Below are 72,089 nucleotides of genomic sequence, written 5' to 3'. Positions count from 1 at the left end.
TGTAATCATTTCCCATGTGAACGTTACTCACACAAGCCACCCATGAAAGTAGATACTGTGATTCATGTGACAAAGAACTACTGCCTTGAGTAAGCCTTATAGGATCAGGTTCACAGATCATCCGTGATAGCCTAAACAGTTAGCATTTATGCAGTATCAGAAACAGGCACCGGAAGAATTTGCAGTTTAGGGTCTCTACCCAGCAATCCATGCTGGCAGACCTGTAAAGGGGTTTGGACATAATACAATGAGCAATAATAGTAAACAATGGGAGAGAAGTTAGTAAGGGTCATGACTGTAAGACCATCTGGTTGTTTCCATTTGCTGTGTACACATCTTGCTAGTCCTGCCGCTAGAAAGACAGAGAGTTGGAGTACCGAGTTACTAATGAATAGTTGTGTTTGTGTCTTATATACCATTATTGATATCGATAGCTGTGACAGCATTTCAGATACTGGTTTCTGAGGAAGGCCAAAGCGTGAACATTTCTGACTGGAAATATATCGATATGCGAAATAATTTGGTACATGTGACAATTTTGTTACAGGAATTTTTAAGCGTTCTTTCATGGGTGGGTGTTTTCCCTTATCCTCTAAGATTTTCTTTAAGAGTTCTTAATTTCCTTGCCAGGATCATTAGCACTTGGATGGTCAAGGCCATAACTGGCATTCTAGGTACCAGGAAAAAAGAATAAATTACAATAAAATGAGCAATACTGTATGCTCTTTGGTAGGACACATGAAGGAGACTTGATTATTTGCAATTAGTCAATATGGATCAATATCGGATTTATCTTTAATGAATCTCCACTAAGCTTCCAAATCAATTAAAAGAAAACAGATTAGGCAGATGCATCTTGCTCTGTGCTCTACCTGCAACCAGCTGTGGGCTTTACTAAACCACATGTGGGAGTGAAAACAGAGCCAAGGGCCCTTCTCAGAGAATCACCTGCCACTTGACCATATGGTTTCAACCTTGGAGTCAGGTAGCAAGGGCATTCCAGCCTTTTGCAATCTATAAGCTGACCGAGTGGGAGACATGCTCAGAGATACTGTGAACTATCCAGGAGGGGCAGAACCAGGTGTGCTGATTTTGGCTGGGGTAGAGTTAATTTTCTTCATAGCTAGTATGGGGCTATGTTTTGGATTTGTGCTGAAAACAGTGTTGATAATACAGGGACCTTTTAGTTACTGCTGAGCAATGCTTACACAGAGTCAAGGCCTTTTCTGCTTCTCACTCCACCCCACCAGCAAGCAGGCTGGGGGGGGCACAAGAATTTAGGAGGGGACACAGCTGGGACAGTTTTGAGCATCTCCTCACTTAAATTAGTGTCGTTTCGCAATAGCTCCATAAAGGTCAAGAGTATAGAACTGCAGGAAATAGAAGATTCAAGCCTGAGGTTTGTTTAAACATCCTCCAGCTGAATTCTGACAGGCCTGCTCCCCAGCTTAGGTACCCAGAAAACTTTTTCTAACCCATAAAAATAAGTGAGGGGAAACTTTGAGCTGCTCAGGAGATAAATCCCACTTCCCATACCACTATTTTTGCAGACAAGAGGATGTAAAGCAGGCTGCCAGGGGCTCGAGGGGCTTTCTTTTCCTGCCACTCGTTTTTCATCACCAATCCTGAACAGACCCCAAAACTCAGACTAATTAAAGACAAATAATTAAGCACATTCAGACTGCAAAGGTTGGCAGACTCCCACTGTATTGTGAGACCACCTTGGCACTTAAATGGTTAGGGACTATATCCCACAACATCATGCTCATCTCATTGTGGTAGAGAGCTCTTGAGAATGTTATTAGCTGGGTGTTCGCCTTGCCGTTTTTCCACATGAGGCAGATGGGTAATTACGAAGCTAATAGTCTGATTGAGAGAAATCAGATGCAGTGGTTTGCCCAATTAGATGATACATTAGCTTCCTTCTTTGTAAGCAGCTAATGTGTGAAGCAAAGTGGTATTTTTGAGGGTCAGAATCCTTAAACAAGTGCCGAGTTGCAGATTATTGTGTCTCTCTTTTTTTTTTTAATGGAGGAAAAGTGCTAAGTCTTCATTACTAAAAGCATAGAAAATGCAAATCAGACTCTGAAACAAAAGAATGAAGGGACAGGCGAGAATATTTGGTGTCCAATGTGTCAACCTACAACATCAATTACATTGAAATGCAATGCATGGGAGCCTAATCAAGGATAGTATAATTGTAATAATTGCACGCTTTTGTTGGAGAGCTGCTGCCATTGTTATTGTCAACCATTTGTTTTTCTCTATTGTTTAAGGGGAGAGTATTTAAAATATATATATTTGTGTGCATATATAACTGTGTATAAATGACTGAAGAACAGCATAGGTAGAAGGTTGTGCTACTGTCCACAGAATATATGAAGTCCTTCTTATTCCTGTTCTTCAGATGGTGGAAAACCAAAAGCTTGAACTCTGTGAAGGCAGGTAATGCCCAAAACGGAGAAATGGACATTGACTTACATTCTGTGCCAAACCATGAGAGTTACTTTTCCTTTTGATGACGCATCCCCTGATCCAGGGAGGTGAGTTACTCCCAGTGACTGGCAAGTCATGAAGTGAGCCAGTAGTAAATCATCCAAACAATCCCCAAGACACCTACAGTCTGCCTTCTTACTTCAGAATAAAAAGGGAAGAGGTCAAAATAAACAGTTTCTGTCTTGTTATATTTCCTCCAGACCTGCAATCTGTTTCTGCCATTTAAAAGGATTTTTAAAAATCTACAATCTTGATGAAGGCATTCAAGATAAATGAACACAAAGGAGAGTACGGCATGGAAAAAAATGACAGCATGAGTTTACTCAAGATCTTGTTAAGGGAGAAAGTGGGAGTAAAAACCTCCTGTAAATAAATCAGTGATATTTTCTGTATCCTGAAGTTGGGCTGGAAATTCTTCTTATAGCGAAGTGCTCAACATTCAGATCAAATGAGAGGTTTATTTTCTCGCATCACTTGGGCTTGCCAATAGGTTGAAACGGAGGCACAATGGAAGTGGGCTAAAACATTTAACATAGCTGTTAAATCTCATTCTCCACAGCTAAAAAAGAACAATGCTGTACCGTCTTTACTGAGAATACACTCTCCTGCCATAGGAGGCTTTTCATGTATCTCTAACAATCCTGTACATACTCCAAAACTCACACTAATTAAAAGCAAATAATCAAATACATTCAATTTGAAAAGTTGGCAAACTCGCTTGTATTATTGTGTTAGCACCTTGGCACCAAAATGATCACATCGTGCTAATCTCATTGTGCAGGAGAGCTCTTGAGCATGTTATTCAGCAGGTCTGCTCCCTGCCCCCTGCCTCCCAGACCCATCCCATCCTCCTCCACCGCCAGCACTCTCTTTCTTTAACTAGATAAAGAAATTAAAACATAAGCAAAGATAAGCAAACCCAGGACAGTATTTTCATCATATTTCACTCAGAGGCAACCAGAACTTTTGCTACCTTTTACAGAGATTTCCTTTCATCCCGGTTTCCATTCATCTCCACAGATACAGCTGATAAACCTCAGTTAAAATAAACTAAGCAGACTGCATTTGTTTCTCACTAGCTCTCATATAACATTATTATATCATTGTACAGAGTACTTGGCTACCACAGCAATGTGAAGAGTATAAATGCAATAAATAAAAGACTACAAAAGTTAGCAACTTAAGACTGATCAGACAAAGAAACCCAGAAGGAAGCATCTTAGGATTTCTTCTCTTTGGAAGTTTTATTATACATGTAAAATTTCTTTCCATTTGCTGTGCAATAAAAGCAAAGCTGTCTTTGCTAACAGCAACCTAATACATATTAAAAAACAATGTTTTTTCATACACTGTGCAGAAGAAGGCTTCGTTTTCTTGACAGGCTTAATTTATATAGAGAAAAACCTCTCTGTGGTGACACTTGTAAAAACACGCCTGCCCTCTTGGTAAGAGACCACCACTTTCTGAAGGACATGATATATTGTAAACTTAGAATGGATGATATTATAGAAAGGCTGCTAGTTTTATGGCTGAAAAACGTTGCACAGGACAGCTTATACATATGGCATTATTGAAGCATTAGGTCTCTCTGGGGACTATGTTTTAAGCTTGTGAAGTCTTTCATATACAGGCCTGTGCACCCATCTGAAGCTAACAACTGACACCATATAGATGCCCATTTGTACACTATGAAGAAGAATCAGTCTAATTTTCTGCAACCGTCTGGGAGGAATTTTCCCCAAACAGTCCAACAAATTAAGACTGAACAAACCTTCATTAATAAAGATGTATTCATTCCAGTGTTTCTAGCCACTGTATTTTTCACAACTCCAACATCCACCACAGTAGCTATGACCAAGGGCTGGGTATGACCATGAGCTGGGGTAGGTACAACCATTCAGCACTAGATTTTCTGCCTTGATGGAAAGATAGTCTGGAATCTATATATTTTCCAAACATTGTCCTGTTCTGGGTTAAGGGGAGCATTATCCTTTCCCATAAATTTTTTGGCTGGAGTCCTGTGTGTGCTTGGATATGTATTTGGTTATTAAACATATGATCCTTATGGGTCCCTTCTAGCTTGAGATACTCTATAATTCTATGATATGGCTTGCCATCCTCCACCCAGCACTTGCTGTGCAGGTGGTATATTTTTACATGGGTTCCAGAACCTCTTCTGAGAAAGCACCGCCTCTAAAGGACAGTACATTAAAGGTTTGTATCAGGAGAAATACATATTTTCTTAATTTTTAACATTTATTGGATAAAAACACATTAAAATTAGGCAAGTGTTTATGCTGCAGAAATGCAATGATAAAGATCACAGCATTTCATGGGAAAAAAAGAGGAAAAGGGGTCATTGAACGACCTTCCTGACAGGACTGGAAGGGTACCACTCGGCTTTTAGCACAAAGACACCCACAGGAGAAGATGGCACACCGATATAGTCTTTAACTGGGGAGGGTGCTACATAAGAGAGTCCAATTAATTTGTGACCTTCAAGACAGTTAGTTCCTAGTTGCCCATTTGCACTTCATGACCGAATAATGAAGGAAGCCCATATGTCTGAGCCTCTTATAAAACAAAAACAAAAAGAAACTGTTGGAGAGTCAGTCCTATTGAATAGTCCCTGAACTTCATAGAGGTGATTGTGCTGTGTGCTGCACCACCTCGTATGCTCCATCCCTGCTACCAGGCTCTGAGGACTGCCCAAAAGCCTGCAGACAGATCTACATCTAGTGGGCCCATGGAGGTAAAGCCAGACTCATTTTAGAGTAAGGCAGCACAAGGTGCCCAAATTGTCCCAGGGCAGCATGGTGAAGAAATACAGCTTCCATATACTCTGCTTCTCTAACTAGAGGTTTTAGGTAACTATAAGCCTGACTTTTTAAAACACACATTAATCTTTCTGTTGACTTCAGCAGGTTTAAATCAGGCACCGTATTCGGACAGGCCAAAAGACATATATTGATGTTATTTACATTAACTACTATTACATATTCATAGTACAATGTTTTGTTCATAAAGTTTGCAGTTAAATCTTGCTAAAAGGAAAACTGTGATTCTCAACAAATAAATAGTTATTTGACTAAGCAAGTTCTACTTCGAGTTGTTCCTAAATTTCTGTCTGTCATAAAGAAATGTTGATCAGCCAACACAAGAAGTATCAACAGCACTGCCCAAGCTTGGAAAGCCCTCAGTTTCCACAGGGAGGGCTCCCATTGATACTACCAGGAGAAATGCTTGTAGACATCAGGATAGCATATGGCCTCTGAAATCAATATTGGTTTGCAGCTTGACATATGGATGGATAGATACCACAGAGAGATTGAAATAAATATGACAAACTAATTCATACAAAGAAAAACATGTATACACAATCACACTCGAACAGATGCTTTGGCTGAAATAGGTGATTTAGAGGAACACATTGTAGATCTGAGAAATGGAAAAATTAATCTAAAACTTACAGTAGCATAATGCACTTTTGCAAGCAAAACTGAAGGAGGATTCAGAGAAACTCCTCAGGGACAATGCTAAGAGAAGATACTGGTGAAGAAGTTGTTGATGAACCTGCTATAGATTTAACAGCAAATCTAACAGAATACTTCCCTGCCCCCAGCTTCCAATTCAATTGGAACAGAGAGGTTTCAAAAAAACCAGCCCCATAGCATGAAAGAGAAGGAAAAGGTGGAGTTCTCCTAGGCATTAAAACAGGCTGATGCAAACACTTCAGTCTTGTTTGTGGTTTAACGCATTACCCCAGAGACCTGCATGTGAAATCTGGACTTAAGGAAGAAAATCCTCATTTAGCAAAGAAAGGACTGCAATAGCTATGTGTGAAAGTTCTTCCAGCACTGTTTTCTGCTTGCCATATGGCCAACTTCACCCACATTAATAGCAACTATTGAGCAAAGCCTCAGCATTTTGAAAGAGAGAGAAACAGAGAGAAATGCAAAAGTCTCATCAGCAAGCATGGTCTAAGGAACACCCAGTTGCCTAATTACACTGATATTTTATCTTTGTCTGATGCTAATAAAATAAAAACATCAGGAAGTATCCGTCCCAGAAAATTTGGAATAACTTACATACTTCAGTGGTCTTGTAGACACGTTCTTAATTTCAAACCATTTAAACTATTCCAGTGTCTAGTGTTGCAGATCTAGTGACTGTTAGGAGAAGTCCTAAGGTCTTTCTATAGACTCATAAGGTTCAGGAGCTAGCAGAAACACCCTGTTTCTGTTACATACGTACACACACATATGTCCCATAGGGAAAAGAATTCCCCCAGCCTTCCATCCCACAAAAAACACTCCTCACCTGTGCTTAGCCCTGAAATGCAAGGAAAGAGGAATGTGTTTCTGCTTTTCAGGGGAAACAGATATGCACCATTCACTCAGACTCAGAATGCCATTCATTTACCCCAATGGGAAAGAATTTTTTAACTCCCTTGTTTCCAGGGATTCAGAGGACTGTTCACTGTCAGCTGAGCCAGAAAACAGGTTACTGCATCCCTCTAAAATCCAAATGTCTATATTTACAACAGGTGATACCATTTACCTGAAACAGGATGCCTCTCACTTTTCCCCACAGACCTCAGTAGCGTCGCACTTGGAGACCAGCCCTGTACAACACAGGGAGGAGTGCAATCAGCACCCACAGCTGCAGGGGCAAGGAACTTCCCTCATAGAAGTCCCAAAACCTGCTGGCATCATCTGCTCAGCAGCATCTGAGACTACCCAGGTTCCTATGTCCTGTTTATCTTACACACAAACTTTTAGCTGGAAGACTCCAGCCAGGGCTTTCAGACTCAACTTTCACATTGCAACAAGTCCTGAAACAGAGAGGGTTCTGAAATAAAAGACCTCACATATGAGCTATTGTTTTATATTGGTTTCTCTTTACTGTTTGTTAATTATTGAAGCTACTAATATCTGACTATGTGCTTTCTTCACTTCAGCCTCCCTCTCTCTCATTTAGATCTCACAGTGAAAGCCAGAGTCCTGCCCATGCTGCAGTGTGGCCTGTTGGCAAAGAGACACCTCGAACATCACAGCCAGAGAGCACTGGAAGTTCATTGACACATCAGTAGGAAGAGGGGGGCTGTATCAGTTAATAAACAGCTTTATATTGTTTATAAATGAATGCTGTACTCATAAATGGACTCAGACCAAAAAAAATCAAAATCCGATTTATCCAGAGGGTAGGTACTCCAGGAACAAGGCAATCATGTCTGAAATTGCTCTGCAGAAACATACGTCAGTCCTGAGCCACAGGAACCAACTTTAATGCCTCCACATCACTGAGATTTTCCTAAAAATTTCCCATCGCTGTTACTGCTGACGGGAGCTCTAGTGTAGACAAGACATTCATCACTGCCAACATTTTTATGATTATGTCTTCTAGTCTCTGTTTTCCAGGTTGGATGACATTGCTTTGCTTATTCATCACTTTTACTTCTGGGCGCTATGCTTGGACCTATTTAGTAACAGTAGGAAATTTTAATGTAGAAAAAGCCTGCTCTGCTGCAATATCTGCTTAGCCCTTGGCTGCTCTGGTGACAGCATCATCAAAGACGGCAGCTAAAGTAATGGGCAGATTAAAAATTGAACAGAGACCACCCATATATTCACCTGCCTCAATGTATAACCTTTATACAGTGTAACAAATTTCAGGCTCACAAGAAGGCTAAACCAGCTATGGTTCCATAATCCATCCTTGACTATCCAGGTCCTGAGAAAAGTAAACAGAAATTCTTTGCATAGGTGTGAGTATTCCCTTTAAGAATTAAGCAGAAATAGTAAGCTTGTGTGTGAAAATCAACAAAATTAGCACTGGTGCCATTCAAATCCAGATTGTAGTTATATTTTGTATAGTATTTGGAGAATTTTTCAGATTTACGCCTGGCAAATAAAAAAATAAAAAATTACCAAGGTAAAGAACAGCTATGTTCAGTAAGCACTGAAGCCTGGTAAATATTCAGTTTTTAATGGCATCCACTTCTATTTTGTTCACTGAATTATTGGGCTGACCTTAAATTAGAGATCTGGATGGAGCTGAATTGAATATTGTGAAGATGAGTGTAATTACCTTGCTTCCCTTTATTCTAATTCATTTTTATTTTTTTTAATTCTTCATCTGTGTGACAAATTGAATGTCAGAGTGCTGGTGGATTTATACTCACAGTAACAGAGAGCAGAACTGATAGGCCAGATAGTGGCACAAGGAAAGATATATCTGCATTGTGGTCAGGGGTGTGACTGCAGAACCTTCCTGCCTTCCTCTTACTGCAAGAGCTGTAGTTGTATATACTGTCCAGGCTTCATCATATGCCAAATAAGACTGTCAGGGTTCTGGCACCTGCAAATAGGCCCCTGCCTTCCCGGCACTTTCATCCAAACCAGCTACACCTAAGGCTAACTCAAGTATATCTGCCCAGCTCAACCCACAGCATAGGCATGGCCTTGGGCTGCTTTTGGTCCAAGATCCCTTCACTGGCCCTGCGGAGGTAACCCTTGCAAGCAAACAAGTGTACTCTGTCATCCACTGCTCCATAAAGCCAACCAGGCCTACTCCGGTTATACGGATGAAGTCACCTGTGCTCAGCACCACAAGGGTCATACCACAGGCCACCTTTATTCTACTACCAGTATGGTAGGCTTGCCTTATGACTGACTAATGGATCTGGAGATCTGGACAAATAAATCTATATCAGACTTAAGTGTTCTCATCATCCTGTCCATGAGCCTCAGTTTCACCACTTATAGTCAATATATCTTTGTACCTTCTAATTTACTTCAAAAACTTTCTAAGGTATTTTTCAGGTATATATTTAAACCTTCAAATATTTCCTGAGCTCCTCTTACAATTAGTGCTGTCTGACCTCTAGATATTTGTTTGCTGACACCTTCTCTCACAATTACTTCTCTTCAGCCAATCTTATTTTGTGGAAATACGACTCGATATTCCTTGGTAAGTCATCAAGTAACAACAGCCTTCTCTACTTAGTCAAGGAAGCTCAGATTCACCAGTATGTATACAGATGCCTAGCAGAAATAGATGTAGAAATAGAGACTCCAACTGGTTAATGAAAATCTATACAGCAGGCAAAAAGGAAGAAGGCCAACAGGAGCTCTTGATAGCCCTAAGAATGTGTGCAATGGCCCTAGCTGTGTTTGATGGTAAATGTCACATCTCATGTCAGAGCCTGCCTGGATAAATTACCCCTGAAGACCATATTGCCTCAGAAGTTAAGTATTAGCAGCTGTATGCATGTCATTAACCCCTCACCTGCCACACAACTTTGTACTTGCCCAGGGCCAAATACTTTAAAGAAGGGTTGACTGACTTCAGAGCGCGGGGGTAAGAAAGCTGCAGGACATACAATGTACAGCAAAGAGCGCCCATGGACGTGTGCCCTTTTGTAGGACATTTGTGATGATGGCACTGACTATTCCAGCAGTTTCAGCTGATTTGAAGGATAATACTCCTATTCAACTGCTCAGCTGAATAACAGACTATATTCTGTGATTCTCCCAACTATTTTGTAATTTTGTTTAAGTATATTGCTTCATCATAATACTAAAGGTATGGGAAGATTTGTCTACATTGTCTTAATTGTTTCTTGGCTGCATACATTTTTCTATTAAGTAAACTTGAGAAGCATATCTTGACCCATAGTGCTTGAGATAAGTGTACAGAGACAGTGTCAGTACGAAGGCTCAATTACAATACAAAGGGCAAATCTGCAAAACAGTTGTACTGTCCACAAAGAGCCATTTGGAAAACAAAGGGCTTCATCATCCTAACTCTCAGCATGAACTGAAATTTAGTCCACAGACAGCAAATTCAGTAGTAAAAGCAGCCTAGAACAGAGCATTGGGCTCATAATGCCTAATGTAAAAATGTAGAAATATACATATCAACTCCAACCCGAGAAAATGGTCTCATAATTTAACGCCAGCATAATAGACTATGTCCAGGATTTTCTATTTTAGCCTTCCCAGGATGTCCGAGACCTCACAACCACGTTTCTAAAAGCACAATATCCTCTCTTTTGCCTGCTATTCTGTAGAAACCTTTTTAAAGTTGGCTAACTAAGGGCCATAGTCATAAACTTTGATCCACAAATAAATTCACCCTAAACGTGAAACAGTATGGGAGGGATTTACACTGTCTAACTTAAAAATCTAACTTCAGGTGCCCACACTAAGACCCTACATAATCAAGAGAGAGAGGTGAAACAGGCTCTTCCAGCAGGCCATTGCAAGGAGTGAACTCCAATGTTCCACAATTACCTCTAATTTTTTAAAAGTTTTGGTTCTATTCTTCCTTTTGCCATTTGAAACATTTTTAAAAGCTGAGAAATTTAGAAATGTGGAAAAATGGATCAAATGATCCCTGGAATAATTCATTTAACTGCATTTAAAAATCAAAAATTCAAAAACAAGAGAAGAGAAATAACAAAAATTGCAAACTATGAAAAATGTACATTTTAAATTGAAATTAAAACTTCAATTCCAATGAAGTCAATTAATACTGACTGGTAATTAATTAAAAGTATTTTCATATGAGAAATGTTGGTCTTCAGTAAATATATAAATACACATATATATATGGCTGGAACTTTGTATTACATCTTCAAGTAACACAGAAAACCTTAAGGAATCGATTGAAATACAGTTAAATCCTAACTATCACATGAAACAATCAGAACAACTGATCTCATACCCCAAAATGTACAAGTGTCAATAAAAAGCAGTGAAATAAGACAGAATTTTCAGCCATGTTAAGCAGAAGAATAATGGAAAATCATAAATCCTGTAGTCATGGAATGTTAGAAAAGGCAGAAAGGAAAAGTTCATTATAACTATGCAATAAAGCAAAAGTCATATCTGACAACAGCAATTACATTGGTACCTGATTTCTGAAGTCGTACAAAAGCCACTCCTTTCACAAATCCTACTAAGTTGTCTAGACGTGAAAACATAGGACCCAATACATGCTCTCCAATGTGTAACATCTAATAGCTATCAGCCCATATGGGTACGATTTAGATTGATACTTCAGAGTTCATGTTTTCAGAATACCACACTTGTACTTCCTCTCATATTATCTCATACAAAGTCCATGTCATCTCTCTCAAGCTAAATGACCTAGCATGGAACTATTTTGGTGTAGTGTGATAGCATCATTAGATAAGGATGAGTTCAATGTGCTAATTTGTTTTATCTCTTGCTAATACTCTGCTTAAATAAAACCACAGCCTGATCTGAACAAGGGGATATAAGTCACTAGAGACAGAATAAATTCTACTGTCAGAGAAGAAAGAGAAAATAAGTGGACTTTCATTGACCTCAGAATACCCAAGACAACAGCGAGCTTCAGGACATTGCCGCAGACAGGAGGTGGAGGAACCGTCTGCATAAACTCTAATCACACTGTTGGGCCCCACTGTTACAGTCAAACACAAATCACTGAAACACACTCTGTCGTTACCCAAGATAGAAATAAACCTGCTAGCATAATGTCTAGAGAGCATACTGTGCAAGACAATACAGACAGCACAGACTGAGCTGTGGAGGGAGGGAAGAGAGCAGAGAAGAAAGGGAAGAACTGGGAAAGTAGTATTTTATCTAAGCCAATCTTTTTTTGAAAACTCTTTATATGCACAGCCCACAAACACTTTATTAACAAAACCAGAGCGCTATATTCAGATACAGTGCGGATATTGCCTCTCTCCAGGGATACAATGTCACGTATCTGCTGAAGCACGGGCTGACGTTGGTTCCAGTGAGCCAGGTGGGAGAGTTAGTGGTGTACACCCACACAAGCTACATGCACTGCTGCTCTCTGCATGGAAACCAGGGCAGTGAGGAAGATGTGGTGCCCCAAGGTCTGTCCCCAAGGATGCAGTCAAAACTTCACCTCATGAGGGAAATAGCCCCAGGCCCAGTAAGAGAAAGCTTGGCTACCGTACTATATCCTACAATACAATATCATACATTATTCCTCAATAAGCAGCTCCCTCCTTTACTTCAGTGTGGTCAGCTTTGGAAGGATACATCAGTGCCTACACACTTGTTGCACTTGTAACTCATCCAGGTATGACATGCCTAGCAGACTCTGACTGAAAGATTGTAACCCACATTTTCAATATTCTTCCACTTCTTAGGTTAGCACAGAAAGGGGCACAAAGATGCTGCCTTACTCTGTTCTGTTTCAAAGGAAATAGCTGGGACCTAGAAAGTCTTCCTGGGCTGCCCTAATTAAAGCTCTGCTGCTTGGATCTTGCAGAGGGTTCATGGAAGAGAAGAATCAAAGCAGACCTAACTGATGCAGCAGTAAATGCTCAAAACTGGTATGAGAATGTCACTAGTAAATACAACTCAAAGAACACGCACGAAAATTATGCATAAAACCTTGTCATTTTGCACCATTATTTCCCTTAAAATCTACTACAAGCTTTCGAAACATAAGATTACTCCATTTAACATATTAAAACTGCTCCATACTGAAAGCTATTATTATTAATGGATCTGAACATGCTCAGCTTGTTCAGTGGAGAAATATCCCTTTCCAGCAAGCCCCACAAACAAGAAAATAGTGTCAGATCTAATTCCTCCAACTCAAAGAAGCAATTGCACAGTTTACCATCTTTTCGAATTCCCATTTAGAAATTAATGGAGAGGTTTTTAATAGATTCTTTTTGGCTTTTTCTAGAGCAAAACAGGAAACGACTAATAAACTAGGATTTATTAACAAAACATACAGGAAAACGTTAGAAAAGCCGTATTTCATTCATCCTCTTTGAATGGCAGACCTTGGTATGAACAGGAGAACAACTTCTTTCAAGATAAACAGCGCTCACCAAAACAGAAAGAAAATTATTATCTACTGCTTGCCCACAAGATGACCTGCAAGTTTGCAGTCTTGTAGTGTTCAGGTACTCAAACTCAAGGATCTACCTCAAGCATCTGAACCAAAACGTATGCTCCATAATGTCAGATCCTATTTGAACACAGGATCCAGGTTTTACACAAAAATTCATTGGCTGACATTTGTACAGGGCTGAAGATGCAATCTTGGCTGAAAAGTCTTCCTTCTGAATCCAAGACAGTGTGCTGTTCCTCTGAGCCCTTCCTGCCCAGACAGTACGTCTGGCCCATCAGTAGCTTCAACTAAAGATTTCTGGGAGCAGCTTTCTGTAGATATGGGCTTAAATTGCAAAATCTGGATTCTCAATCAACGGGTCAGATTTGTAAGCAAATGTAAGTGCCAAATTGTAATGAAGTTTGTTCTGTAAGTCCCTATGAAAATGCAGTCACAAATGCTTCAGTGTACCTATCGTTACCCACACAATTCTCCTCTGTGTTGCTAGTAAACTCAGAAAAAGAGTAGATGATTCTTCAAAGGATTTCTGGCTTTTTTCTACAGTGCCAAGACATCAGTTTGTCTTACTAGCTTCAGGATTTCCCTCTGAGTATCAGTAAGGCTTTATTATCAAGCAGCAATCTTTAAAAAATAGCTATTAATAACTACTTTGCCAACAGATTTTAATTGCAATGGCTAAAAGATGGTCAACTGCTAAGCAAATTGGGCAACATAGAATGTATTTCTAATACTCCAGTACATGTACCCATTCAGACCTCCATCATGCAGCTGAAGCCTGGGTTGCAACCATGCAAATTGGCTATCCTACGGCCCCTGAAACATCCCAAGAGTACATACAGTTCCTCCACAAGGCCAGGCTGACACTTTGCAGTATGAAATTTGGGCATTTGCAAAGCTGGTTACAGCTCCTATTTCCTTTTTTGCTATTCCAAGCCACACTGAACGTACAGGAAGACAAGTTGAAGATTTATAGATGAAACTCAAATTTGTCAGTGGGACAGCTTTCTGTCACAGCTACAGATTAAGGGGCATTTTTTTGAATTCTTAAAATACAGCATGATAAACTGAAATGCCTGTAAAGAACCTGCTATGGTCTAGTAGATTCACACAGTGACCTGAATTATTTTCAGCATTAACCTGTATTATCACAGTGGAATTATTGGGGTGAGAGTGAGTTCACACTTCTGGTTGCCTTTGTTTCCAATGGTCATTGATATCAAAAGCCATCTTACATCTGCTGTGAAAATAAATAGTGTCATCATTGTATTAGCATTTTTAAGGTATCTAAATAGATATTTTCCCTAATAGACAGAATCAAAGCCTAAATTCTAGACAGTCCATTTCGCTGATTTGGTCAAATAGCAAGTTCTGTGTGTCTGAAACTTTATCTATTATTTTCTATTATATCAGCTCAGCTAATAAAGGTAAGACCTCTCCCTACAAATCTCTCAGTCCTCTCTAAAATTCTTAGACTATCACTGATACAACTCCATACTTCATGTCTTTTCAACTAATATATTCCTCCCATTTCAAATAAAACCTAAATAAAGAATAGAAAATAAGCTACTCTTGTTGTGCTAATAGACCACATTCTGAGCTTGTTAACAATTTGGTATAAATTGAATCGCAGGAAAGTTATGTCAGAGTAAAAGAGGGGAATCTAGTGTTCTCAACCAGGCTTGAGCCAGCAAAGCCAGTAAATGCTGAAAATCTTATAAACGGCAAGGGTAGGTGAAAGGGTCAGCTTTAACTTTCTGATGTTAATTGGGACGTGTCTTTCATATTTAGTAATGGCAACTCACACCATTAAAGCAATGGGAAGAAGAGCAGTGCATTAGATACCTCGCCAGAGTCCATTGCTTTAGAGGGTAGAAAGCTGAGATCGACAGGAAAACATACAGTGTTATGTAAAAGCCGGGTATTTCCATTAATGCGTTTGCACCACCACAGATTTTTGAGTTTGGGAGACACTTTTCTTGTAAGTATTCATCTGGCTTTGAATGTAGCCAGACATATTCTGCTTCTCTGATTTCCTAATCTGCATCCAGTCATAAGAACTGCAGCAAAACCTGGCTCTAAATAGAAATATTTAAGAAAACATTGAATCTCTACCTCTGCTTAAAAAACTTCACTATATCTTAAGACATTTGTTTCTGCAGTGAGGGGACAGGGTTGTACAAGGCTGAACTCTCAGGTTCTCTCACTCACATCTATCTCCTTGTACATCAGATTATTTCTGCCAAGCTGGTTATATTTTTTTCCAAGCAAACCCTAACTATCAGGGAGGTCTAACACACTGTTCCTTTACCATCAGCTTTGTTTTCAAACATACAATGGTTTGGCATGACTCCAGTCACCACCAGGTGATTTTTGGCCCTTGCCCTTTTTATTATCTGGTATCTCTTAGGGAACCACAGATGAAACCAATAGAAAAGGAGTGAAAAAGAAAAAGCAGGAAAAAAGAAAAAGCTTCTCCTTTGCTTTCCTGGTAACATGACATCTTGCCCTCTTGCATTATATATTTTTGTCCAGCTGATGCTTTGTCCTAGTGGAATCATGGTTCTAGTATTAGCTCCAAATGGTAGGCAGGCATTTTCATTAAAAACAATTACTATTTCCAAACAGGAGCTGGTTCCTCAGTTCCAGCCATTCTTGCTGTAAAACGTTCAGCTGAGAGGAGCAGATTGTTCCTGCTGAAAATGAATGGAATCTGGCAGGAAAACCTCATGTTTTTCCAATCCTAGTTTTTTACAAAGAAAACACTGGGATCTTGTTGAAAAATTACAATTGTTTTGGTGGGCACATTATTTTTCTCAGTTGAACTGTTTCCAGCTATACGAGACAAGTTTTGTGCATACGTGTGTGTGTGTGAATATATATGTATATACCTACACATACACACAAGTTTTTGTATATAATTGCTATGTAGAAAATTATTAATAAGTCAAGGAAGAGTAAACACATTTTTGTTATTAAAAAGCATTTATGCAAATCGATTTTTTTAAACAGCTTCCACATTATGAACCTTCAAAAGAAAGTCAATGAGTAAAATACTATATCATAATAACAGCTAGCCTCATTTTTAGTACTAGGAGAAGAAAGAGGCCAAGGTGACTGAACTGTTTATCCCTTGGTTGTTCTCACTAACTTAAAAACATTGTCAGACTGAATTATTCTGATAAAAATATCAAAGGAGAGAAAACAGAAGACACTATTACATTCATGAAAGGAACAAGCTGCAGAGGTCCCCATATTGATCACCCATATGGATGCTGCCATTTGGTAGTAAGTGATTTTGTTTAGCTCAAACAGAAATAGATAATAGGTCAGGCTGACCTTGTGTCCATGTGGGAGTGGAAACACCTCCTTCTACTAGTTGCTTTTTTCCCTTCCATATGAAGCATTCATCCCAGAGCCAGCAGTGAGTGAGATGGGATGCTGGCGTGTGTTGTGCTTGCTGCATCTTGAGAGTTTAAGAGCACTCACCAGGCAAAGTTTAGCCCCTATATTAGCAACAATGCATTGCAACCTTCAAGTCCACCTCCTCTGTCAGGTCCTAACCCTCTGTGCCAACAAATGGGCTGGATCCAGACACTTTAGCTATGGCATCTCCATTCACAACCTTTAAGATGATCCAACTGCCTTGACCTGCACCTGACAATCAAACTCAAAATGGGGCAGGAAAGGGACAGCAACAAAACTTTCTCTACCAAAAATGTGCAGCAACCTAGCACAGTAGCATAGACCAGGCCAAAAGCTGATCACTGCAAGGATATGGTGCTCAGCCCTCTGATGCACTTTGATCACGGCTGCACAAATGTAACAAGTAATACAAACCCCCCTTGAATTTCCTGAGGCTGAGAAGTTGAGTCCCCAGTGAAGCCAACTGAAAGTCACTGATTTTCACTAGTCTTTTGGGTCACCTTTTCACCCAACGTCAGTAAGCGACAAAGGAAATTATAATGGAAAGGATGACAAGTATTACAGCAACTGCTCATTTTAAGAGTGATCACCTGATAGAAAAAGGAAAAATGAAAAGCATTTCCCTTTTCTGTTATCGCCCAGCTAATAGAATTTCTTGTCTCCCTTTCAGTTGTTCTTGCCCAGAATTTCATCATTATAATAATAAAATTAGATAAGTTTACAGCCAAAAAGAATCTCAAGAGATCTGCTGGCCCAGCGCCTTGCAGCTCCTTGTAACCTAGACCTTCCCTGATGGATAGCTGTTCAACTTGGACTTAGAAACCTTCACAGAAGAGTCCAAAACACCCCTTGTGAATTTGCTGTTTCAATCATTTGTCCTGGAAATTAGCCTGCAGATCTACCCACTCAGCACAAAAGCTACAAGAAAACGAAGTGTAGCATCACTTCTGCCCTCTCTGCCGTCTTCTGGCCTCAGCACACTGCTCTATCTGAGCCCTAAAACCACCCAGGGTGCACAGGGGTCAGCAGCTTCACACTGTAGGGCTGTGGCCCACTTACCGCTGTCCCAACCCTAAGATCCCAGCTGCCTTGCATTGCACAAGGGCCGCAGTTTCATTGCTTTAATAGGATACGGGACTTCACAATCAGAATTTGAATAGCACAAACTACTTGAACAAGTTCACTCTTCTTCTCATTTCTTAACATAATTTAAAATCAGACACTAAATTAGGTGTCAGCAGGCTTCCCACAAGGATCCAGCTGTTAAGTCTTTATTGCTGTGTTTGCTTTGAAGTCGAGAGGAAAAAAATTCTTGTTTGCCAACTTATAATTCAAAAAATGCCAGAAGAACCTTCTTGCAAACAAACAAGATGCAAAAGAAATGCTGGCACCGAAGTGGCACAGTCTGTGAATTATGGAGTTATGGAATCATTTTGAAAGTAAATTGTATGATACATAAATGTTCATAAAATTCTTTCTGTAAATAAGATTAGATTTCTGCCACAGACAGGGAGACACAGATCAGAGGTACCAAATGCTGTTTATGGTCAGCCATCAAGGACTGTTTACTTTGTACATAGGTATGCAGCATAAAACAAAAGAGGACATTCTAGTGTTGAAAAACTATATAACAAAAATGAGGGGAAACCTTCTCTTTTTGTAAAACACAGCTGAGCCCAAAGTCCTGCAACTCATACTGCACAACAAAACTATTTCTGTCACTTGCAAATGAAGAAGCCTGCCTTTGTCAGCCATTTGCACATGTAAGAGATCCAGAGAGTGTATTGCTCAAATGAGTCCGTCATTTTCTTGTGAACTAAAGCTCTGATCACTGCTGAAGGAGTCCTTTTGTGTTGTTCCAGCAATTTCTTTATATTTTCTATTTGTTTTTGTTTCATCTGATTTATACCATTCTCCAATGATTTAGTCCAGCAGCATGTATTTTACAGCAAACCAAAATATGGCAGGGGCACTAAAATGGCAGACACCAGATACCAACCCATCAGTTCAGTTACATGCACTAGAGCATTCACCAGCACCTGAACCCATACCTGAACTCAGCTATGCCCACTAGGGCCTTGCACTTACATGTGGAAAACACCTCATTGTAAGTGCTGTTTATGTTTTCATTGCGTGTACATAATCATACACACACATTTTTCTGTGAGCACCTTGTAGGCTTGAGGACGGCTTTTAAATGTAAATGCGGAAAGCCATATTGCAGTTTGCCATTTGAAATGTCCTTTTGGAGCACTACCAAAAACAAGCAGAAAACAAAAGCTACATTAAAGTAGAAAGAGCCTGATGTGGCTGTTGCAACTCAGCTGTTGTGAGGTACCTCCCACCCTCTGAAGGTGTGCTGAGCCCACATCACAAGAATATATCACTGGCTGACTCCCTGCCCCACCAGCAGACCTCACACCACAGCCCGAGAGCCTCAACCTGTGGCAGCAACTCTGTGGGAACACCAGGACCAGCAGAGAAGAAACATAAGGAAAAGCTTTTCCAGCACGAATATAAGACCCAGAGATCAAAGTGCTTCACCCAGCCTTAGGAAGAAGATTTGGTTCAGGCAAGCTGTCAAATTCCATATAGCCCTCTATCCTTGTAAGGTTCTTCCTGAGAGTAATTCAAGCACTGTATCTCCATGCGCACACAGCTCTGGTAGGTAGTGCCCTTCAGCCATATCAAGCACACGAAGGAGCCACGAGGTGGTGGTACTCTTGTGATGACCTAAACTGTGGGCACATGTCCTTTTCCTGACCCAGAGTTTAACACTCACAGCCAATTCTGCACCTCCTGGTTTTTTTACTTTATCTTGATCTGTGGGCTACGCAGCATGTGTGAGCACTCCCCAATTCACTCCAGGTCAAATATCCCAGCTGAAACCACATTTTCCAGTTGTATACACTAATCTGGTTAATTTTCCCTTAAACAATTTAAAGAGTCAGGAAGCAATAACCTCTAGAAGGAGGGCAGTAATTTCTTCTATTGGCACATCTGGATTCAGAGGGCGAGAAACCCTCTTTGGCATTAAAGGTGAAGGATCTGCATCCATAAAGGCAAAAGATCTGCAAATCCATGGACCTCTTCCATTCCCTGAGTGGAAGCCTGAGTTGTTTTCCTGCAAGATATCTACAACTCTAAGCTCGAATGGAAATCAGACATCACCAGTCCTGACCCCATTGAAGTCAAAGGCAGGTTTGTCATTGACTTTAACGAAACTAGGATTACCCTAGGGTAAGGGGCATTGTGTTTTTCAGCAGTCACCCATGTGGAAATTTTGCTTAGATGACTGACTGCCTGGAAGGTAGCAGTGCTAGGCCACAAAATACCAGAAATGTTGTGTTAACCCACATACTCCAGCACTTGAAACTGCAGATATCGGAGTACACTCTTGTCCTCTAGAAAGAGTATGTTCCTATACCCTTGGCTTCTTTACTCTACCTGAAGCTGGTTATGCACCTGATGTACCGAACCTGTTGTTCAGCTGAGCTACTGGGTCTGACTGTTTATCAGGACACATCAGAGAGGTTTTATGTTCTCACATTATAAATAATGTGACAGACCTTGAAAATATAATATGTCTTTTTATAGCTACTGTATGCATTGTGAATGAAAACAACTCCTGAAACTAGAGTTGAAAATAGGCTATTACATTCATGCTTCACTCAAATTCTGATAAAAAATCCACTTATAATGTATGTTCAGAGCCTAGGGAAATGGATAAAAATATAGGAAGCAGGAAGCTAAAAAAGAATCCAAAAGCATGTCTAGGAAACTCCTAAACTAATTTCAGGAATTCATCTTGTACTTAGGCTGAATACTTTTCTGAGCTCAAAAGAACCAATATACATATGCAAAGGTATTTCAGAAATGCATCTCTTAGCTGTGAGTCTGAACCAAAGTTCTTGTTATTACAGAAATGCAACAAAACTCCTTGGCAAGATTGCTTGCGCACTGGCTTTTCAGTACAAGGAGTCCCACACTTGGTAACAGATGCATATAAACTTGTACATATGCAGATTTGGTTTGGTATTAAAACTGCCATGAAAATGCATACCGTGTAAAGTTAAAGACCACATTGCAGTACAATAAACCTTGTGCTTAGCCGAGTTGTTTTATATGCTCTAATTAGAGAGGGCCTCACAAATATAAAAAATAAAAATCAGAGATGGAAGCAAAGCATCAGAAAATGCAGAAGGGTTGTAAAAAAGGAGGAAAGACAGACAGAGAAATCAAAATTTCAGGCTTTGCATCTTGGGCTTCTTTCTAGTTCAGCAGCATGCACAACAGCTTCCACAAGGTGGGTTGCTTCTTTCAGTTTCTTCAGCCTAGAAATTAAAGCAGGAGAAAGGGTGCCTCACAAAAATTTCACCACTTCCTGCTTCTCCCATCTGCAATGTGCTCATTCAGAGCACTTCTGTGCTTCCACTTTTGGGCCAAGCCACAACAAGGTAGTTCAGCCACCTAAAAAATTAAATCTATCATAGCAGCTAGAGGTGAGCAGCCCTCTCTGCATAAGATGTAATAGATGCTAAATTTTATGGTTCTGAAGTGAGTAAAAAAGGAGTTTGGGAATAGAAAATGAGTCAACCTTCTTTGCTGCATCTGCCTGCAGGCACTGGTCTGAACGGCAGAGTTTATGGCTGTGACTGGCCCTGTGCAGTCTGTGCAAAAAGGAAGAGAAACTTTCCCCAGCTACACACAGGCCAGTCACAGTCTTGCCCAGTGGAGCTATCATAGGCGCCAACTATACCAGCACCTTGCGCTTCTCTAGCATGATCCGTCAATGGGTCTCAGAGAGCATTAGAGTTCCCAGAGAATGAAGGGATGGAGAATGACTCAATGCATTTTCAAATGGCAAAGCGTTATTTTCATTTTACAGGTGTGAGGCTGAGGCTAAAGGAACCTGAGTGACTTTGGCCTGCACAACAGGGCCAGAAGTAACCTCAAATTTCCTGAACACCATTCAGGGCCACTTGGCTCCTTCACTTTCCTCAGCCCTGCAAAGAATTTTTCCATCACTACGCAAATCAGGGAAGGTACTCTCATACATCCCTATCCCTACTTACAAACTGCCTCTCTTCGAAGTATATTTTATTTCCAACCTCCCTCTTTAGCTGCCAAAGAGCTTTCTACCTCAGTGCTAGCACCTTACAGAGCAACCACAAAATCCTGCAGTACAGCAGAGCAGAGGTTATATGGCCAAGACAACTGCTATTTTCATCAATTCTTCAGCAAACCAGCTGATCGTAAAAGCTATTCTTGACTAGCCTGCCTTTGTAACATCAGTCGCCAGGAGAACACAGCACATACTATTGGCTGTGGCCCTCACTAAAAATACACTACATTCTTGCACAACAACAAAAGCTCCCACTAGGGCCAACGGACAGCAGACTAAAAACAGTAACCAAAGGCTTTAAATTGCACAAATTACAAAGGTAGAAGAACTGAAAGCAGCATGCCACTAAAAGCCATCTGCCATCTTGGCCCGCCCATGTGTCCCTTCTCCCCAGCAGTGTTTTATATTAGTAATGATGTCTCTGTATTATGTATGACAGAGACTCTGCTGCTTTGAGCAAGCAATAATATAGATGCTCCTTCAGTCTGGTGCTTTGCATATACACACTAGCTGGGGGAGCAGAAGATCTGCCTTCCAGTCTCTCTCTCTGGATATAGTTCAGTTGGAAGGCAATATTCACATGCATATATTCTCCAAATCACATGTACATGCTGTATTATCAGGACTCCTATGCACATTAATAATACACAAAAATACAGAGAAATAAGCATGGATTCAGCCATGATGTGAATTAGATGAGATAAGAATGGACAATGTAGAAATACAGGAAGAAAATCAGCAAATGGTTAGTCTGATTATGGGCCTGTTTCCAGGATATAAAAAAATGTTTTGAGGGTTTTTTTATAAGTTACTTTTATTAGTAGGTTAATGACTTTACCTGTCACTGAAGCTGTCACTTATAAGGATCTTTGAAGTGAAGTCTCAGAAGAGTTTTGAAGGAAGAGGAAGATGAAGCCAGCCATTGGGATAGCCTGAAAGAAGCTGCAGAGGTGGACGTGGAGACAAAGCTGGGGAACAGCAGTTCTGCACAGAGAAATACTTGATATAACTCTCAATGGTCAAGCGCAGGTACAAGAAACAGTCTTCCCAGGTTAACACACCCTGTGAAGAAAAAAAAAAAAAAGAAAGAGAGAATTTTTTAGCCCAGGAAAGGCAACATACTGATCTGGAAAAACCACTTTCACTACCTGAGCTAACAGGCTAACTCAGGTGTCTTCATGCAGCCCTGCAAATAACACCCGAGCCAAAAGCTTGTACTGAGAAAAGAGAATGACCAGGGATCAGAGAAAAGACAGACGAAAAGGTGAGAACAACACATGTGAATAGACAGACCATATTATGAATCAGAGAAAAGAGCTTATCAGGAGCTGGTTCAAGTGAAATGACTACTTTTGCAGCTAAGTTCGGAAACCACTGGAAGGAAATGAAGTGGGGTATTGGAAAGTTGGTGGAAAAATTTGTTCGCTAATTATACAAGTTCATTTATTCAGAGCATTTTGCAAAATACTCTGCGCAACCCACTTTCGGCTGATACACATTGAAAGTATGCGAATACAAAACAGTTTAGCTAGGGTTCAGTGAGTGTTCTCACAATTTACAGTTCTTGCAGCACTCCATTACCACATAACTACAGTTAGTTAGCTGACCTCCGACTATCTGCTCCTAGAGATCTCCCCCTGCTCCAGTTACTTCCTCAGCTTTCCCTGGGGCACTTGCCCTGACAGGCATCTGAGTAACTGGGAGGTTGTGTAAGGGACGTCCCATCACCACAGTTCAGCCCTCCTCAGGAGACAGATTGAAGGCACAGGATATAAGAGGAGATAGCCAGGGTGAAGGCAGGGAGGATTGAAGAGGTGCATAGCACACAGAAAAGGTGAAAAGATATAAAAGCAAAGGAAGGAGGAGACAAGGAAGCCACGCAGAGAGAAAGATGGAGGGAAAGAAACTAGCAGAGAAGGAGGAAAACAGAAAACCAAAGCCTGACAGGTAAGTCGGATGTAACTGTGGATAACTGGCAGGTTAGGGAAGAACAAAGTCTGCAAATAACAGGAGGAAGAAATGGCCCCATGGAATAGTTCAGCCCCTGAGGAACAGGGGAGTAGAATGAGCTGTCCAGGTTCAGAAAGATAACAGCAAAGGATATGTAGTAAACGTATTTTTCTTTCTCCCTGTTAGAGCATTTATCACTGTTAGACTAGACAGGTGATAGCACATGAGAATCATTCCACAGCTGAGTTGCGGATCCCAAGCCAACAGAGGATGTTATATATTAGCAGACATTCTGATTTTCAGAGGTCCTGAGCTCCCCATCATAAGTCTCACAGCTATTGAAGGCAGCTGCTTTCCCCTGAAAACCTGTCCTGCAACACTGCATCTGAAAGTTATTTTGCTGGACTTTTACTCATGCTTTGGATGTATCAGGCCTCACTTCAGAGGACTGCTGGACAAGAACAGCTATTTGGCTAGCACACAGTATGAGAATAAGGAGAGGTGAATCTGTTCTTGAAGGTTTCATGTATTCTCCCAGGCAAGCTGCTCAACTGTGTTGTGCCTCATACATGTGAAATGAGAACATCTGATTCCATAATTCCCAGGAATATTGGCCTGGGTGTATCACATGCAATGAGATCCTCAGAAGAAAGGACTAATTTTAAGTCCAGAGAGTTGACATTTACTTGATTTTTCCCAATCTGCTGTTTCTTAGAACTCCAAATCTAAAGGGATGGGATGGTGCAGGCAACTGGTGATATCATTGTCATAATAGCGACATCATGGCACAGACAGCCCCAGCTCATAAGGCAGTAGGAAGCACAGGAGTTGGTATATAAAAAAGGACTGGCAGCACAATGCAGTGTGTGGATGCCAGATTCATTGCTCACTAAAAGCTGCATTTTCAAATCCAGCATTTGCCTCATGTCTGAATTTAAGCTGACTCTTATAGGGAAAAAAAAATACTAAAAAAGAATTCTAAGCCTGAGACTTTGTGTTGCTTTTGATTCTTGCAGCACAAGGAGGAAAGCAGGGTTTCTGTACTGAAATACCATTGAAGTGTTTGTCTGAACTGAGCTTTCCCTTGGCATTCTGGCTGCTCCTGCCTTTGTAAAAACTATCAGGCAAGGGCTTGGTTCTTTGTGAGAGATTTAACGAAGCTGCAGACATCCATTTTAGCCAGTGATTTCATCTGTTTTTCCTCCAAGACTGCCCAGCTAAAGAGTTATCATCAGAATTTTTCTCATTGCAACTGCTAATGTCACTGGTTGGTACCAACCTACTATTCACTTCTTCCAGCCCCTCCCCACACTTGCAATCATCAAAAAGTTCAGACGTTGATCAGAAAAAATAGTATAACTAAAAACTAGTAGAGAAAATAAAAACTCGAGCTACTCTTCAGGGATCTGAACACATTCTGCTTCACACTGAAGCTATTTAAGAGAGAACCTACAGGCTACATCCCGACTTCTGGGGATGCTGAGATTCATACTCATGGTTTGGCCTCATTTTCAGCCAGGATGGCACAACTACAGGACAGAAGAAGAATTGCCTAAGGATCCAATTACAGGACTGAGAGCCAGGAAACCATGAACATCCACATTATCACCATAATTTTCCCTTGTAAATCACTTAATTTCAATGCTTCCTCATTCCTCTGTCTGTATGAAGACAGACTTGCCTACTCTTAAGTAAGTCTCAAAGTTACTGGCAGAGAAATCCTTAGTGCAAATTTGATTCTTGAGCACTTGTCAGGAGTTCAATATGTAAAGTACTGAGATGAAAAAGAGAAATTTCAGGCAAAAGGTGTTTGAAGATGTTTCAGAGCCGGGAAGTCCTTCTCTTACCAGCTTGAGATTTATGTTCTTATATGTATTGCTGGACCAAAGCTGGAAGCACTTCCTTTCTGCCATTTGGGCATGCAAAAAGGTTTCATGGAAAATTGTTCACTCAACAGTCAAAACATACTTTTGGCACCGAGAAACATAAGAAATGTTTAGTGAAAAAGTCCTAAGAAACAGAAATATTTCACTTCTTTACATAGGGCTTTATTTCTGACCAGAAAAACTAAATGAGGCTCAACATTGGACAATACACTCTTATTCTTTAACTCTCATGGGGTATTACAAAAAGTTAATGCATGGGCTGTGATATTAAAGGCTGTGTAAGCTTAATTTGAGATCGAAAATTTACAGAATAAAACAAAAACGAAGAAGATGAATAAAAAAAAAAAAAGGAAGCTTGTCAACCACCATCTATTTTCATCTAGTCAAAGACTGGCCCAAGAGATGTGAACTTTACCTGATGTACTCAGTGTAGAATGACTGAACTGGTAATCAAAATAAGTAAAAAGTAGGGGGAATCTATAGAAATTCATAATAAAATAAAATTATTTGGCAACATTCATCGCTTTTTTAAGGATATGTTACAAAGTGACTTTGCTTGATGTAAGGTACAGTTATAAGCAGATATTTGAACAATATAAAAACATGGATCATCAATCCACCAGCATCAGAGACATCATGATTTACTTAAATCAGTTGCACTGCCAAAAGATGTGTCTTCAAAATTCAGAATGATTAGGTGCTGTCCATACGCAACAGGAGTAGCCAGCTGCATTTTCATTAAGATCCCTAAATGAAGCGGGAAGATCAAGATGATGATGCTGGAAATTGTGTACAGCTGATTTAAATCCTAGTAGTATTTGCTTAGGAGTGAAAATAATTGTAGAAGTCAATTTGAAACTAATGGAGAGCTTGTTTCAAAAATTTAGTTTTCATCATGTAATGTTAAATTTGCTAAGATACAGTCCAAGTGTGAAATACTAGTGGGATGTAAAAATACCCCTTGCGCATTTGGAGAGGGATCCATCTTACATCAATGCAATGTAAACAAATATAAAACACGTAACAGTGCAGATCTCTTGCTTATTTAAATGAGCTGTATTCCAAACACAGAGAGGTAGTTAATAATTCTGTAAAGATAGCCTAGAGAAGCAACAGAATTAAACTCCAAAACAAGATATACTCATCACTTATTGGAGAAATGTTTGCTGAAAATAAAAGACTGGTTTCTCCAGCAGTGTTGGAAAAAGACACAGGCATTAAAATAAAAAGCAATATTCAATGTGATGAAAAATGTAAACAAAAAGCAAGAGATTATGTTCTAGCCTGAGATGAAGTGTTTAGACAACAGACAAAATAGCACTTTGTGGTACACGTAATTCCTCCCGAAAAGCACAAGCAGAATGTGAGGTTATGAAATCCCCCCAGAAATATGGAAAGGCTAACAGGAGACATTGCTGAGCATAATAAAGTATTTGCAGTAATCACTATTCTTAGAGCATAGATGTCCAGAAAGAGTCCAAAACATTCCCAATTTATTGGGGATAACACCTCTTATTTTCTAGGCCTTCAGAGGACCCCTAGTAGCTGCTACCTCAGCCAAACTCATATAAAATGATTAAAGAAAGTGAAAAATTCTGCCTCAGTATCTTGAGAAAGAAAAGGTGAAAAATGTGAAAACATTGGGGTTTTTCCTAATGGCTCCATAGAAGACTGAGGGAATGATGGATCAGTAAACCTGACCTCTACAGCGGGTAAATTACTAGAAACCAAAATAAAGAATACACCTGTATATAAATACAAATAAATATAAATAAATATAAATAAATATAAATAAAGTATACACATGTAAATATGATATGCTGGAGAAGGATCCAACAGTTTCTGCAAAAAGAAGTCATGTCTCACAAATTTGTTAAAGCATTCAGTCAATATCAATAAGCATATGGCCTAGGACGCACCTGGTCAATACAGTGTGAACATCTCTGCTTGCAATGAAGCCAAGCATTCCCAGAATAAGAAGAAATTAGTAGCAGGAAACAAACCGTACAATTAGTTTTCCCAATGGAAAAAGGTTTCAAATATATTGTGCACTATATTCATAAACAACCTGGGAAAGCAGTACAAGTGAGGTGACAAAGTTTGCTGATGATACAGCATTGCTCAGAACAGTCAAAACTGAAGGTAATTGTGAAGAGCTGCAGAAGGATGTCTTGAACTAAGATGAAACTCAGTGGTGGCGAATGTCAACTAATGCATGTGGGGAAAAATAACACTAGCTATAGGTACACGATGATCAGCACTGCTCAGGAGAGAAATCTTGGAGTCACTTTGAATAATTAGAAAAGGTCACCTCAGTGTTCAGCTGCTGTCAGAAATGCCCAGAGGGGCTTTTAGGAACTGCTAGGAAAGAAGATGAGAGAAAAACACAATGAAAAAAAAAACATTATCATTTTGCAGGATAAATCCACAATGTACCTGCATCTTGAATACTCCTAGTCTCTATCTCAGAGCACAGAATGCAGAGAAATGTTATAAAGAGGAGTGGAAAACTGACCATAGGCACAGAAGAGCTTTTTTTGCAGTGAAGAACAAGACTGTAACTCGTCAGACTGGAAAAAAGACAGCAAAAGAGGGATTTAATAGAGTTTACAAAAGCATGAATGGTATTAAGAACATGAACAGGGAATTATTATGTTAATACACAGAGCTGGAGGCACTCAATGAAATTATCAGGTAGAAAAATCAAAAAAAACCAAAAGGAAATTCTTCTTCAGGCAACACAATTAAATTGTGGTATTTGCTGTCACAGGATGTTAGAATCATAGAACCATAGAATCATTAAGGTTGGAAAAGACCTCTAAGATCATCGAGTCCAACTGTCAACCCAACACCACCATGCCCACTAAACCATGTCCCTAAGTGCCTCATCTACAGGACTTTTAAATACTTCCAGGGATGGTGACTCAACCACTTCCCTGGGCAGCCTGTTCCAAGGCCTGACCACTCTTTCAGTAAAGAAATTTCTCCTAATGTCCAACCTAAACCTCCCTTGGCGCAACTTGAGGCCATTTCCTCTCGTCCTATCGCTAGTTACTTGGGAGAAGAGACCAACACCCACCTCACTACAACCTCCTTCCAGGTACTTGTAGAGCGCAATGAGGTCTCCCCTCAGCCTCCTCTTCTCCAGGCTAAACAACCCCAGTTCCCTCAGCCGCTCCTCATAAGGCTTGTGCTCCAGGCCCTTCACCAGCTTCGTTGCCCTGCTCTGGACACGCTCCAGCACCTCCATGTCCTTCTTGTAGTGAGGGGCCCAAAACTGAACACAGTAGTCGAGGTGTGGCCTCACCAGTGCCAAGTACAGGGGCACGATCACCTCCCTGCTCCTGCTGGCCACACTATTTCTGATACAGGCCGGGATGCCATTGGCCTTGTTGGCCACCTGGGCACACTGCCAGCTCATGTTCAGCCGGCTGTCAATCAACACCCCCAGGTCCTTTTCCCTCGGGCAAATCCAGAAGTATAAATGGGTTCCGTTGTGAAATCCAGAAGTATAAATGGCTTCAAAAAGGGATTAGACAAATTAACCCTGAAATAAGTCTATCGGGGACTATTAAATCCAATGCAGCCAGCAGTTCAGAAAGTTTCTGAAGTGCTGACTGCTGAAAGATTGGAGGGTAAATCTTTGGGGTGCCTCTTTGAGATTTCAGAAGGTGATGCTGTTATTGCTTTATATTATGGTTGCTCCTTGAAGGTCACAAGAAGATGGGGCTTATCTATTATGCTAAGCATGTACTCACATAACAGAGAGATGTTCTCTGCCCTCAAAAATATATGCTCTGCATGCTAATTACTGGTACCAAAGCTCTAAAAGTCAGGATACTCAGCTCCAACTTGCTGCTGAATCTGAGAAAGCGTAACTCTGGATTTACATACGCTTTGTACCCCAAATTTCTCCATTTACACTGAGGCAGTTACAATGGACGACCACAAACTTCAAATTAGTTGAAAGGTTAGAATGAGCAGAGTCTAAAAAGGGAAGGGGCTTATATTTTGCCAACATTTTTTAAGCTCTGCCTTTAAAATATAAATAAAGCACTACTCATAGGAAACTTCCCGTGCCTACTAAGACAGTCTAACATCATCAGCCTTAACTCTAAGTGGCTTATTTTAAGAAATAAGAGAAAAGATCAACCCATAGGAATGCTTCACACCACAACAAAATCTGAAGCAGCAAATCTGTAGTTCAACAGTGTGAATGAAGGAATCAGCTCAGGTCAGGACTGGTTGATGCTGAGTGCCCCATGTTTTAGTACATAGTGCACAAAGTGGACTGAACTGTGGTAATACCACGGTAAGGATGCTATGAAGTGCCTTATATGCTACTTCTGTTACGCATACAAAAACCATGGAAAGCCAAAAGCTATCAGTTCAGAGAGCAGGATCTGAGCTGAGCAGCTTCCAGCAGTGACGCTTCCACTCATCATCAGCTAACACTGGACAGGCTTCATTGAGCGTAGGGATTTTCTCTCAATGACTACACCTGAGTGAAGGCAGTGCTGCTAAGGATAGGAGCAGGCACTCTTTTTCCAGAGAGATATTGGAGCCAAGTTTGACTGTACCCCAGGCTGTAGGACTACAGGCGCTTGCTGACACAGGGCTGCAGGCATGATTTGATGCAAGGAGAATGGGGAAGCAGCCTGGTATTGGGACCTTTCTTGTTGGCAGCTTGCCATGGGAGGTAGGGCACCCGCAGAAGTTAAAGTTGACATGAGTGCCTGTTTCACTTGTCATTCACAGGTACAGTTGCTGCACATCCCCCGAGATGCTCTGTTCCCTTCTCCCAGGGAGGATTTTCTGGTTTTGTAGCCAGGAGTAAGACCATCAGCGTGTTTCAAACAGACCACAGGTACGCATGGAGAAATAAGCAACTTAGGAACTGATTTGAAAGGAATGTAAACAGTGTAAGCTACTTAGCGACAGATGGGGAAGTAAAAGAAGAGGACTCTTGCTTTCTGTCACCTCTTGCCCTCCCCTGTTAATCGTTTCCCATGCACATCATCCTCTAACTTCCTTGCTCAGTATCTGATATCACTTCTGCCTTACTGGCAGATAAACTCTCACCACCTTAGATTCCCCAGGGTGGATTCCAACTTATGACCTGGAAAAAAAGGTTTCTAAGCCTGTTAAAAATGCCCTAAGCTACTTTGCCCTTCCTCTATTTAATTTGTCTGCACTGCAGGCCAATACTCGTTCTATTCCCAAACGTGTAAATCATTAAAGGCAACAAACAAATAAATCGTGATAGAAGACAAAGGAGAAATCAAAATCTTTTTTCAGTCTCAGGACCATTTCCATTTTCAAGAGAAACTTGAAGTCACATGGATAAAAGCAATGTTTTGAGAGAAATTGCATCTGATGCAAAGCATGAGCAATGAGCAGAGAGCTTGTATTGCCATGCTGCCCTTCATTCCCTGTCAGCACAGACTGTCTCATAAGCAAAAAACTCAATTTCCCTTCCACTGATGTGCCGTTGCTGCTGGGGTGGACCACATACGGGCCTCACAGTTGTCTGCAACAGCACTAGAGAATGGTTTTGGTACAAAATGTGAGGAATATCCATTCAGATTGCAATTACTCTACATTGGCTTGGCCCGAAACATACTTGACATCTGTCAAAAATGCCACAGGGTCTATAATAATGACCAACAGCACCTTGAGTCTTACCAAAAGAAAAGTCCAAGGTGTGCTGTGAGAAGGAAACCAAAGAAGATGAGTTTCCTCCATGGGAGGAAGCTGTGTCCTGCAGTCCTGCATTACCTGCCACTCTGTGATTCAGCTGGCACCTCTGTAGCTGCACCGCAGCTCCCTCTTTTAGTCTGCTTCCTCGTTTACCTCAGATCCCACATACCAGAGACCCCCTTTCCAACTCTCTCAAATATGAGCGAATGGGAAGTACCTGTACATCTTTCTTGTGCATAAACAGAGCATTTCAAAAGTATTCATACAGGACCAATTTAGGAATATTCACAATATAGATTTGAAGTATGGGTATAGGTATTATCATGCATTTTTCAATAGCTTCATCTGGACAATCATTGCAAGCACCTGAAGGTTTTGGTTGGCAATTTCAGAGTTGTATATTAGCGTTTTGGAAGCGTACAGCCAAATCACAGACACATCACAGCACAGAACAGGCTACAGAGTCCCAGCTGCAGCAGGAGATCAACTAGAGATGGCTGAGAGAATACTTCTTACTGCACACAGGGATGGATTTCCCAAGGAAGCTGCCATAAATATTTCCACCGTAAGATTTTGGCCCTTGTATTTTTGAACCCTTCAGGGTCACCATCCCCACAAAAGGCATTGAAAAAAAATGACATTTTGGCAAAGAAAACATAAGGAAGTCAGATTTAGAGTGTTACGTTTCAAAACCACATTTCATATCAGGATAGGTCTCCTTTCATTAGGGAAAAGGAACCCATTTTACAGAGAAAAGCTCACCAGCCATGCCAGTGCGTGTGGTAGAGAAAAAGAGAGAGGCCTATTTTCAAGTTTAAAACATCATACAAAAGCGAGGTCATGTTTCCAGCAGTTTTGTTGGGGTTAGGTTACATCCAGTTCCAACGATGCTATACAAGGCATATCAGACATTAAAATGATACCTCACTTGATCTTACTCAATAGAAAAGGCAAACCACATAAAACAGGTGCTAGACAGTGATGCAGCCTCCCCATAGTTATCTGGTTTACAAACAGCAAACTCTTTAGCCCTATTATTGTTTCTCTCATTTGCCACATTCGAGCTCCAAAAGGCACTCTAGTTCTCTAAATTGTTAGCAGCTTTTATAGCCAAAGATAAGTATCCATCACTTTTAATTTTCATCGTTGCATCTGTTTTGTCATTTAGCTGCAGCAGGTTGTATTACAATGATTAATGAGGAAATGGATACAAACATTTTTATTTCAAATAGCAGCTCTCAGACAAGATCTGGAAAACAGAACCAAGCCATATGATTGTAAAAAAAAAAAAAAAAAAAAAACACCAAACATACACACACATACACAAACCTAAACAAGTGGGCATTGTGCCACTATCTGTGAACACCCAAGAAATACAAGTATCTCTAGCACGGAAGAAAAAGGTACATTTTTCACATTTACTGGGTGATGGTTTGTTTGGGGTTTTTTGTTGGGGGAGTGTTTTGTTTTGTTTTACAATTAATTTGGTCCTTTTTATTTCACATAAATGTCCAGCTCAAGTGTGGCACATCAACAAATAGGTTCATTTATCTTTCAGAGAAAAGCCAAACACTGCATTTCTATTCAGAAAAGGCAGCATATATAAAATGCACTGCTAATAACGGAGGCCTTTAGAATGAAAAATAATAATTTTTATTGCTCTCTCTAGGACATTTGCTGTAAACATGGTTCATCTGTAATTATATTTGAAAAGAAGTATTATTTAGTATTATAGTTACCTACAAACCTAGAAGCCCAAAAAAATATTTTACAGTTCCTGCTGGATAGGGAAAAGAGTGTGAGTGCTTTTTGCAGAAAAGAGAAAAGTCTTTCAGATGAAACCCGCTTCAGAACAATCCTTCAATTCAGAAGATTTAATTTAATTTCTTTAATATTGGTATTATATTCACTTAGTTGTAAGATTTTTCTAGGAAAACAAGAAAATTTATAAAAATATAGTCACATGAAACAACTATTCATCTAATGAACAGAATGTGAAAAACACAGACGAAGACTATAATATTAGACTGAGATAAATAATCTAGCTGGAGACCTATTGGATTCTACACTTTCATGTCAAAGAAGCATTTGGCCTACCAATGTATTTTTGCCTACTCTGCCAGGCAGGGCTCAGGCTCTGCGGGAGAATACAGCCGTGGATCTCTGCAGGAAGAGAAGACCTTTTTTTTCCAAGTAAAATGTTCCCTAACTCTGCAAGGGAGGTTGGCAGTAGATCTCAAACTCTGGCCTGTCTTTTTAATACCCCTACAATAGCTCAGTTGGATTGAGACCAGCTGTTGGTGCATTACCATTTGTAAATGCTTAAAGCAACTACTCCTTGTTTTCTTGGCAACATGTACTGTGGAGGGAAAAAAAAAAAAAAAGCACTTTCATTCAGACATTAAGAATTGCTGGATGCCAGCTTTGGCTTACACAAGCTATTGTTTGCACAGCTCTCTTCAACAAGTTTTCACAAAAAAAAAAAAATCCTGTAGGGATAAATTGAGCCCCTCAAATTCTGATTTACACTGTCCACTCGGCCTTCATTGGAAACAAGATTCCTATTTTAATCCAACCGTTTCAGGTCACAGGTCTTTCTGGGTTTGAATTTCTGCAACACCCCCACAAAATCACCCAGATTGTCTTAGGAATGACAATTATAACTTCCTTACTCACAGTTTAAAAATAACAGTGATTTTTTTGCCTGCTAATAGAAGCATAAGAAAGAGATCTGAACTTTCATTACCATGTTCTAAATTCAGAGTTTCAGCATTGAAAGCTTGGGAAAAAAAGAAAACAAAATTACATTAGGATTATACTTCAGCATTTGGGAAAGACTGAGTGTCTCAAAATACCAGAAAGATCTTCTATTTGGTTGCCACGGTAAAAACAGCCTAGTCATAGTAGAGAACATACACCAACATTTTTTATTATTACTATTCAGATGAAAACAGCTCCAGTGACCTTTCATTGCCTCATCCTTTCCAACTACCCCTACTAGAGCTTGGTGTACTGGAAGTGTCTAAGCATGAATGCTAGCATCTCGGTGGTTGCAGCTGCTAGTACAATAGGATTAATTTGCCATCTACCAACTCTAATGCCCTTCTGTTTCATCTTCTTTCCCCACCAGGGGCAGTGGTGACAGCATCTGTTCCACTGTTATTTTAGTGGCGCCTTTCGTGCTGTTATAGTTAAGGGTCTGTCAGCATTTCCATTACACACACACGCGCGCACATTTCTTGAGGGAAGGAATAGCTCAAATCAGCCCCCGGAAAAAAAAAAGAATGAATGCATTGGAGCTGAAAATGATATGAGAGTCTTAGAAGAAAGCATTTATATATTTGATTTTATGGTATTATTTGAAAGAAAAAAATGGAAATACAAGAGGTTCCAAGTAACCTATTTTGCATTTATTAATGGAAAATAATGGTGAAAGTTGATTTGGATTGTTCTATGACCTTAGAGAAAGCAACCATGCCAAAAAGAAAACAGAGGGAAAAAAAAAACCACAGGTAATTTTTTCCTACCAAACACCTTATTTTATTGGTTTTAAGTAACTAATTTAGATGATAGGATATTACTTTAAAAGCATCCCAGACAAGATTTGATGAACAGGCCATTGATTGTGGGTGACCAACTCTAAATACATAACAGGAGCCCCAGATCTCTAAGTTGAGAGTGATAATGAGGAGAGGAACATGGTTTTCTGCAGGCAGTCAAGCATACCAAGAGGCAAAGAACATCTCTGCTACCAGAAGTGGTTTGGGAGCCTACAGGTGAGTGCTCTCAGCCCTGCTGGTACGTGTGGGATATAAAGAGTAACACTTGCTGCAGTCTGCAAGACACGGACTCATCCCACTGTGGCTTTGTGGGAGCTGTTGCCCATGACCACGTCTGACTCATGAGCATTGTTTTCTATCCACAAAAGTGGATAGAAAGAAAGCAAGTGCTGGGGCAATCAGAGAACAGGTTAGCTTATTTCAGCTCATTTCAGCAATGAAAACCTTCTGGAAGATGACAGGTATCAGGTTAACCAACACAAGGCTGCTTCACAGACCCCACAGGTGTTTTCTCTCCTAAAGCTATGCCAGCCTTTCCACATGAAATTATTGTGCATGTGCAGGTTTCCACCTAGTCAAGGGAACTTTGAACTAGCATAACTCATCTGAATTCTCAAAATAAACCCCCTCTTGCTCAGTATGCTTCACTGAGGAGAGAGGTATGACTTCTGCAACAGAAGGAAGGAATTACATTTTTCCAGAAATCTCTTCTTACAAAGAGAAATTCATAGACAATTTGGAGGGCCAGCACGGGATTTTCCTAGCACCAGAGTACTCACCATAGGATTGACATAATCTGTAATGCCAGATGTGAGCCTTCTACGGGTGAATTAGAATTTGCCTCCAGTCCTACCAACACACTACCATTTACAGCACTTCCTGTAAATCTCTTCAACATTCTGAAATAATAATGATGCATTTGTCGTCTTGAAACATACACAAACAAGAAGATTCAGAGGTAACTGGGGATTTTCAAACTCACAGCATACTAGGAAAAAAAAAAACAGTTAAGCAATAAGCTTGGAGGCAAGACTCTGAAGCCATGCAAATTTCTTTAGTCACATTGATGGTAAGCACAGTCCAGTCACTGTGATGGGAAACAGATTAATAACATGCTGTTTCTTTTTCAAGTTACATTATCAAATACCTAGGTGTCCTTTGTCACATCACTTAACTGCTCTGCATTTCAGCATCCTCATCTGTGAAATGGAATAGGTAATTAAACACTCATGAATGCTTTGGGACTCTTTGGTGGAAAGAATTATTATGGTGTCTTATTACTGTGAGACAACATGCAATTGTCTCAGGTCTCTGTAACAGCTGAGCCTAAACGGTAAAGGAAAAAAAAATCTAAAAGCTCAACTGAGATCTTCTGCCCTATCCTCTGCAAGATGCAGCTACTACTTCAGTCCATTTTCCATGCTGGGGAAATCGTTCTGAGGCTGATCACGCTTCAAGAATATTATCATGTTACAGTACTTTCAAAACTAGGCTGGGTTAGAAATGAGGAAAAGAAAAGAGAAAAGAAGAAACATATCTCCCAGAAATATTACATTCATGAACTGTAGGAATTATTTAAGAAATGACTGAAAAGAGGAAACTCAAAAGAAGAGCACAAAATATAAAGCCTTCCCCTCACACAAAAACCCACCCTAAAACCAGCAGAAACCGACCCCCCATAGTGCAGACAATTTCCCAAAAGCCCATGGCAATGAAAAACATTTTATGCCCCAAAACTTGCCAGCAGAGAGATCTAGGTGGCTACTGCCCACCTCACAGCACTGAAAAAGCAAGTGCCCAGTGGGTATCATTCTCCATTATCTCTCAAACCTTTGCCACCAGCGTACAGATAGAAGCGACAGAAAAATGAAAAGTGTGTATATTGTAAGCGTTGGTTAAACAACCCCACAGTAATTCTTATTTGCTGGAGGTTTTAGAGAGCAGATGTAGGATTGGCAGGGGCTGGGAGCTGGCTATATTGTTCTAGCACATTTAGAGCCAACACAGAAAGAACACGGAAAGCTGCATTTTTGTGTGTATGTGCGTGTGAGAGTGTGTGTGTGTACGTGCGTGTGTGTTTGCCTTTTGCCATCGACTCATCTAAGGTTTCTTGGATTCATACTGACACATAACAAAAAAAAGCACTATGTTGATTCTCTTCCAAAAGAAATATGACTTATATCAGCTGCTGCATGAGAGTCTCTCAATTGCCACTACTAAGCTGCCTATTTTGCAGTAGCAAGTGGCCATGTGCTGTAACACACTGATTGCCTGCTTTGGTGGTATCGGTTGCTAGAATAAGGGCAAACAAATGGGGAACCAAATATAAAAAGCAGCCAGCAGCACTGAAGAAGCATTACAGCTGCCAGGCAATAACTTAGATAGTTACAGCTGCCATCACCTAGTTCACGCAAGCTTTTTAATATCTTTTGGCAGCGCTTGGTGTCACAGCACAAAAGGAAAGTTGGCACTTCCTAGCATACTTTGTTTGACATAACTGTAGGCAGAACCCAGCTGATACCTTCATCAATGTGTATGTGTTTGCTCTTAAGGTACGTTTTAGCAGATCAAACATTGTTTTTCTCTTTTGGTTGCACACACCACTGTTAAATCATAGGTTGGGAACCACACCAGATAAATGGGAAAGGGCTCAGTAAGCTGGACCACACGGCCAGTCCCAGCAGCACCTCAGATAAGGAACACAAAAAAAATCCTAAAAAAAGAAAAATATAGTACGGCAGGAGGGGCTGTGGAGGGAGGTTTAAAAAAATAAATATACTGCTTTGCCAAAATGTTCTCCCGCCTCGCCAGTAGCAGCAGCAGCCTCAGAGCCAGGCCAGATTCTCTTCTCCATTTACCGTACTTATAAAAAACCCACAAGCACAAACACATAGACCATCACATACACATAATTAAAGCATCGACATCCCTTACTGTGATTTACAATCCACACCACCAGAAGTACACAGGCGCTCCCAGGATTTCATCAATGTCTCATCTGGTGCTCTTGGCAAACCCAACCTCTTCCTTAGACAGAGCGCATGCTGCACCTCATTCTCTCAGAAATGGGGATGCAGAGCTCTTCCCCTTATGTGAACTAGGGAAGACGAGCACTAAATGTGTCAGCGCTGTGTGATTTGCTGCTGTGGGACCTCATTTTGCAGGAGATTAATAAAAGACTAGCCTGCAGCATTGACTCTTGAGACCGCTTTCTATCATCACGAGCCTTCTACGTGGCCCACGAATTTGGGTTATACTATTGTACAAGAAACTGGACAGCCTCTGCATAATGATATTATTTTACAGCTCTTAAAAGCAAATATACGGAGAGAGAAGGCTCTGCCCCCAGGAGCTTCCATTGGCTATGAACAAGCAAGCCCATAAACCTCTACCTGAAGTCAGCCCAGGGTTCTAATAAAGTATTGAGTTAGTTTATTTGTAATTCATCCCATAAAACAAATGCACTTATCTCTTAGGCCTCTGGCACTTCAATAGGTGTCAAAAAGCTACAGTTTTGAGACGAACAGATTTACAAGGTTTTTCAGGTGTAACACCACCAGGAAGAATAGCAATTAAACTGACAGGAAGAGACAGTAAATATCATTATTTTCATTTTAAAAATAGGAAATTCAGGCACATGGAGGTGAGATTGTGGCTCCAAGCCTGACCCAGACAATGGCAACAAGGCCAGGAACTGAATGTCGATCATCCTAGGTTAACATTCAACACCTCACCCCACAGGCCAATTGTACCACTGAACCACAGGGTAAAGTGGGCTCCCCTCCAGGGAGCAGAAATGGCTTCCTGACCCAACCTGCCTGCGGCTCCACGGGAGCTGAGGGCTTGAGCTGAACATGGTTGGCTGAATCCAACTCCAGAAGCACCAAAGAGACACTAGGGAAGTGCTTGCATATTTTCCTAATACACAGTATCTATAACTGACATTCTTTAGGTAGGTCAGATATTGACAAATAAAAATGTAAAGGCATGTCAAGATTCACATGAATCTGAATTATTTATTTGAAGCTGATCTAGGAGCAAACTTGTACAAGTGAAGTGACTGGGGCTACAAATGGATAAAATGCATATGTTGGGCCTAGATAAAAGGTGCCCCACAGGAAGGACAAGAATTTTTTGCTTTGGGACCCCAGGTGACCCTTTTGTGGTGGCAGAAAAGGAAAACTGAGCCACAAAACATGCATGTGTCCCCCCAGGATGGTCTAGGCTATGAATACATTTTGGAAGCTCCTAATATGCTGTATAAAGAAACAATCATTCATGTACACGCACACAAAAGGACAATCCCAGATTTACAGCCACCCACCAAGGTAGAACAGGTGGCTGTAATGTAGTAAAAATGTATTGCAAGAAACTTGTCATGAATTTTAAAAACAAAGACGCCTACAGACATAATAAAATTGATGTGACATTCAGCCAAAGCTAAAGCTTTCACCTATCTTAAAATGACAATGCAGGGGAATTCAAGGAAAGGGACTGTTCCCATCATCACTCACACAGCGAAGTGTTTCACTCAGTTTGTGCAAGTAATGTCATTGATCTCAATAATCAGTGGCATGGCTTACACCTGCCACACAGGTAGGAAATCAGGACCAAAGACACCCAACAAAATCAGCTTCAGACAACTGCTGTAGAAAAGAAATGCTTCAAGGTCCTGGCAAAGAAAGCCAAGTCCTTTCCTTCCTCTACCACAGGATGTGACATCTTCTTTTCCTTGATTATTTTAAACATTTCAGGGGAGCTAATTCCAACTGTTAGCCAAGAATTGCTTCCTCTTTCCTTCACTATGTTTTTAGTGGCAGCACACAAATTTGGAAATATTATAATCCAAGTCACTTTTCAATAGTATGGGCACAATAAACTGACAGACTCCTCTGCTAGCCCCAAAAACTAAAGAGGGAAAAGAAAGAAAATCTAGATTTAAACTTTGCAGGCAAGATATATCCATCTCTATTAAGATGTGGATCAACAAGTTAGCCAGCCTGACAGCAGTTTACCATATCTTTTAATTGGGAAAAAAAAAAAGCTCAGGTGCAGTGGGATAGAGAACATAAAGAAACTGGGATAAAGAATGAAACAAGGATAAATAGTCAATTATGATAAACTGGTTTCCTTGGTAACTATATTTATAACTGTAATGACGTTGCTATTCTTTTAGTAATGAACAGAAAGGTTTGATACAAAGTTATATAATTCAGGCATACAAACCAGCATCTGTTCCATTGCTAAAGCTGAATCCATGTCTTAATGGAAGATGACAAACCTCAAAAGATTTGTAAACGCTTTTAAACAGCTTCTAAATGTTTGTAAACTTCCTCCTAAGGACAGGTGAGCTCATAGTGCTGAATGTCTACCCTCCACATCTGTGCTTGGCTGTATGTAATTACCTCATAATCTTTGTGCCTGGAATAACACAGCTCGGAGAGACAGTGGGCATAGGAGCAACGGAGAGAAAGAGAAAAAAATCAAATGAGAAAATCTTGGAGACGATATTTGAGTTGTTGAGCACTAAACGCATGTGACCTTTACCAAATGCATGTGCACAGTTGCCATAATTGTACATTGCATCCTGACTGCTTCCAAAAATTATATTGGTAAACAGCCCCTTCTTTTTGAAAATTCACTTGAATTTCCGCTACTGACACCAGAAAATGAGGTCTACTGATACCCCTTTCTGCCATTTTAACTGTTTTGGGGAGTCCATTGAAATCCAGGTATAAATTACACTCCATCCTATAAAGGGTCCCCACAAGGAGTCACTTTAAAGAAGCAACTGGGGGCAGCACCTAAATGAAGGGTGTTGTCATGAATCTCTGATCCTGAGAGGATGCTATGTGCAGGATTTGGCTTCCTCTCTCCCCGTGTTCCCAGACTTTCCCCCAGTGAATGCCAGGATTTGGGGATGAAGGGGGGATGGAAGCCTCTGGGTTTCATCCAGGCTTGCCATCAGGATGCAGCTGGACAACACCCCTGGGTCCCACAGTTTAGACACATCTGCTAGCACCAGGGCTGGGCCCCAGCAGTGACAATCCCCGCAGGAGCTCAGGAGGGTGACAGAGCTGCTTCGGCATTGCTTCTCCACTCTCCTTCAGGCTGACATCCCCCCGACATCAGGCGCTTATCACATATTCCTACTCTGCAACACCCTTAATCAGGTTCTTGGGCAGTTGGTGTTATTGCTGCCCTCCATTCACATGAAAGAGGAATGGAAATGGAAACAGCAAAGCAAACCAAATCCTCCGGCAAAACATAGTCGACGCTCAGTTTGCATTTGGAAGGAAATAATCCTCCTGATGAGCTACACTCCGAGATGGGGGCTGCCTGTGTGTCTGAGTGTGTGAAATACAAGCCTTCCTTGCCTGATGGAGGCAGGCTTTTCACTTAGATGCTCAGTACTGATTAATGGAAGTACTACAGCTATAGCAATATAATGCTCACAAATTTTACCCTCTGCTGTCTCTTTAGCCATTGCCCCAAAGGCTTTCATGTTCCTAAAGCTCTCATTTAAAACATTTGTGAATCAGGATGTGTGGACAATGGAAGAAGCTGGTAGAGCCAGGGAGTGCAGATGTGAAATAATTTAATCAACAGCAATTTTTCCATTTACTTCAATGGGCTTTGGATCACCCGCCTCATGAGTGGAACATGTATTGAGGAGGAAGCAACCCGAGCCAGATAAAGAGCCAAGATACCAAAGTAACAGAGTTCCACCAAACAAGAGGGTCCACAGCAGCTGCAGCCTGAGATGTATGTTGTAAACACGGACCTACACTCAGTTAGCAGACTGGGAAAAGGATGCAAGGGAAAACTGAAAATAAGCAAGGATTTAGCCATTCAAAATGCCCCGAGGACAGTGCTACGAGTTACTACTAAGAAAATTTTTGTGGGAGGAAACGTGTTACATAAAGCACTAGTGATATTCAAAGAGCTTTGCAGAATTTATCTGAGGAGGAAATGAAGGCACAAGGAAACAAAGTGAAAACCTCAGAACACAGAATTTTTGGCCAAATGGGGGGGGGGGGGGGAGGGCGGGGAGGGAAGTCTGAAAGCTTTTTATTCCCTATATGGCATTAGTATCAAGCCATGGTGCTCACTGTAATAGTTATATCACACTGTGGTGCTGAGATCATTGTGTGCTAGTTGACAATGTTTGCCCTAATTGGTGCCATTAAGTAATAAAATAATAATTGTACCTCAGATCATTGGCACTTCAGAAATGGCCATTTCCAAGCACAAGCGGTGGTGCATCCCTGGTGCACAGTTAAGTGCTGAAATGGTTAACACCATATATTATATGTCAGTAATGAAAACTAGCACTCAAGCAAGGAAATTCAAAGCTAAGGCTGACACACCATCGTTAACGCAGTCCTTTGTGCTTAGCTACCACGGGAGTCTTGGAGCAGCACATGGTGTTGTACCCCACACAATATGTGCTACTACAATACCGCATTCACAACACAATGAATTGAGGTCAAGTGAGTGACCTTAAAAAGAGCTTTCTTTTAATTCTTTAAAGAAACACCCCATGATATGTTGGAGCCCATTAAACAAAGCTGCAAGAAGATACAGTAAACTTTAATTAGCAGTGAAGGCAATAACCTCACTTTATACTTCATAATTTCTCCCACCATGTTTTATTACATGGAACAGTCATTTTAGTACCTTTGTACCTAAGGCAGCATCCATGTGGTGTGGAAAGGGATGTGTTGTTGGATATTTATTGTAATGGGGCTTCATGTGGTTGAAGGTCAAAGTGTAGGACTTTCATTTGTACATCACTGCTCTACTATCTGCTCATGTCTCTGGGTAACCTGATGTTCAAACCTTTTGTAAGGCAATTGCTGAGGAGGTTGTTCTTATTGTTACGAGAACTTGGAGAAAGGATGCTGGGCCCTGGCTTCGGCACAAGCCTACTGTGTGACATAGGGTACTCCGCCAAAATTTTTCTGATCTCAGACGCTTCCTTTTTTAGGGGACTCAGGTGCAGCTCCTAGGGTCTGGTCTCAGAAAGTCTGGGAATCAGTAGCTCCTATTGGCTTCTCAGGACCACTCGGAACCAAGTTTGGAAAATCACAAATTTGTCTCTCCACAAGTTACCTGTAATTTTGAAATGTTGGCCTTTTACCTCTCTGCCCTTCAAAACATCCCACATCAAGTTGGAATGGTATTTACCTACCAGCTTGCAGACTGAAAGGGACACTGTTAACTTTTCTTTGTCCTTTTTATGCTAGATATTTATCTGATAATGGGGCATAATACCTGAACCCTTGGGTAGACAAGGACACTATCTGCATTTTACTGGTGGAACACTCCAATGCACAGATGTTCTGGACCAGACCCACAGCAGGGCTTGGGCAGCTATATCCAGCCTGCATGGAAAAGGTATAATCCTCAGAACACCCAGGAGTCTTTTGGCACATCAATTGATTGCATTACGTTTTCCCCAGTTTCTACAATTTTGTTTTCTGTGCATGCCTAGAAAATGCTGTCTTGAAAAGGCTCAGTCACTCGGTGATGATCAAGTACTTATGCCCCAGCAGGCATCCACACATCTCCATCTATCTCAGAACAGCCTGGTCTTACAGGTACCTTTGGAATATGTCTACTTGAAGGGGCTCCATACAAAACCGTCATTGCTCTCCATTTCCTATACACTACAACTATAGGAGAAAGGCATGGCTAGCAGTAATCTCAGCATATGATTTCTATTACCTGCTTCACAGTCTTTGCCACATAACCTTCCTTTCCCAAATGGGTTTGCTAACTATTGTGCTACAAAGTCAGGCTATTCTTAAATCCTACTTTTGCCCTCCTGATTCTCTCCCCCATCCGACCGGAGGCGGGGGCTGAGCGAGCGGCTGTGTGGTGTTTAACTGCTGGCTAGGGTTAAACCACGACAGATCTGAAACCAAACTTCGCAGTGCCATGGCTGAGACTTAAATACTGGATCAATCTTTCTTTTCTGAAGCTTGTTCCTTTTTCTTGTACACACGGTTGCAAATAAAATTTTGCTCATGAGAGTGGGAAGTGACTAACTCGTTCTTCTCTAAATATGTGTCTACTTTCTGCATTTGACGGACTAGTTAAGTCCACTTAACGCTTTCTCATTATATAACTACTTTTCCCAGGTGCTTTTCACACAACAAGGAAAAGAAAACTACTTAAAGACAAGAGAAGTTGGCAACCGTAATACCCAAAAGTTACTGGGAGGCCTAGGAAGCAGGTCTAGGAACTGAACCTGGTTTATTCACTTGTTTATACTGACCAGATTTCAAGCTGATGGTGCCATTTGGCATTCATTTCTGGTTTTAAGAAAATAAAGATTCCACTTAAGTACAAATGTCAATATTACTTCTACTTCTTCAAAACATACAGGTTTGGTGTATCCTGAAGTAAAAGGGCTCCCCATTCTCCTACGTCTGTCTGAAAACAGCAACATATGAAGTATCAACGTCAAATAACATACCATAAAGCCTGATTCCCTTCCCCCACCCTTATGCTGTTTAATAGCTTATTCCAGGAGAATATCCCACAAAGAGACTCATTTGCTGAGAGGGACTAAAAACCTCAAAGACAGACAGCTACTTACCACCCCTCATCTGAATTTGCTGATGTTTTGCCCCTTGTGGAAGAGAAGAATTAGCCCTGTCCAGGTTCATAGCAATTGGGTACAACACCTCTTGTGGATCTGAGCCTACCTTCACAGTCCCTTAGGAGTTTAGAAGAACACAGCCCTCATGAAATAACAGCAGATGGATATACCTGTGCACTCCATGCCATCCAAGATCATCTTTCCCAATAGCTGTATCTACACCATCTGAAGCCAGACTTTTCAGAGCTCAAGCATGGACAGGTGGTTCTACAGACCCATGTCAGGAGCTTCAGCCAGCTGGTAGGCACACACATGCACAGCCTGCAGAATATCCAGAGATATGATGTGGGTGGCTGGGAGCAGGACACAGAGGTTACTGGGTTTATAGCCACTCTGAAGACTGTTTGCTCTTAGCAGGGCTGACATAATCACCGGATCCACTCAGGTCTGCCCTGGTACAGAAGCTTAAATGATACCTTGCAATTTCAGGTATCTGCATGAGTTCAAAATAACCTGTTTAGGACAATATTGTGATGTGTAAGAAAAGCAGAAAGGCACTTTTAAAAATGTGCCGTCCATCACTCCAGTTGGTGTTACTTAGCACGAATACAGTAACATACCACAAACTGTAATATATTCCCACCAGTCCTGCACTGAAAAGGAGAATGCCTCCCAGAGCACTATGATTAATTAAACGAAAGGCACAGTCAGCATTATAAGAGGGGAGCCTTGAGGTTAGAGAAGAAAACAAGAAATGTAACCTGTAGATACTAACTGTTTACATCTGTTACTTTGCTTTTAAACACTTGGAATTCCTCAAATCTTTCTGCTGGAAGTCATGCAAGGATTAAAAACAGTAAGAGAAGAGAAAATACAGAAATACGTATGATGCTCCTTTGACTTTTTTCATTCCTCCTGACAAAATATAGTAGAAACCCTCAGTAATAAGAATGGGTGAAATACTAAGTGTCTGTCTTTTCAGTTCAGGCAATGCTAGGGCTGCGGTGCTGTTTGCCTCCACCTGACAGAAACATTGTAAGCAGCACCTAGAATAAAATTGGAAGATTTATAAAATTTCTCTCAATACAGTCCTTCAAGAGGTGAGGCATCCTCACCTCCCTTTGACTTAGAAAAGCAGAACTCCTGAGCATCTGGAAGGCTACACACTGCAGCTAGCACATCAACAGCATGTAGACCTGCATTAACAGCAAGTGCAGAACACAGGTGCAGTATGCTCTCAGCAGCATGCCCTCAGTGAACGTTGGGCAGGATGCTCTGCTCCAGCACAGGCTTCTGAATTGCCTTTAAAAGTAGCTCTTGTTTAAGCATGTTACAGCAGCCTAGCTATACAGTGACAAACACACAGGTAATGGTCACAGCTTTACCGTAGAGGAAAGGGCAAAATCTAGACAACCCAACACAGACACAACAGGTGTGTTGATATGGCAGCAAATGAGAAAATTCCACAGAATTAACACAAGATGCATTAGCACTTCTTCCTTCATAGGTTTGGCAAAAGGGGGAGTAATGATTAATGGCAGTTTTATTTATCTGGTTTATTTTTCCCACTTTATGAAAGGCACCACAGTGACTCACTAGGTGCCAAGTGAGAGTCCTATTGCAAAAGTCTTTTCAAAACCTGTGTTGTGTGCCTAAATCTTTGTTGCAACACCAGCAGGCCAAGTACCCAGCCAGTACAGTTATCTCTCTGTCCAAAAATATCTGTAGAACTCTGCAAGAGTCCCAAATACACAAAACAAATTCCACTAGAACAGAATACCATCAATAACTCCCTTTCACACAACAACTTTATTCCTAGAAATTATTAAAATATACGCGTTTAGATTCATCATTGATGCAACACTACCAAATTTGGCTGTGGCAAATTTACATGAGGTGTGATTTTGGCCCTAGGACAGCATTCAAGAAAATTTCAATGCATTGAGGCTTAAATACAGCACGAGGAGAAACAACCAATCAGCTTCAGAAATTCCAGGGATGCCTTCATCTCTGTGTTTTCCCCGTGTTTTTATAGTATATTGTTGCATATGAGTTACAAATGTGTGAAAACATTAAAGTTGAGCCAACTACAAAACAAGCTAATATCTTGTGTTTTCTGAAAAATGCAAGCCTAATTAGAGTTTAGGTAATTAAAGCTTTCACAGTTATAAAAAATACAATACATTCATTTATGCAAATCTGCCACTGAGTGCGATTTCAGTAAAATACCATGTAATGCGCATAACGTCAGAATTTTGCGTACAATTGAAATGTCTGCAAAGCAAGTTCTCTTCCTAAATTTCAAGCACATGCACCGTAATTCTCTTGCATTATGGATTTAAAACTCAGATTGCTTTGTCTTCATTTAAAAATGATTAGCAGTTTACATCGGATTTATGTGCTGGCATAGCCTTTGTATCATTGAAAAACTACAAGCTGATTTACAAAAGCCCAGATACACTATGTGTATATCTATGTAACTATAAAGTAATATGTGATGGCAGGCATAACCAGCACACATAATTTATAATTAAGTGATTAGCAATATAAGCCACTATTATTAATTAATGTGTAATGCTTGGGGCTGTATAAACTACAAGCGTAAGGCAGTCTCTGCCTTGGAGTGGCAAAAGGCTAAAATGACAAGTGCCGTCTCCCAGTCCCACAGCTTCTGGCGAGCTGGGAGGAGAAAGAACCCAGCGGGAGTCCTGAAGCTGGCTCTGCATAGCCAGAGCTGCACAGCCAGAGCTGCACAGCCAGGCACAGGCCACTGCAGGCTGCCACAGCCACCGACACCTCTGAAATAACATCAATGGTGAAAGCTAAGACTCCTTTTCTCTGGTCAGAAAGCAATAGAGCAATACCAAATACATAAGGTTCTCCAGCCTCTATAACCCTGAGGCACAGACCCAACAAATCTTAATACAGAGCAAGGTAGGCCTAGTGTCTTTGCCCTTGCTCGTTTGGGAGCAAGTGGGGACAAGTCTCTTTGGGAGCTGCACGGATGACTTTTGCTCCGCTCCGTCACTCTGCAGAGTTGAGATCAGCTCTTGGGAGCACAAAACCTGTCTGTGCTTCCAAAGGGATCAAGCAGGATTCACAGGATACGAGGGCCCCCAACACCACAACAGCAAGTTCTCATGAAACAGCACCCAAGGCACATTTGGACAACAAAACAGGAGTGAGGAAGGTGGTTCAAAAACATTGCCCCAAAGGTGAGATGCCACAACCAGAGTAGTTAAATAATCAGGATATATAGGATCACAAGAGCAGCCACTAAATGTTTGAGGGAGAGGGGACTTTCCAGACTGCGCACATTTGAGTTTGATCATTTCTTTCCAACGTAGATTGAGATTTTAACAGAAGCAGCATGTAAAAGAGCTAGTTCTAGTTCATAGCACTCACAGTAATGCTCTGTCAGTAGTCACATTTCCTTGAATATGCAGAAGGACAAGAGCTATGAAGCTTCTTGCTATGAAACCAGTATACCCCCACCAATGGTTAACACCCAAGAAGAAATAAATATCCACTTCCAGATAAAGAGGGGTGGGGAGAGTTTTTAATACCTGCCTTATGAATAAGCCATGTAAAGTTTGCAGTAACTAAAACTGGGTTTAAAACTTTCTTGGGGTAATTAGGCTTTGAAAAACGGCTCTAACAGATATGCCATTAGTTTTGCTTCCTTCATGCTCAGCGGTCTAAATGGGAAAAAATCCAACCTGGAAGTGTCCTTCATTATTATTTACATAGAGCCTTACCTGCTCTTTTGTTGATAAATCGAAAAGCTGTATTTGCAGCAAAATAATGATAATATACAGCTGCATGGACAGATTATGAAAAGCAACGCAACCAGACAATTATTTACTGTGTTACTAGAAGACAGGTACTAACTTCCTTCACATCAACAAGTTCTAAAACTGTCACGCAGCTTTTAATTGCCATTAATAAGGTAGAGATAAAGCCCTCTGGGTCTTAATCCCATCATCATGGTGTTGCAAGTTAATGATACGTTAGCCAGTGCTTTATATCACTAGCTTACAGAAGGGTCAGAAGGAACATTTCATCCTAGGCCATCAAGGATGTATTCCATGGGTAACCTCTAACCTCTTGGGGCTGTCAATCAACGAGCAGTATGCATGAATACCATGTTTCTGGTAAATCTCCTTTCACACCTATGAATTTTGTCAGTTATCATCCATTATTAACAGTTCTTTCAGTTGCTACAACTAGACTCAGTTGTCAGATCTTTTCAGGATAGTGGAGGGTGATTTGCTATTGATCTTACCTCAGAGAATTAGTGATCTACTCATGGCTTTGGCTAGCTGATGGCACCGTGAAAGGTAGAAGATTGTTTGGCTTGCTGTGAAGGACCTCAGAAGATTACAAGAATACAAGAAATGTAAGAAACCTATAAAACATTAAAGGGGTTATCAAGGAAACACAGCTTCAGATCAATTTAGCTAAGAGATGAACTGGGATCATAAAAGTCAGGTCATGGAAAGTAGCTGGGACCCAGTAATGAGCAGGACCTCTGAGAGATATTGTCATACAGATAATAGAGATCTGCATCCAACCTACCACAAGATTCATTGGCACTTTGATCAGATCTATGTGTCCTGTATAGATAAGGGCAAACAAAAAAATCCAAAGGAAAGACCGTTTTCCCTAGCTTGCTATTGAAGTCTTTTTACAGAAAAATACTCTGGAGACCAGGGGCTCTATTAAATAGATTTACATAGGAAATAGGATTGGAAGAATCCTCCCAGGTCATCCCCTGCTATGTCTGACACATCATATCTCATTGATATCACAACATCACAATCTCATTGATAAATTTCTCAAGTTTTTTCTTGAAACCAGGTAGTTTTCTTGCCCCTGTGACTCCTGTCAGAAAGTTGCTCCAAAACTTCAAGTTATTAAAAATCTTCATCCCTTTCCAAAGAACATTTGTTCAGTTGGCTCCTATCAATTGTTCTTATGGCATTCAGTACACCCCTTATTTAATCAGTTCTCTCTCACCACTTACCCTGATGATATATTTATAGGGAGCAATATACCCCTACTCAGTTTTAGTTTTGCTAAACTAAAGACACGGTCTTTTATTCTCCATTTCCTATCTCAATTTAATAGCCCTTTTTCTGGACTCTGTCTTTTTCTGGATCTCCCCAGTGCCTTGTACAAAAGTAGTCAGGAATCCCACATGTTTCCTGGATATGCTTCCCCTGATGCAACATCCAGGGGAACATCTCAGGGAATATTTCCCTTCCCTGCTGTTGCAGAGCTCCAGCAGTTGTCAGTCATTATGAGATTCAGCAAAACACTTCTCTGTTACTTCCAGCTGATGAGCCTCCTGCTCAGAGCAAAAAAAACATCTGCATGACCTTGTGGTTTATTAGTACTTAATTTTATCCGTTTTCCATTTCTCCTGTTGTCAGGGTCAGTCCGTCTCTGAATTGTCAAGGCCTCTCAGCTTTCTGTCTCTTACAGACTTTGTATTTGCACACATTTTCTGCTGTGGCCACAAATAAAAATGTTCAGATAGGTCACAAGACTGATCATTAATAAACTCTGCTAATTACTGTTCTTGTCTTTTGACAGTTCTTTCAGCTCAGTTCTTAGCAATCCTTCTATAGCCATTTCTTTACAATTCTTGTGCCCTATGTTTTCCAGCCCAAATTATTTTCTTTCATGAAGCACTGCATTAAACACTTTACAGAAATCTTGATGAATTAGAGGTACTATATTTCTCTTGGTCACAAACTCAGAGAAAGATATCACAGCAATCTGACACAATTTCTCTTTGGTAGCCTATCTACTACTACAGTATGTGCTAATTAATCTTTCTTCCAACAGACCTATGCAAAATTCAGTGTCCATGTAATGACAACAAAGGTCAGCTCCCCCCCAGTCTCACTCTGCTAGAAATGAAGAGCTTAAAAAGTTTGTGGAATCACTTCAGTACAAAAACCATAAATATAAGACCTGGTCTGCCTTGAAACATGAGCCACGGTGTAAACTCATAACGCTAAGATCATTTATAGAGATGCAAAGGATTAGCCATCTCAAAATTATAACGCTATCTATCTAGAATCAAAATAATTTGAAAGGTCCCACCAACCTTTGACACGTTTTGAAGTTTATGGCAGGAAGCATCATTGGCTGCTGTTGTTGAGCTAAGAAAATATGGTTCAGTTGCATACAGCTACTTGCCCTGGAGTCTGCAATGATAGTATAGCAAAATTTGCTGTGTTGTCCTAAATCATCCTTAGCTTTGCCTCAGCATTTATACCTTAGTGTAGATATCTTAACGGAAATGGGACTTAGCAAGGAAAGAATTGCCTTCATTGTTTCTTTAGCATGGCAGGACATGCAAACCTGTAGAATTCCCAGGTGCCAGCCCAGCTCTAATTACGACCTTGTTCTGCAGGACAGTGACTTCAATATTACAAACATGCACGGAGCCCATGCTGCTGTGGGCCCTTTCAGACAGCTAGTCATAATGTCGATGGAAACATAATAACATGGACAACTGGCTGAAAATTACATTCCTTTGTGAACTCCACTGTCTCACTAGGTCAATTTAATTATTCAGAGAAGATTAGCAAAGAGAGAAAAGAGTACCATCGCTAGACCCCAAACCATGTGCCATGTCCCTCTTGCAGGAGAGAGGATGACTTTGTGACTAAAACAGAGCAGAGACACTTACAGTGGGACTCTGAATGTTCTTTATGACATTGGACAAGTCACTTGAGCTCTTTGTGCCTCAGTTTCCCCACCTGTAAAGTCTCCATCATGATAGCTCACAAAATCACAGACTCATTTTGAGGCCTTACCTATTAGAGCTTCTGAGACACTTTTAGGTCCTTAGGTGAGAGTTGCTAGAAACTATCATCAATTCAGCAAGTATGTTTGGAAGCAACAATTCTCTATTTCAGCTGAGTCAGTAGGGCTGCTCCTCATATAAAGCTCTTAGCTTAGAAGTTCTGATGGGGTTAGAGAGCCCGACTTTCAGTCTTGCTGAGATAGCATGAGGAAAGGATAGCAATGTGCGCAGCACATTAAATGTTGCCACACTCACTTGTCATTGGAAGCTGGTAGATTTAGGCGAACATGAAGATGATAGCAGACAGATATCCCAAACCCTGACAGAAATAAATGGTAAGAAATGTTTTAGCAAGGATCAGGCATTTGCCCATAGGCCCAACACTACGAAATGCAGGGCTCAGTTTCTACGAGAGCAATTCATCTAACCCTCAGTATTGATTCACTCAAAGCTGCCTAAACCGTCTAAACCATTATCTTTACAGTTATACAATTTCTTTATTAAGCTTCTCAGACCTGGGCTTGTATGAAATCCAAGGGCAGCCACTAAAAACTCCGCGTGTAGCTTGCAGACATCTTCAGTAGGTTTGACTGTCTTCCTGCTCGGTGTGCATAACTCCAGTTGTCCAGTCTTCTCTAGAGAAAGAGAACAAGAGGGAAGTTCATTGTTTCCACGACAATTTGCAAGAATATCCGAATTAAAAATGGAAGTTTTGTCATTTGCATGGCAAAGAGAGCAGGGAAAGAGAGGAAGTATTGTTAGGTATTGGTAATGTAAAAACATAAGTATGCTGTTATTTATGTAATTAGTTATTGCTTTCATTATGGGTGCAGTCTTAATGGTTATAGTATTTATGTATAATTACCTTAATATTCACTGAAATTTCCAAGTAGCTCCCTAATTAACTGTCTCAAATATATAATTACATTGCATCTTTACGCAAGACTTGCCTAATTAATGTAGTTACACCACTTCTTTGTGAATGTGCATTATTAAATGCTCTTCGCATCATTCTTCTGACTTCTTGTAATTCACGCTTTACAAAAATTAAGACCCTGAATTAGAAACCTTCATAAGCAACCAGCTCCAAAAGCAAGCGCCAGATGATCTTTTCTTAACAAAAAACAAATCTTACTAAGCCTCATTACCACTCCCTTTAACAAAAGCTTTCCATCTGGATCCGAAAGAAATCCCAGGTACCATTGTCTTTTAAGAGGGCATAGAAAATATGTTATACATTTAAAGGGAAGACGACTTTGCTGCCATCAAGGGTCCAATCTCCTGGACTTCCTGACTCATCTGCCAAGTCAGATGGCAGATCTGGCAAAGGAATCAGGTGACTGCATGATAGCACCCCAATCACTTGAAAGTGTCAGGTGGCATTTTCAAAATGCAAAAGTAACAAAGGATTTAGGAAGACTCTCACTGGTGAGACTATCCTCCAAAATCATGTGGGCCATGGTTTTAAATCAAGAGCTTTGAAACCCTTTTTGCTAAGGGTTCCACCTCTACACTTGCCACACTACCTGCCACTCTGAAGTGCCTTGCATGTCATGAGTTACCAGTGTATCACAACATGGAAGCTCTTGCTCTAGCGTGCAGTTCCTAGCTCCATTGACAAAGGACTGAATGCCACCATCGGTCAGCAACATGTGTGAAGGGAAAGTTTCAGCTCTGGAGAATTTAACTGCATTTATAGACTGAATTCCTCTGATCTTCAGCATCCTGGACTGCTCAGGTAGTGACCTGAGAAGAACAGGAGTAAGAAGAAATTCTGGGATCCTGTCTTGTGGCAAAATTTTTCTCAGGGGTCATTTATGCCCATCTTCACCTGCCGGTGAGGACATTACAAAGCTATTGAAGTGGCAGAGAGGTTAGGCCAGAGGCAGTTTCTCAAAATAGGAGGAGGTGCACTGAAAAGTAGCAGAGTTAAGGAAAACTCAGCAGAGCTCTTACATAACACAACTAGATCTGAATTCACTGAAAGGTAAGGACAAGATTTATCAGACTGCAGCCAGGCCAGATGCCAACGAGGAATTTGATTCTGCTAGTTTCATAGGTCAAACTTCCCCTACATTGGACCCACTCAGCGAATCCTGTTGGCCATATGGGCATGACAAGCCTAGTAAGTGCATTCCAGCAGCACTGAACTCACCCTTTACATGTGGTCAGCTTGTTCAAAGGCAGTATGTTTTTCACACCCTGGATATTTGTGAAACAGTTGGGTATGCACCACATTTTCTGAGGATTTATGAACTGGTTAAAATGGTTAACCCAACAGTTAGGATTTGGAGAAAATCTTGCCAAGTGTATTTGTAGACTCTACAACCGTTTTGGCTAGTAACACCCATCCATAAGGCAAGTGAAGTGAGGAAGAAACATGCTCCAAGAACATTTTCTTAGGAGACATTGACTTGGAGAACTGAGGTGAAGGCTACTGACAGAGCTATGATAAAGATAGTTACTCTCTGTTCCACATAGCCTGGTTTTTACATTACTTATCCATTTCCAATATGAAATTTTGCTTGACACTTATGCATGGCAACTAAATCTCAGAGGTAAATGGACAACACCTCTGGAGCTTAGGACCCAAGTTTATCTGTATTTACCATTGCAAAGTTTTCAGCAGCCAGCTATCAAAGACAGGCAATACAGCCATGTAAAACTAAGGAGATCATCCCATTTCAGCTCTCACAGGAATCACCACATACTAGTACAAAGGTATATTAAATATAAACTATGCCATACAAGAAAAGAACCTAACCCTGATAATTCTGCATGGATATAGATAGAATCACTTTGGTAAGCAAAGAGTTGGCATGGCTGAGCTTTACAATGCAGGCTGACATTTTCAAGTGTAGAAATGTGCAGTTAGGCACCTAAATAAATAGCCTGACTTTCAGAAGTGCCGAATATCAGGAAGATAGAATAAGAGCCACTGCATGCATCTTCAAATATCCTGCCCTACGTCCATATATTTTGGTCATCATGTTTTTCCATAGAAGCCCATAGTCCTAAATACCTATTATCAAACAAATCTGTGCTTAAACAGATTCAAGCACTGAACAAATATAAAATCCGTCATTGCTAGGAAATCATTGCTATTTTAAAAGAGCCACTTGCTTTTTGAAATAACAGATACCAACTCATATACTGAATGCATACACTAATTAAGCACTTTGTACTGCAGTGTTTTAGGTAGATGTTTAACGTATCAGTTGAACATGTTTCAGCCAACGTGTGACATGTGCGTGGAAAATACACTATCATGGGGGGTTTTTCCACTTGCATTTTTTTTCAATTTTGTAGTACACAAAGAGTTACTGAAATAGCTGGTCATACATCTGGGAGACAAAAAACACACACAGGAAAATACAGCAGAAGGGGAAGATTCATGAAAACAGGAAACATTAAGAGGAGAGTGAAAATATGTCAAAACAAAGAAGGTAATAGACTGTCAGGACAAACGAGTTCACCAATCGGCAGAAGTTCCTCAAGAGCCTTCAGAGACCAGCAAGGTGACGTATGCCACTCCTGACACAAAAGGACAGCAACCTTTTTAACCTCCATTTTGCACACACAAGTAGTATGGTGGTCTGCCCATAGACATGCTAGTTCCAGACAGAATGACTATCTCAATTTTCCAAGCCTACGTCTTACTCTGATAGGAAACACCAGCATTTAAACACTGCTAATAGCAAATGCAGATGCTTATGGGCACAGTTGCCCAGCGTAGGTGCTTAGACCTCGTTAAAGCATCATTCGCAAACATGCACATTGCAGAGGACTTTTTGCTCTAACTCTATCCATAGCCTTTTCACCAATGTCTGCACAAATAGCCTTTTATTTGCCCAAAGCTTTGCCAGTGCTCCTGTATTTCCAGGCAGACAAGAGTATTCATTTGCATCCTTCACCTTCCCTCGTGTTTCCATTCATTAGTAACTCACTCAGATGCTATTGATAATATTCTGTGCATTGGGATAGTTTCACAACAGAATAAAAAATGGTAAATACCCAAAGTGAGCAGCCCTCAGACTGAGCACTGTTCACCCAAGCTGCTCAGGCAGTGTTTCAGTGACAAATACAAGTGTAGAAATCAGGACATGGTGCAACATGAGGAGCTGTGAAAGCAAAGGCCGTTCTGCAAGAGATTACACAGACTTTAAAGCCTGTCAAAGCAAAGCTCCTCCACCTTTCTGAGGGGACCCTCAGATAGAGGGAGCCTTTGTAAGACATCATCAGCTCTTGAATCTTTATAACTTTAGATGGAAAAGCAGCCAGGTATCATCTGTACAAAGACAAGTTCCTTGTGTGGATTTTCTCAGTCTTCTTATCACAAAACAATCTAGGAGGATTTCGACTGAGGAGATGAGGTATCGCAATGCTTTGTAACAAACCAAACCCCAGCCTGTGAGAAATGAAGGATGTGAGGGCAATTTAAAAAAAAAAAGCCAACAAAAAAACCACCAGTTCAGTGTAGCCTCACCCATTGGCTTTCTTTGTCACTTGCAGCAGATATGTAGTCTCTCCCCATTTCACGGTGAATATTTCCCTCAGACACAAAGAGCATTTAGATGCGTAACTCCTGTTGACTTTCAAAAGAGAGGTAAGCGCTTAAATGCATTTGTGCCTTCAAAAATCTCCCCCTAGTGACACAGTAGTAAAACTAAGTCTCCAAGACTTGCAATAAAATGCATTCACCAGTGCCTTGTGAAACACGCCAAATAAAAATCACACTTTTTCATGGGAATGAAAGCAGCACACAGAGCAGGGCGTTACTTTTGCTTTTCCAGCAGGCCCAGCCCTCCTCTGTCTTCACTGACAGGAAGGGGGAGGTGCTCCTGGTACAGGATTTGTCCCCCCCAGGGCAAGGGGAGTCATCGGATGGGCCCTGCTGCTCCCCGGGGTCATGATGCTCCTTCTCCTCTCGCCCAGGGAGAGGAGCAGGGAAACCTTGGGACCAAAGCCACAGCGGGCCGTGGGCAGCAAGGAGGACAAAACGGCCACTGGAGGCTGCACAACAGGGGTTCTGGCCAAAACCTTCCCATCAGCTTCAGTCCCAGCAGTAAAGTTGCCATCTGAAGGGCACACCCTTCATGAACCTGTATCAACATGTGGCCTCTAAAAAGACTACAGGAGGTATCTCAGGCTCCTTGGGATGGCTGCTCCCAAGGGGCAATGCAAACAGTCGTTAGACATCAGCCTCAGCAAGAGGTGGGTTTCCAGCATGTCTCCTTGTCTCACAAGTCTCCAAGAAGATATGACATTCGGGGGTTTGCAGCTCTGATGCTGGAAATTGTGAGTTTGAGCTCTCTCTCCAGCATTGCAACTGCACTGCCATACCCATGTGTGTTTCGTTTTACTTTGAAAAAATGTTAACACCTTTTCAAACTCCAATTTTGGTTTCAAAGGCACCCAAAAGCCTGCGCTGTGCACACAAGACCTAAACATGATTGCAGAGTAAAGCAGCATTCCTGGGCATCTGCCAGGCTGCAACAGATGTTGGGCCAAAAGAGAAATGAATACAGATCCTAAGAGTTCATTGTAATCCCGGACCGGACCACATCGTATTGCATAAAGACCTGCCCCTCTCTGATCACAGATCCGCACAATAATCGGCCAGACAAGGAACACCCCAACTCCCCCAGCTGAAAGACCTATAGCAGCTGCCAAGGCTCTCCTATAAATACATACACAGCAACACGTACTTCAGACCCAGCGATCAGAAAGTATGCGTGACCCTCGGGGGCTCCAGCCCCCGTATGTGAGCAGTACTGTGGAGCAGCACTGTGCTCAGCTGGACACCCAGAAAGCGAATCCCTAACCACACATCTCATTTTTTAAAAAGTTAATGCTAAGCATTACCTGAAAGAGGCAGCTCTTCTACAAAGCGTTGATCATTCGCAACAACAAATTTAGGAAACATCGAGGGGTTTTGCGGGGAAAAAAAAAAAAAAGCCACTTAATTACATACAGTGCTGCATGACTTCACAGAGCAAAGCTTTTCTTTAAGATCTTAAGACCACCCACAAGCATAACACATGGCCTGGAACCTGAAGAGAATATCTGAACAGGGGTCTCAGCATAAGGATGGGAGGCGGGCAGTTTGGCTTGGGCATATGCAAATGTTTGTTTCTATGGGATCAAATAAAAATTAACTATTTGTTGTGTCTGGTTATCATTTGTCGGAGCTGGGGGTTGCTTGATAAAACAGGGAGAAATAAACCTTTAAAACCTGTGAGAATTATTTGTCTGTGCAAGGCTTTAGTCACAGTTTTTGATGTTTTATGTATGGATGTTGTGCAGGAATAGGACAACAAGGGCTTTGTTCAACTTGATCATCTCATCAAACAAGGCTAAAAGAATAAAAGTTGGGATGCAAGACTAAATGGATATGATCTGAATGCATATTTGTGTTACATCTAATACAACTAGCATCATAAATGAACAAGATCAAATAAATGGTAAAACCTGACAAAGAGAAGAATAGATGGTGTGTGGAGCCATCTGTTTTGGAGGACACCCAAATCTGTCTGAATCAGGAAGGCCAAACTACCAGCTATTCTAAGATCCTCCATTCCAAGAGTGGCCTAATACGCAACTACACAATCAGCTTCTCTCACCATCACTTTGGCTGCAACTTTTTTGTGCAATTAAGTAATTTATTCCTTTCTTCATCCTCCTGATTCTAATGAATCCAAGCCACAAACAAGCCCCAGTTGCTCCTATTCAAGGAGTCTGATTGCATCTGGCAGTAATTGCTGAAAATCCTGAAGAGGAAACAGGGAAGGAAAGCATATTGTTTGTGGGGGTAATAGGTGAAGACCTGCCTCTCTTGACCTATAATACATTAGTGTCAGTGAACATTTGGCAGCCTTCAGATGATTAGCAATGAAGATGAATCAAGCAAAAAAAGAGGTAGAAATCTGCCTCATCTGAATCGCCAGAACTGCATAAATTTGCATGTTGATTAGCTGTTCTTTTGTCTGTGTTCCTAATTATTATGACACATTATGTCTTCATCATGCAAGATTCTGATCTGTCTTGTTCAAAATGCATGTAGAAAAAAGTACTGTTTATTGATTCAACATGTAACTTTAATTTTTATGTTTGCTTTAATTAAATACATATTTGATTGCCTTTGACTGGTGTCTCAGATTTTTTTAACTCTTATTTACTTCATTCTGTTGACAAACAAACAGGTAACCTTTCTTTATTCTCAGATCACTTGCTGATTAAAATCCTCCCCACCCCCATCCTCGTCTTCACTCACAACAACCTTTGCTTCCTTGTTAGAGCAAAGATTACCAAAAAAAAAAAGTCCTTAGGTAACAAATGAGTGATGAAGCGTGGTATCTATCTACAGCACTGAGCAGGATTGCAAGGACCTTAACGATGTTAACAATAGCAAAGAAGTGCATGTACTACAGGGTCAAGGTAATTTTCTTATACCATAGATTCATTAGCAATAAGACCAGTAAAGCACCTGGATACGCAGACCTTCTGATTCGCAGGATTAGTTACAATGGGCCAGATCCTGCCCACACATTTTTCCATTGACTTTCACAGTAGCAAGTTTAAACTCCAAAGTTCCTGACGCCCCACTCTCCCATTGACTCTCTCCCACCTGGTGCCAACAATCAGGACATTTTATCTGTTTCTGGGAACTGGGAAACTTAAAATTGACATTTCTTCCTACAAGATTTGCTCGAGTGGCTATAAGCAGCCAAATAAAATCAAAGCCAAATCAAAAAATAACATGTAATCATTTGTTGCTTTGACCTAAAACAAGTTTCCAGAAGGTTTTCTTTGTAAAAAAAAAAAAAAGCTTTAGCAAAAAAAAACCTTGGCAAATTATGATACCATTTCAGCAAAACATTTTATTCACTCCAAAACAACATAGTTTAATTTATATTTTATCTCTTTCACTTCATTTTTTTAAATAAAATGGAAGTAATTTTGAAGATTAGACGATATTTTAAGTTGAGAAATTAAAGTATTTCATTGTAGAACATGTTGGAATGTTTAGAAATGCTGAAATGAAGCAGGTTTTTTTGGCATTCTTTTACCTTTTTCCCCAAATTGAAACAATTCACTAAAAGCAGCACAAATTCATGACTCATTTTGTTTAACAGAAAACTGCATATTTTAACCAAGAACTCAGTTTCAGATTAAATATTTGACCCTCTCCTCTGCCTGCTAATATTAGTTTACCTTCATTACACATATGCTTATTATGAACTCTGACCTGTTTGTAGTGGGGCAAACAATACTTCGCTGAAATTCTTGTTTGTTAAATAAAAATAAACACAGTCAGTGTTGTAATTTGGAAAACTAAATAGCTCACAGAACTTTGCAAATAATTCTTCAGATTGTGGGTCAAATATGAGGATCATCAACTTTTACTGTCTTCCTCTAAGCATAAAAATTAGGTTTGTGGTTTTTTTTCTAAAATCTACTCCTTTGAGAAAAGTGGTGAACAGCCTATCAAATTTTCTCTAATGGCAATAGGAACATGCCAGTCAGTGTACAGATATTAATCAAAACTGTGCTGATAAAGATGCCTGAGGGTGAAAAAACCTGTATATTCAAGCAATTGATTTAGCTGTTATTTTCTTACCATTGTAGCCTTGCCAAATCAAATGAGATTTGAAACAACAATGCCTGCCGTTTTTCACAGTTAATGGCACATGATTGGCTGCAAGTGTAATCAGTTGCTTGGTACCCACTAATCATCTTGAAACACAGGTAAATGTAAATCTGTATTTGTAAGAATATAAACACGTAATTAACATGTAGCTACAGAAAAACTACTGGAACATAAAGACTTAAAGGCTTTAATATAAACCCACAAGGCATGAAGGAAAAAGTTGTTGCATATTCAGGCTATTCATGTTTATTTTCCTTCAGTACCAAGAGCATTTGGTCCCAACCTAGCGGTAAATAGTAACCACCACCCTGGACCTCCATTACAGTATTGACATCCAGAAGTAACCAAGGAGCCAAAAGAAATCTCACATATGGACATAAAGAATCATAGGGAGCTAAATCGAGGCAGCTAATAGACTTTTTCTTTTCTGTAATTACTCCTTTCCAAGGCACTTCAGCATACACTGTTCTGCACAGAGGCACTGGGCTCTGTGCTCACCTGGCCTCTGCAGCAGCCGAGCGCAGCCGGAGTCGGCTAAGTGTGCTGCAAGTCGGGGCAAAGTGCAATGGACAAACGGGTCCCGCTGGTGTGGGTGATGCGGTGCAAGCCAGCACTCCTCGCCTCTGCCCTGCAGCACTGGCCTGAGGACAGGGCGCTCACACAGTTACCAGGACCACCCTGGGGCCAGGATCATCGCTGTGCACTGCCATCATCAGTATCAGTACATACATCTACTGCGAGTATCATAGCGGACACCTGGTTCTCATTCATCGCAGGAGAGGTCATACTGATGGATGCAATGCTGTCCCCTCCCGTGGTCCTCCTCTACAACTTGATTAACAGGAGGGACCTGGCACTTCCTCATAAGTGGAACTCAACTCAGCTTCATTACGGGATCCAAAGACCAAATAGTTATATCTTCTGTAAATGCTTTCCATTCCCTCCTCCCCACCCTGTGAAAAAGCAAAGACATTCTTTTACATCTGACCAAATTTATCTTCATCTTAAAATCCTAGAAAGTGTTCTCACCCAGCTGATCAGAGGACCAGGCGTTTACCAAGGTGTTGACAGGACAGGACTTCTGGCTGCAGCGGCTGCACCTCAGAACTCCCTCTCTTTCAGTACCTGTTTGTCCTGGATTTAACCTGGCAACATTGCCTGGCTTCCTCACGCTGCCATCTGTCCAGGATTGCTCCAGAGCCCAACCCAGGAGCCTGAAGTCTTGAAAGAGGGGAGCTAGAGGGACACCAACCGAGAATTACCAACATGTTGGGAATTGACTGTCGCCCAGCCTTGAGGAAATCCACCCTGCAGACATGAGTTCTTCCTAACTAACACCCAACAGGCTTCCCAGCTCCCAAGAAAGCTGCTACAGCTGCTAGCCAAAGGGCAGCTTGGACTAAACCTGCTAGAATTGAATCTTTTAGACCTGGCACGGTCTGGATTCAAGCCAGGAAGTGGAACTGGAGCTATTCGAGTGGCATTGATGGATGATGCCCTCCTGTCAGTGGTGAGAGGGCAGACATCGATCCTCATCCTCCTTGACTTCAGCATTAACCATGAGATATTGCTGTCTTGCCTGACGGGTGGCAGAAGTCCAGGGTAATGTACTAAAATTATTTTGAGTCATTCCTGCTGGGACGCATCCTGTGACTTGGGAAAAAACATTATCTCCAGCAGTACACTCCTCTCTCCTGTGGACTCCTGATCTGTATTCTTTGCGGTGCTTCCCTGTGTCTACACAGAGCCACTAGGTGATATGGCATGGACTGAATTGCCAGAAACAGGCAGATGAAATACAGTTATACCTAAATTTCTGCATGTATATACACACACTGCTACCGCCAACATGGCAGTGGAAGAAAAGCAGCTGGTTAAATCCAAGTAAAACAGAGGTAAGACAGATGGGAGACAGGAAAGCATCTTTAGGAGCTTGTCACTTGAGTGCACTGTGCCTGGCATGAGGGTGCGTTTTCACAATTGGTGTGTTTATTTCATAATTTAGGAGTGCTCTTGGATTTACTACTAATGCTAAGTTTTCCCATAGCAGCCTTTGCAAGTAACACTTCTATTCTCTTCCATTGGCTAGGAGGCTCTCTGCCACCCTGGCAGGTGATGACCTTGTCTCCGTTATTCATGGCTGTGTCACTTCTCAGCTGGACTATAGTCATTTGAAATATGCAAGCACGCAGCATTCATGCTTAGAAAACTTCATTTACTGCTGCAATGCATCTCTTCAGTGACAAAGGCATATCAAACCTGGCATTGGGCCTGGCACCAGCTTCCCATGGAATTCCTAATTGAGTTCATGGTCTTCGTTCTTATCATCCTCATCACATCTAACACTTTGTATAAAGCTGCAGCGAAGGAAAAGTTTGACAGATTCGCTCCACTAGCCCTATGAGCTCTCTGCAGAGAGAATTATACACATCTGTCCAGAGCCCTCAGCCTGTGGATTGAACATCTTCAGGGAATGCAGACCTTCGCCAAACTTCCCCTCCATCATAAGGCATATTTCTCTGACTCGCATAAATAATAACATCAGAGACACAAAACAAGATGCTCCATTACATCCACTTCTCCCTTGGCAGGAAGGTGGGAGAGGGAATCGATGCGTGACTGATGCACGGGTCCAAGGCTTGTCATAGGGTGCAGGGAGCTGGCTGTTTTGGGGATGAGCCACGTGAGCTCACTCCCTACCAGCTCACTACTGACCTCAGCCACCAACGACCCTTTTCTAGGCCACTCTCCCTGTAAAAATCTCCTTGTTTTGCTGCATTATCCCATCAGAAGGCTCTGACAAACAGTGCAGGGTTCCTTCCTGCAGGACTTTGTCCTCAATGCCTGTTCCCCATGACAGACCCTCACTCTGCAGGTAGCACCAGTCCCACCAGCAGAGCCAAAGCCTGGTCAGCGTCGTACGGTTGGCTTGGCATGGCCCTGGCAACAGCTGCGCTCTGCCTCCCGGGGCAAGGTGGCTATCTAGGGGGAGCCGACATGCAGGGCACGCACTTGGGTCAGCAGTCCATGTCGGACCTGTCATGCCAGGGAGTTAACCTGGATCTGACCAGAAAGAAACCAAATTTGTCTCACTCAGATACTAAAGTGCATTCACTGTCTCTATTTTTATTTTATATATTGTCCCTGTTCAAATAAGGAATTTTCATTAATTCTATACCTTGCCAGTCCTCAGCATGGATATTACAATTGTTTAAACTGAAAGTTTTTACATTCTTCTCAGCATAGTAAACATGGTTTTAAAGGATGTTGGCAGGTCATTTGGCCTTTAAAATCACATGTTCTTCTCTGGAGTATGAACCTTAATCCAAATTAGACTATTTTAAATTGATTTTTCAAGTGCTGCAGTATTTTTAAAGCATTATTGTAAATCCCATCTTCAAATAGTGAGCTATCTCTAAGTCCTGCAATCTGAAAAGATCACAGCAGACAATGGTAAGATGGTAGGTCATGCTACCAGGAAGCACAAGGAAATTATTTACCGTATCAAAACTAGGAAATATAATGAAGATCTGCATAAGGGATGAAAGCACTTTGCTTAAGAGCAGTGTTTGCTGAAATTCACACTGATTAAGTTATTGTGGCAGGAGTCACTTATTAGAGGCTTCCTTATCCATAGCTAACTTACGAGTCACTCATAATGCGGCTATTCCTAAATATGTCTATATCTGGGGAATTGAGTGTTATATTGTACCTAATTTTTTGCTGTAAGTACTCTTCATCTTCAGGAAAGATTGATGCTTGTTCCATACTCAGATTTCTACCAATATAATGGTTGGTCAGAGGTATTTAATTTTCCAGTGTATTCAATTAGTACAATTCCTAATGTACACCAGAATAAAAGTATTTCTACAGTATGGCTCTACTTGCCTTGATTCTGTACTTACAGTAAGAAATCACTAACATAAAGCATCTTTCTATCAGCTGAATTACACCCACACAATGGAGGTTGTGTTAATTTAATCAGGCCTGCGTGGTCTAAGACAGATTAAGCAAAGCTTGCTTAAAGTGACTGCAGCTACCTGCTTATGATCTTCCTTGGGGAGAGGGATCCCCAAAGCCACCACCAGCACCCGTGGCACAGGTCTCTGCTGTGAAAACCAAAGAAGAAGCAGATACTCTTTGAACAGATCCAGCAAAAGTAGTTGGCAGAGAAGCTAAAAGTCACAACAGGTTGTGTTTGACCATGAATGTTTTTCCAACCCTAACAGCCTTTCTAAGATTTCAGTGAACTGGTTTTTTTAAAAGTTCCAGTTAGCTGGAGCATTTTCAAGTATTTTTGTTAGTGTGACTTGCTGAAATTTCAAAATCAAATGAGAGGAAAAAAAGGACTTTTCCTCGCAAAGGTGACGAGACTCATGTTGAAACTTTTGAAAGCAGGAGTTGGCCATAAAGTTTGCCAAATATGATCTACCCATTCAAAAGAAGAAAGTGCGGGGTCTGGGGTAAATGGCGTTTCCTCACCTTCCCATATTCCTGCATAAGGGCCTTACCTGGCTTTATCCCGCTGTCAGTCTGTCGAAATCACACCACCTCCCACTCCTCTCTTTTCCCAGAGCCTGGAACAGATCAGAGAATATGTGGCTGCTTTATTCTCGCTATAACCATTATTACTTTGTTCCCAAGGCAAGGAGAGACCTCCGAAAACACCTGGCATAGGCCATGCCCTGCCGCCCCCGGCCCTGAGGCGGCCGGAGGGGCCCTCACCTCCTCCAGGGGCCGTGGCCCCCACGGGCTGGAGACAAGCTGGGGGGGTTCACCCGCACCCACCCTCCTTTTCTGAAGTTTTGGGAGGAAAGGGAAAAACACAAACCTGAAATTACCTCAGGAGCCGACAAGCATAAATGCCACAGGGAGCTGTGTGGACGTCGGCCATTGTGGCTTTAAACATGGACTCTGGCAGAGAGCAGCTGACACGCTCTGAGGGACAGAGGGACAGAGTTACAGACAGAAATATATACCGGTAAGTGGTTGGCAAATTCCTTGAAAGCGGAGGATTTTGGGGGCACTTCAGCTCTTCTCCTCTCGTGGGTCCCTGGCGGGAGGGTTACCTCAGCAGGCCGCAGCTGTGCCCCCTGGGCAGGAGGGAGACGCGCGGTGGCGGCTCGGCTCCTGCCGTCGGCGGTGGGGCTGTCTCTGAGAGGAACACCGCTTTTGGGGACAGATTATTGTTCCTCATATTCCTTTGTTTGCCATTGTAATCTCCGCAGTCATTCTCCTTGATAAACAAACAAGTGAAAAGATGCAATGAGGTGTAAGAATAGATTTGCACAGGGCAGGCAACTGAACATTTAATTTATTTACCTCTCCTAACAGATACCTGGGGTGACATTTATTAATAAATGGCATTATCAGGTGTCTGATATGTAGCTCACAGAAATTAATTACCCAGCCCATGGTAAAACCATAACAAGCCTGCAGTGCTGTAACATTTGTGCTAATTGAAAATGAGATAAGTGCTGTGGGTGCAATTTGCATTCAATGCAGTGTATTAATTATCTTCAGTTCTCTTCATGATAAATATACCTGACTGAACCACTCTGCTAATTTACTGGGTAATAGAGTCATAAGTGGATTCCCTTAGGTGACCAACTACAGGCATTGGGCTCTCTGCAGCATCAAGGCCTTCCTCTTTTCCAAGCACTTGAACGGGCTAGCAAACACGGTAAGCTTTTCTCGCAGGCTGCCTTGGAAGTACATGGAGGGCAATTCTTTTTGTGACCACACGGCTGCTCGGTACGAAATTAGGAAACAACACCCCCTCACCCCAAGACTTCTGTACTTTGGAAAGTTGAAGAGGAGGCAGTTTGCCTCCGTCGATGGCACGCTGTGACATTTGATGGCAGCTCCATGAGGAAAGGCCTTTCCCCCTCTGCTCTTCATCCTCCGCCCCCATTCATTTCACAGTCAGATTATCGTGGGATTTAATTACATTTTGTGTGAAATATAAATTCATTGGCTCTTGTAATACCCGTAATGATCAGGAAAATTCAGATTTAAAGATACTGTGTAGTTCCAGTAGATTAAGGCACTAATTGTTCTGCTCTCACCAACTATGATTTATGTGGGGATCAGGTTTGTCCTGGTTTCGGCTGGGATAGGGTTAAATTTCTTCCTAGTGCTGTGTTTTGGATTTAGTACGAGAAGAATGTTGATAACACACTGATGTTTTCAGTTGTTGCTAAGTGCCCTCCTAGTCCAAGGACAGCTCCCGAGCCTACTGACTGAGCTAGGTACACAAGATGGGAGGGAACATAATCAGGACAGCCAGCCCAGCTGGCTAATGGGGTATTCCATACCATGTGACGTCATGCTCAGTATATGAAGGGTAGGCGTGATCCAGGAAGTACCGATCGCTACTTGGTTATCGGTCAGCGCGGGTGGTGAGCAATTGCATTGTGCATCACTCATTTTGTATATTTTATCATTATCATTATTATTTTCCCTTTTTTTTCCCTGTTCTATTAAACTGTCTTTATCTCAACCCACGAGTTTTTCTCACTCTTACCCTTCCGATTCTCTCCCCGTCCCGCTGGGGGTGGGGGGAGTGAGTGAGCGGCTGCGTGGTATTTGGCTGCCTGCCAGGTTAAACCACGACAGGTTACAAAACCAATATGTGCTCGAGTTAAAGCTCTGTGGTACCATACAATTAGGACTAAAGCTTTTTGTAAATGGGCCCAATAATGCAAAAAGCTCTTCGCTAATCCTGGTCTTTTTAATTCAGAGATCACGCATTGTCTAAGGCAACCGCTTATACTGTACGCAACCACTGTCCTTTATTCACCCTCCTCCTCTGTAGCTTGGGTATCTGAATTTGCCACTAACCTTGGACATGCTGTTACTAATTTCAGGGTAGGTGATGGCAATGCAAGGAGATCAGGGCCAGCGCTTTGCTGTGCTGCCCCCAGAGCAGCCTGGGCACGTTGTGACTGAGAGGTGATATCTGCCTCCCTCGGTTTGCCTTCACTTTGCAGGCTGCGGATGGGGTCAGCTTTTGGGCTCTGCTGTCAAGTAAGCAGACATCCGGGGCAGCAGACGGATGGAGGTGACAGTCACTCTCGCAGCTGAAGGGGCCAGGAGGTGGTGAGCAAACACCTCAGCCCCAGGAACAGGCAGTCACGGCCCGACTGGCTGCATGGCAGCCCTGCCGGCAGGCAGAAGGGGCGGCAGCAGAGGAGGGGGGACAGGCTCTGCTCCCCTTCATCCCGTCTACCCCACAGCCAGAGGCACTTTGTTATCTTCATGCGGCCGGGTGCTTTTCCATCATTTTGTCCTTATCCGTGGGGTGCTAAAATTCAGGTTAGCTTTCCCTGCTGAGCATTACCAGGACAGCTCTCCACCACTCTCCATCAAGTATACCCAGTGTATTCCGCATGTTGTGAACGTGTGCTCACGGGGCAGGAGGAGGCATTGGATGGGCATGCAGTCAGTGTGCCAGAGCAACTAAAAGGTGAGAAAGATCAATTCAATGCCAGAAGAATCAGTTTGCTTTTTCAAAAGAGCATCTAAGTGCAAAAGAGCTGGAGAGAAGGTGCACGTCTGCCAAAGACATGTTCACGTGTTCCTTTTAAAACAGAGAAGGCTCTCCAAGCTCTTACCCCGTCTGTTTCTAAACACAACAACTGCAAATACAAGTCAGTTTCCCAAAACATTTTGTGTGGCTGCCCAAATACTCTTTGCTTCTTGAGTTTGGTCATTTTAATACAAAAGGAACACTGTAACATTTTAGAGCTATTTTTAACGTGCTGATATGATCTGTGCTGGAGACCTTAGCAGTGACATCTACAAAGGCATCAATTATATCTCCCCATCCCTTTTCTCTTTCTCTGGTAAGGAATTCTTTGGAAAGATAAAACCAAAGAAATCTTATTTCTTAGAAAACAGGGGGGGTTAGCAGAGCAGTATCACTTGGCTCAGATGATAGCCAAAAATCAGAATCCTTATTTTTCCCATTCAGTGGGCAGAGGGAAGGAAAATCTGGTGTAGTACTGGTTCTCCCAACCCAAAGCTTTCCTGAAATCACTATGAAGACAGCAGGGCCTACCTGATGAAAAGGGATCTTGTGGTGTACTGGGGTGGTTCCTCAGCCCAGAGCGAAGGCAGGGTTATCCCACCCAAACCAGAGCTGTCTGACCCCATTGACATCTGGAAACAAGCAGGCATGGGGCAACATGCACTGCAGCCACCTTTACTTTACCATCCACCCCTTTTTATCCCCCAGGCCCAAGCTGGGCTTCTCTCAGCTGTAACTCCCCATATGGGCTACAAATTCTTTTTCTAAAGGAAGAAAAAGCCCAGTGGGTCAGGGGAGCTATGGCACATCTGCAGGGATGGACCAAGGACCCCCAGCGCAGATGACCGAGCCGGCATCCCTAGCAAAAGGGGCTGCAACACCTGCATCCCTCGCCACCGCACAGCGCACCTGCATCTCTCACCCCCATGCAGGCCACCAGCAGCTTCAGCAGTGTCGCAGCAGATCCTGGTGCGAGCGGGGCGGCTGCTGCCATGTGCTGCAAGGGTGTCAGCGGGCCCCATCCCGTGGGCAAACAGGACACAGCAGAGCACAGACACACAGCTTGCCCAGGGGTGCCCAGCAGGCTGTGGCAGGACTAAAGCAAAACCCCGCTCTCCTGCACCCTGGCTTTGTGCTCAATGTACTAGGCCCTGCTGCCTTTGCACAAGTGCAGTGGCTAAAACACTTTCCTGCTCTTTCAGGAAAGCCAGCGCTGCATAAAATAGGATGTGAGGTGCAACAGAAAAAGTGGGGGGGGAAACATGAACAAAAAAGTCTTAACCTTTTGCGTGAGGCACACATTTGCTAAATAGAATCCTAATGGCACTATTGTAGCTAAAAACAGAGACTTGAAAATGCTGTATACATTATTATGCTTATTATCTACCAACTGCAAGAATGCTGTGCTAAAACTAACTCAAAACACCTCAGGTAAGGTAATTGCTACTAATGGATTTGAAGTGTGCAAAATTGAGAGTTATTACACAGACATCACATTCTCGACTTGGTGAAGCTGTTGGATATTGTAGTTACCAGCTCACTCATCTCTCGATTGGGGAGAGATTTGAGGAAAAGGGCAAGCTCTCATTCAGCACTGGAAGGAAAATTCAACAACACAATATTACAGCAGCCTGTTTGCACCTCTGTGGTTAAGATGGGGTCAGTGCTTGCTTTCTAAACCACTGCTTCAGAAAAACATCTACAAAAATTTGCTCCAGTAGTAAATCTCTTAGGAAAGATGTGAAAGTAAACTTTGCATTTGTAAACTTTTGCAACTTGTAGGTCTAAAGGAAAGAATGGGACAGGAGCCTGCAAAATTATTCTATATGAGGGGAGCCAAGACTCCAAGTGACATATGCTGATGCAAATTAAGGCCTGGCTCTTCAAGATATCCTAACCCACTATAAAGCCCCACTGCCTAAAGACAGAAGGCTATCTTAATAGACCACCTCCTATGTAGGGGGGCATCTGCAGGTCAAGGATTGTGAATCTGAACTTTGCCAAAGCCCAGGTGTGTTTGAAACAAGATACTTGATTCACCTGCTTGAAAAATCCTATATAACAAAATATATCTAATACATTTAGTTTGTTTGATATCTTGGCTTTCAGGGAGGGCAGGATTCATTTTTTAAATGAGTGACTCTGGATAAAGATCCATGATTCCAAACACCAATTTAGCTGTTTGTAGCTACATCAGCAGCCTCCCAGTTATCCTCAAAACAAGTGGCTCCCAGGAATTTTCCTCTCTTTCATGAAAACTAAAAATAAACACCAGTAGAGCAAATGCTTTTCTAATCTTTGAGAAGTTAGGATAAGGTCATTTCTTATTTTAGTTATAAGACCAAAGCTATGAATTGGTGTTTGGATAAAATTATGTAAACTATTGTCATTTCAGTTAATATGCAGAACAAATATGTGGCCAGTACCTAATAAGTTTCAGTTCCTTCTGATTATCTTGGGGGAAAGAAATTTAAAAGGCCGTGTATGAACGGGATTAAAGCAATCTCTATCCGAGTAAAGAAAGCACAAAGAAATTTGAACTCACAGCTGCAACCGAAGGCAATGGGAGCTGTGCTTTGAACAGATAACAAGCTAAGTCCTCTGAAAAATCAGACCTTGCATCTCAGATTGGGAACTTAAAATTAGGGAATACTTTTGTACTTAATCTCTTTCTGCCTCAGTTCTTCACCATGAAATGGGGATAATACTACCACCCAATGCCTCACTGCAGTGCAGTGAAAATAAGTTCATTAATGTTTATGAAACATTCAGTTACCATAGTGATGAGTTCTATAGAAAAGCCCATGTGGAAATTAATATTTCTGTCTTCAGAGCAGGGTTTGAATAGAACACATTTAGTAAGGCCTGGGGCCACACAATGAGGAGAAGAGAAAACAGTAAATAACTTGCCATTGAAAAATAAAAACAATAATCAAATCAAAATGGCCTGTTAAACAAAATAATTTTTATAGAAATTTTTCTTTTTGGTAAAAGTTACTTGGTAAAAAATCCAAGTTTTTTTGCATTTAACTTTCACTCCTCTGGTTTTCTGCTTTTGTCTTCCTAGCATGGGGGAGAGATTATTCAAAGAATCTGGAAACCACTATCTTCCAGTTTTCAAAGATCAAACTTTTTACCAGTTTGCTTTGGCAAAAAACTGAAAATTAGTGACACTGGTGACCCCAAGATACCCAAATGGGGTTCCTGAACAATCCTAACCTGTTCAATCCGGCAATTCTTCTCATCGTTCACAAGTCAGTTTGCAGAGGGAGTGATGAGTTTCGTATTTTGAACCGTAAAACCAGACACTTGGTTTGGGTTGGTTGCTTGCATATCAGGTTCTGGTTGGAGCCGTGATACCATCATGGCAATCAACACAACTAATCTCTGAATTTGCGTCATTAACATCTTGGTAACAAGTAAATCACAGACAAGCACAAACTTACTTTGTGTAACCTGTGCAGATAAATATGAAGATGGGAAGACACCCCATTCTAAGAAGAGAGATGACTCTGGCAGGAGAAGAGTTTTACCAATTACCAAGCAGGAGAAGAGTTTTACCCCAAGGCCAACAGCAGGTTCCTATGGCAGGCGCTGGGTGACCCACAGCAAGCACAGGTCAGGGACAAGCTCGCCTGGGACTACGCTTTCCACCATTTCAGGAGCCATGTCGAAACTAGAACCCCATTTTTTCCCCTTCAAATTGTTTTGCAGTCAAAAAGGTGGTCTTTCCTTTAGGAGAGAACTTTTGCCAAAAAACAAGGAAGAAAAATCTGAATTCCCCATCAGAATACACCTACCTTTCATTGAAATCGATTATTCAGGTCTTTCTCCCTCTTCTCGGCTTTAGTCTTTGCTCTCTTAAACATTTCTGCCGTTGTATCCAACAGAAATATAGTGGGAGAGTCTTCTGTAGCTGCTTTATTTTCATTTGTCAACCATGCTTTTCTGAAGAATGAAGTTTCAAAATGTTACAGAATGACAAGATTGAAGTGGGGAGAATAAACTGCTGGAATTATTTATCGTGTTCATTTATTGAATTTGATGCCAAGCTGGGTTGCTTACCTGCTTTTTCTTTCCGATGGGTAACACTGTTGTCCTGTTAATAACTATGATTAATAGTTCTAAAATACAGAATAACAGAGTTAATAGAATATATTTCTAATGCTCTTACAATAGGAAGTAGAGGAACCTGTTCACTCATGCTGAACTTCCGCAAAACAGACACCCCAAGGTGCGTGCCTACAGTTGCCATGAAACCCTGCTTAGCCTTACTTAGCCTTACTGGGAGGTGCCTCTGCCCCCTTCATCAGCGCAGGGTGGCTCTCCCAGCGTACACCAACTGCTGTGCAGCTTAGCCCAGGAGCCAGCACTCCAGGCAAAAGATAATATTTCTAGTTAAGCACAGTGTCAAATGGGCTTGTGCAATCCACAGTCACAAA

At 41.4% G+C, this 72,089-nt stretch overlaps 1 long non-coding RNA gene across 3 annotated transcripts; it reads right to left on the bottom strand.

Moving 5' to 3' along the window:
- Positions 1-22,247: 22,247 nt before the first annotated feature.
- Positions 22,248-71,589, bottom strand: LOC142080885 (uncharacterized). Of its 3 annotated transcripts, XR_012673152.1 has the most exons (8): positions 71,448-71,589; positions 66,960-67,577; positions 65,186-65,352; positions 64,958-65,054; positions 64,628-64,693; positions 64,157-64,225; positions 51,982-52,101; positions 22,248-22,999 (listed from the first exon to the last, which is right to left on the bottom strand). It is a non-coding gene; the product is annotated as an uncharacterized LOC142080885 (long non-coding RNA). The 3 variants fall into 3 exon arrangements; XR_012673151.1 differs by lacking the exon at positions 22,248-22,999 and having other exon boundaries at positions 48,544-52,101; XR_012673153.1 differs by lacking the exons at positions 22,248-22,999; positions 66,960-67,577 and having other exon boundaries at positions 48,544-52,101.
- Between the last annotated feature and the right edge of the window lie 500 nt (positions 71,590-72,089).

The sequence above is a fragment of the Calonectris borealis genome, chromosome 3, assembly GCF_964195595.1.
Source record: "Calonectris borealis chromosome 3, bCalBor7.hap1.2, whole genome shotgun sequence".
NCBI lineage: Eukaryota > Metazoa > Chordata > Aves > Procellariiformes > Procellariidae > Calonectris > Calonectris borealis.
This window is presented reverse-complemented; position numbering and strand designations above follow the sequence as displayed.